The sequence below is a fragment of the Anomaloglossus baeobatrachus genome, chromosome 1, assembly GCF_048569485.1.
Source record: "Anomaloglossus baeobatrachus isolate aAnoBae1 chromosome 1, aAnoBae1.hap1, whole genome shotgun sequence".
NCBI lineage: Eukaryota > Metazoa > Chordata > Amphibia > Anura > Aromobatidae > Anomaloglossus > Anomaloglossus baeobatrachus.
The window spans coordinates 739,930,741-739,998,793 of NC_134353.1; the positions used below are offsets into that span (position 1 = coordinate 739,930,741).

The following is a 68,053-nucleotide window of genomic DNA, read 5'->3' on the forward strand; positions in this document are numbered from 1 at the left end:
GCTTCCCTGTATTTTGATTGACAACCAAGGTAACGGCAGGCAGATGGGGGTGGCAACCCATAGCTGTCTGTTTTATCTGCGCTGAGAATCAAAAATACCGCGGAGCGCTACGTCATTTTTTTAAAGATTTATTTTTACAGCACTGTGATGTCCAGCAATCAAAATACAGGGAAGCCCATTTTATTTTTAGTTATTTAAATAAATAATTAAAAAAAATATATATGGGCTCCCGCTGCATTTTTTGTATTGCTAGCTAAGGGTAATCCAAGCAGCTACTGGCTGCTAACCCCCACTGCTTGGTGTTACCTTCACTGGCAATGGAAAATCCAGGGAAGCATTTTTTATTTTTTTTGCCAAAAAACTACAAAAAAAGGACGTGAGCTTCGCCATATTTTTGTATGCTAGCCAGGTATAGCAGGCAGGTGCTGGAAGAGTTGGATACAGCGCCAGAAGATGGCGCTTCTATGAAAATGCCATTTTCTGAGGTGGCTGCAGACTGCAATTCGCAGCAGTGGGGCCCAGAAAGCTCAGGCCAACCGGTGGTGCGGATTCCAATCCCCAGCTGCCTAGTTGTACCTGGCTGGACACAAAAATGGGGCAAAGCCTACGTCATTTGTTTTCTAATTATTTCATGAAATTCATGAAATAATAAAAAAAGGGCTTCCCTTTATTTTTGGTTCCCAGACGGGTACAAATAGGCAACTGGGGGTTGGGGGCAGCCGTACCTGCCTGCTGTACCTGGCTAGCATACAAAAATATGGCGAAGCCCACATAATTTTTTCAGGGGGCAAAAAAATTCTGCATACAGTCCTGGATGGAGTATGCTGAGCCTTGTAGTTCTGCAGCTGCTGTCTGTCTGTATGGAGAAGAGCAGACAGCAGCTGCAGAACTACAAGGCTCAGCATACTCCATCCAGGACTGTATGCAGAAGTTTTTTGCCCACCAAAAAAATGACGTGGGCTTCGCCATATTTTTGTATGCTAGCCAGGTACAGCTGGCAGCCACGGGCTGCCTCCAACCCCCAGTTGCCTATTTGTACCCGGCTGGGAACCAAAAATATAGGGAAGCCCGTTTTTTTTAATTATTTCACTTATTTCATGAAATAATTAAAAAACAAATGACGTGGGCTTCGCCCTATTTTTGTGTCCAGCCGGGTACAACTAGGCAGCTGGGGATTGGAATACGCAGCACAGGTTAGCCCGAGGTTTGTGGGCGCCTCTGCTGCGGATTTCAGTCCGCAGCCGTCCCAGAAAATGGCGCTCTCATAGAAGCGCCATCATCTGGCGCTGTATCCAACTCTTCCAACAGCCCTGGAGCCGGGTGGCTTGTTGGGTAATCATGAGTTAATACTGGCTTTGTTTTACTAGCCAGTATTAAGCCAGAGATTCTTAATGTCAGGCACGTTTGACCCGGCCATTAAGAATCTCCAATAAAGGGTTAAAAAAAAGACACCACACAGAGGAAAAATACTTTAATAGAAATAAATACACAGACACATTAGAGACTCCATCTTTATTACCCCCTGTCAGCCCTCCACGACCCTGCTCTTCTGTCTTCTTTCTTTCTAGTGTAGTAGTAGTGACGATTGTAGTGAGGAAGGATGAGATTCACCAGCTCATCACTTGGGGCTGGGGAACCTCCATCCTCACTACAATGCTCACTACAATCGTGCAGCAGCGTGCAGCCTTCACTCCGTGAGTGATCACTGCTGGCTGCTAGCGGTAACGCTGACAGACGCGTTACCATAGCAACGGTGCTCTCGGAGCCGCGGTTAGCGGTGACGTCACCGCTAACTGCGTTGCTATGGCAACGGTGATCTCCGTTAATGACCGGCTGTGTCAGCCGGTCCCTAACGGAACGGGGAGTCGACCGTGTGCTAGAGCATGTCGCCGGTACACGGCGATACACATATGTGCACCGTGTACCGGAGAGATGCACTCGCAGGTCCTACATGACGTGTCATAGTCATGTGACCAGTCTGTAGCCAATGAGATAATAGCCACATGACTGGTCACATGGCTATTTTGACGTCACGATAGGTCCTGCATCTCTGCTGGCAGTGCAGGTCACCGGGAGGATTCAGCGATCATCGGATGGAATAGCGGCAGGAGACAGAGTGCAGAAGGGATCGCGAGGACCGGTAAGTGTTATGGCAATGTTTATTAACTGTTTGTGTACATTTATAATGCATTTTTATGTGTTTGTGATTGCCTCCCATTATAGCCTATACGTTCGAGTTCGGTTCGTCGAACGTTCGACGAACTGAACTCGAACGAGACCTCCGTTCGGCGAACCACCTCGAGCCGAACCGCGACCGGTTCGCTCATCTCTAGTCAAAAGTAATTGGACAAATAAACCAAACCCAAACAAAATATTTTTAATTTCAATATTTTGTTGCCAATCCTTTGGAGGCAATCACTGCCTTAAGTCTGGAACCCATGGACATCACCAAACGCTGGGTTTCCTCCTTCTTAATGCTTTGCCAGGCCTTTACAGCCGCAGCCTTCAGGTCTTGCTTGTTTGTGGGTCTTTCCGTCTTAAGTCTGGATTTGAGCAAGTGAAATGCATGCTCAATTGGGTTAAGATCTGGTGATTGACTTGGCCATTGCAGAATGTTCCACTTTTTTGCACTCATGAACTCCTGGGTAGCTTTGGCTGTATGTTTGGGGTCATTGTCCATCTGTACTATGAAGCGCCGTCCGATCAACTTTGCGGCATTTGGCTGAATCTGGGCTGAAAGTATATCCTGGTACACTTCAGAATTCATCCGGCTACTCTTGTCTGCTGTTATGTCATCAATAAACACAAGTGACCACGTGATCACGTTGCCTCCACCATGTTTTACAGAGGATGTGGTGTGCCTTGGATCATGTGCCGTTCCCTTTCTTCTCCAAACTTTTTTCTTCCCATCATTCTGGTACAGGTTGATCTTTGTCTCATCTGTCCATAGAATACTTTTCCAGAACTGAGCTGGCTTCATGAGGTGTTTTTCAGCAAATGTAACTCTGGCCTGTCTATTTTTGGAATTGATGAATGGTTTGCATCTAGATGTGAACCCTTTGTATTTACTTTCATGGAGTCTTCTCTTTACTGTTGACTTAGAGACAGATACACCTACTTCACTGAGAGTGTTCTGCACTTCAGTTGATGTTGTGAACGGGTTCTTCTTCACCAAAGAAAGTATGCGGCGATCATCCACCACTCTTGTCATCCGTGGACGCCCACGCCTTTTTGAGTTCCCAAGCTTACCAGTCAATTCCTTTTTTCTCAGAATGTACCCGACTGTTGATTTTGCTACTCCAAGCATGTCTGCTATCTCTCTGATGGATTTTTTCTTTTTTTTTCAGCCTCAGGATGTTCTGCTTCACCTCAATTGAGAGTTCCTTAGACCGCATGTTGTCTGGTCACAGCAACAGCTTCCAAATGCAAAACCACACACCTGTAATCAACCCCAGACCTTTTAACTACTTCATTGATTACAGGATAACGAGGAAGACGCCTTCAGAGTTAATTGCAGCCCTTAGAGTCCCTTGTCCAATTACTTTTGGTCCCTTGAAAAAGAGGAGGCTATGCATTACAGAGCTATGATTCCTAAACCCTTTCTCCGATTTGGATGTGAAAACTCTCATATTGCAGCTGGGAGTGTGCATTTTCAGCCCATATTATATATATAATTGTATTTCTGAACATGTTTTTGTAAACAGCTAAAATAACAAAACTTGTGTCACTGTCCAAATATTTCTGGACCTAACTGTATATTATACTGCACCCCACAGTCCTGCGTATATTATACTGCACCCCATAGTTTTCCATATATTATAATGCACCCCCATAGTCCTATATGTATTATAATGCAGTCACCATAGTCCTTCATACACTGTGTGCAGAATTATTAGGCAAGTTGTATTTCAGAGGATTTTTTTCTATTATTGATCAACAACTATGTTCTCAATCACCCAAAAGACTCATAAATATCAAAGCTTAATATTTTTGGCAGTTGGAGTGGGGTTTTTTAGATTTGGCTATCTTAGGCTAGATTTGGCTATCTTAGGTCCACGCAGTGGAAAATGCACGGATTTTGCCGCGGATTTCTCGCAGAAAAGCCGCGGATTTCACGAAAATCTGCAGCACCGGCACTTCCCAGCCATTTCTATGGCATTTTGGAAATGCTGTGTCCATGCTGTGGATTTTTCCGCAGCGGATTTCGTGCGGATTTTGGTCCGGAAAAATCTGCAACATGTCAATTATTGTTGCGGATTTTCATCCGGATTTTGGCTTTAAAATTGGGAAAAAAAAATCCGCATCAAATCCGCGGCAATTATGCGGTAAATCCACGGCAAATCCGCACCTTTGAAAAGGTGCGGATTTTGCGGGAAAGCTGCGGATTTTGATGCAGAAAAATCCGCAGCTACATTCTCTCGTGGACACATAGCCTTAGGAGGATATCTGTCTGTGCGGGTAACTATTACTGTGCAGAATTATTAGGCAACTTAATAAAAACCAAATCTATTCCCATCTCACTTGTTTATTTTCACCAGGTAAACCAATATAACTGCACAAAATTTAGAAATAAACATTTCTGACATGCAAAAAAAAACACAAAAAATTAGTGACCAATATAGCCCCCTTTCTTTATGATGACACTTAACAGCCGACTATCCATAGATTCTGTCATTGCTTGATCTGTTTACACTCAGCATTGCGTGCAGCAGCCGCCACAGCCTCCAGACACCACAGCCTCCAGACACCACAGCCTCCAGTCACCACAGCCTCCAGTCACCACAGCCTCCAGCCACCACAGCCTCCAGACACTGCTCCCAGAGGTGGACTGTTTTCTTTCCCTGTAGATCTCACATTTTATGAGGGACCACAGATTCTCTATGGGGTTCAGATCAGGTGAACAAGGGGGCCATGTCATTATTTTTTCATCTTTTAGACCTTTACTGGCCAGCCACGCTGTGGAGTAGTTGGATGCATGTGATGGAGCATTGTCCTGCATGAAAATCATGTTTTTCTTGAACGATACTGATTTCTTCCTGTACCACTGCTTGAAGAAGTTGTCTTCCAGAAACTGGCAGTAGGTCTGGGAGTTGAGCTTCACTCCATTCTCAACCCGAAAAGGTCACACAAGTTGATCTTTGATGATCCCAGCCCATACCAGTACCCACCTCCACCTTGCTGGTGTCTGAGTCGGAGCGGAGCTCTCTGCCCTTTACTGATCCAGCCTCTGGCCCATCCATCTGCCCATCAAGAGTCACTCTCATTTCATCAGTCCATAAAACCTTTGAAAAATCAGTCTTAAGATATTTCTTGGCCCAGCCTTGACGTTTTATCTTATGTTTCTTGGTCAGAGGTGGTGGTTTATCAGCCTTCCTTACCTTGGCCATGTCCCTGTGTATGGCACACCTTGTGCTTTTTGATACTCCAGTAACGTTGCAGCTGTGAAATATGGCCAAACTGGTGGCAAATGGCATCTTGATTTTCCTCAATTCATGGGCAGTTATTTTGTGCCTTTTTGTCCCGGAACGCTTCTTGCGACCCTGTTGGCTATTTGACATGAAACGCTTGATTGTTAGGTGATCACGCTTCAAAGGTTTGGCAATTTCAAGACTGCTGCATCCCTCTGCAAGACATCTCACAATTTTAGACTTTTCAGAGCCCGTCAAATCTCTCTTCTGACCCATTTTGTCAAAGGAAAGGAAGTTGCCTAATAATTAAGCACACCTTATATAGGGTGTTGATGTCATTACACCGCACCCCTCCTCATTACAGAGATGCACATCACCTGATTTACTTAATTGGCAGTTGGCTTTCACTATACAGCTTGGAGTAGGACAACATGTAGAAAAAGTATCATGTGATCAAAATACTAATTTGCCTAATAATTCTGCACACAGTGTATTGTATTATTCACCCCATAGTCCTTAATGTATTCTAATGCAGCCCTATTGTCCATGTATAAGGTAACGCCATTAGTCCTCATATAATGCAGCCCCCATAATCCTATATGTATTATAACGCATCCCCATAGTCCTTCATATTGTATTATGCAGCCCTATAATCCTCCATATACAGTGCCTACAAGTAGTATTAAACCCCCTGCAGATTTAGCAGGTTTACACATTCGGAATTAACTTGGCATTGTGACATTTGGACTGTAGATCAGCCTGGAAGTGTGAAATGCAGCAAAAAAGAATGTTATTTCTTTTTTTATTTTTTTTTTAAATTGTGAAAAGTTTATTCAGAGGGTCATTTATTATTCAACCCATCAAACCACCAGAACTGTTTGGTTCCCCTAAAGTATTAAGAAGTATTTCAGGCACAAAGAACAATGAGCTTCACATGTTTGGATTAATTATCTCTTTTTCCAGCCTTTTCTGACTAATTAAGACCCTCCCCAAACTTGTGAACAGCACTCATACTTGGTCAACATGGGAAAGACAAAGGAGCATTCCAAGGCCATCAGAGACAAGATCGTGGAGGGTCACAAGGCTGGCAAGGGGTACTAAACCCTTTCCAAGGAGTTGGGCCTACCTGTCTCCACTGTTGGGAGCATCATCCGGAAGTGGAAGGCTTATGGAACTACTGTTAGCCTTCCACGGCCTGGACAGCCTTTGAAAGTTTCCACCCGTGCCGAGGCCAGGCTTGTCCGAAGAGTCAAGGCTAACCCAAGGACAACAAGGAAGGAGCTCCGGGAAGATCTCATGGCAGTGGGGACATTGGTTTCAGTCAATACCATAAGTAACGTACTCCACCGCAATGGTCTCCATTCCAGACGAGCCCGTAAGGTACCTTTACTTTCAAAGCGTCATGTCAAGGCTCGTCTACAGTTTGCTCATGATCACTTGGAGGACTCTGAGACAGACTGGTTCAAGGTTCTCTGGTCTGATGAGACCAAGATCGAGATCTTTGGTGCCAACCACATACGTGACGTTTGGAGACTGGATGGCACTGCATACGACCCCAAGAATACCATCCCTACAGTCAAGCATGGTGATGGCAGCATCATGCTGTGGGGCTGTTTCTCAGCCAAGGGGCCTGGCCATCTGGTCCGCATCCATGGGAAAATGGATAGCACGGCCTACCTGGAGATTTTGGCCAAGAACCTCCGCTCCTCCATCAAGGATCTTAAGATGGGTCGTCATTTCATCTTCCAACAAGACAACGACCCAAAGCTCACAGCCATGAAAACCAAGGCCTGGTTCAAGAGGGAAAAATCAAGGTGTTGCAGTGGCCTAGTCAGTCTCCTGACCTTAACCCAATTGAAAACTTGTGGAAGGAGCTCAAGATTAAAGTCCACATGAGACACCCAAAGAACCTAGATAACTTGGAGAAGATCTGCATGGAGGAGTGGGCCAAGATAACTCCAGAGACCTGTGCCGGCCTGATCAGGTCTTATAAAAGACGATTATTAGCTGTAATTGCAAACAAGGGTTATTCCACAAAATATTAAACCTAGGGGTTGAATAATAATTGACCCACACTTTTATGTTGAAAATTTATTAAAATTTAACTGAGCAACATAACTTGTTGGTTTGTAGGATTTATGCATCTGTTAATAAATCCTGCTCTTGTTTGAGGTTTGCAGGCTCTAACTTATTTGCATCTTATCAAACCTGCTAAATCTGCAGGGGGTTGAATACTACTTGTAGGCACTGTATAATGCACCCCTAAAGTCCATGTATAAGGTAACCCAATTAGTCCTCCATATAATGCAACCCCTTAAGTCCTATATGTATTAAAATGCACCCCATAGTTCTTCATATTGGATTATGCAGCTCCATAGTCCTCCATGTATAATGCACCCCTATATTCCATGTAAAAGGGATCCTTCATATAGTATTATGCACCCCTTATATTCCTGCATATAGTATTATGCACCCCTTATATTCCTCCATATAGTATTATGCTCCCCTTATATTCCTTCATATAGTTTAGTACACGCCTTATATTCCTCCATATAGTAGTATGCACCCCTTATATTCTGCCATATACTAGTATGCAGCCCCCATATAGTGCACCACCATATTGTGTGCCCCAATATAATATTGTGCGCCAACATATAGTTATATGTGTCACGCTCCCCGGTGCCCGTGCCATGCTCCCCGGTGCCCGTGCCACGCTCCCCGGTTCCCCTGCCACGCTCCCCGGCTCCCCTGCCACGCTCCCCGGCTCCTCTGCCACGCTCCCCGGCTCCTCTGCCACGCTCCCCCGCTCCCGGACCTCGCTTCCCCACTCCCGTGCCACGCTCCCCGGTCCCCTGCTCCTCAGCCTCCATGCTCCCTCACCTGCGTCCTCCAGGCAACCCGGTCCCCGGTCCCGGCGCCCGTCTGCTGTCCTGAGCCGGCCCGGCACTCCTGCCTCCTGTACACCGCATCCTGCTCTGGCTTCTGGCACCCGGGCCTCGCGCATGCGCATTAGGGCGTGCGCGCGGTCATTGACCTTTTCTTAAAGGGCCAGCGTCCTCCAACAGGATATTGAAGATGCAGGTACAGGGTATATAGGGGGTTCCTTTCCAAGTGGGCGGGGCCTGTTCTTCGTGTTTGCTAAGCTAAGAGTCAGGTCTCCCTGTGCCATTGTCTCGTACTCACCTATCTCTCTTGTAGAGCCGCTCCTGTCCCGCCAACCGGTCCTGACGGTTCCAGAACCCCGAACGGACTGTCCGCCATCTTCTCAGTCCCTACCGTCTCCGATTCCTGGATCTGTGCGGTGACCGATCTCCCCGTTCCGCTGGTTGTGGACCCTGCCTGACATCATCTCGGCCTCCGAACCTGCGCTCCGTCACCCGGACTACCTTCAGAGACTCCGTGATCCCAGGGACTTCTACACCCACTCCTCTGAACGGACTGTCCTGCTACCCGTAGTGCTTCGGCTACCGGGCACCTTGCCCTCGGTTGGGTGCTCAGTCCAGTGGATCCACCTCCTGGGCCTACCCGTCATCCTGGTCCTAACAATATGCAGCCCCATATACTATTTTGCAACCCCAATAAATGCTTCCCCATAGTCCTCTGGAATTCCTGATTAAATACACAAATATACTCACTTCTCCTCATTCAGCCACTGCCCCAGTCTCCTCAGCGTGTGTCCACTGTTATGCCACTCTGACATTTTAGCACATCAGTGCGCAGTAGTGACGTCACTGCTAGAGATGAGCGATGTTCGAGGTTCGCCAATTTCATGTTCGAGTGATTTTTGCTAAAAGCTCGACAGTTCGAGTTACGTTCGAGAACGGTTCGATCACCAAAAAGCCTAGCTAGTTACTAGCTGGCTTTTCACTGTAATAGTGTGAGTCACTCTGTGATTCACACTATTATCAAATTTCAGCTTATAGTGTGCGGGGGGGACGGGGTTTAGATCTGTGCTACTGCAAAGTGCTGAGAGAATGCCGATCACCATTTATTAATTTTTTTTTCCCCTGACCGCGCGTGCAGTGGAGCGTTCCAAGCTGTCAGCAAATCACAGACACAAACACAGCTAAGTTGATTTTTGCCAGACAAGCAAGGGCATGTGTCATAGGCTGTGCATGTCACATGTCCTTAACCCTTTCACGACCGGCCGATTTTTCGCTTTCCGTTTTTTTTTTTCGCCATTCTTTTTCTGAGAGACGTAACTTTTTTATTTTTCAGTCAATATGGTCATGTGAGGGCTCATTTTTTGCGGAACGAGCTGTACTTTTAAATGAAACCATCAGTTTTACCATATTGTGTACTAGAAAATGGCAAAAAAATTCCAAATGCTGAAAAATTGCAAAAAAAGTGCGATAGCACTATGGTTTTTGAGATATTTTATTCACTGTGTTCACTATATGGTAAAACTGATGTGTGGGTGTGATGCCTCAGGTCAGTGCGAGTTCGTAGACACCAAACATGTATAGGTTTACTTTTATATAAGGGGTTAAAAAAAAATCGGAAGTTTGTCCGAAAAAAGTGGCGCACGTTTTACGCCATATTCCGTGACCCGTAGCGTTCTCATTTTTCGGGATCTTAGGCTCAATGACGGCTTATTTTTTGCGTCTCGAGCTGACGTTTTTAACGGTACCATTTTTGCGCAGATGCTACGTTTTGATCGCCTCTTATTGCATTTTGCGCAAAAGTTGTGGCGACAAAAAAACGTCGTTTTGGCGTTTGGAATTTTTTTGCCGCTACGCCGTTTACTGATCAGATTAATTGATTTTATATTTTGATAGATCGGGCGTTTCTGAACGCGGCGATACCAAATGTGTGTATATTTTTTATTTTTTTAACCCTTTAATTTTCAATGGGGCGAATGGGGGGTGATTTGAACTTTTAGGTTTTTTTGTTTTTTTTTAATTTTTTAAAACTTATTTTTTTACTTTTTTTTTTTATTTTACTAGTCCCCCTAGGGGGCTATTGCGATCAGCATTCCGATCGCTCTGCAGTATCTGCTGATCACAGCTGGAAGGCTGTAAACAGCAGATACGCTGTCTTTCTCTTTTGCTGTGCCCCGGGCACAGCGAAAGTGAAACCAATTCATGTGTAGTACAGGAGTCATCACATGACCCTGTACTACCATGACAACTATCGGGAGTCACGTGATCGCGTCACGTGACTTCCGGTTTCGGCGGTAAGTAAAAACTTTACCGCGATTGCGCTTATAATGGCGCTGTCATGTATTGACAGCGCCATATAAGGGGTTAATCGGCACGAGCAGATAACGATTCTGCTCGTGCCTAGCAGGCACACATCTCAGCTGTGAAAATCAGCTGAGATGTGTGCCGATCGCGGCATGCTGCCGCCGGAGGACCGCGGGCAGTAAGATTATGTCATTTAGGACGTAATTTTACGGCCCGCGGTCGTTAAGGGGTTAATCTATAAGATACGGCCATTTTCCCCTTCGCCGCTATTATCTGTCTTCTGCGTGTGGGTGACAGTCACCGCTCACGCTGCTGCTGCTGCTGCTGTGTGCGCTATAGAGATACAGTGCAATCTACACAGCGCTTTAGGGATTAGGGACTGCTGGTTATTTCAGCCCTTTTCAGGGCTGATTTACAGGCATTCATAGCCATAGCTGCTAAGCATGTCCGTGCAAATGCGGTGTAGGGATTTAGATAACAGCGTCTGGCTACCTCAGCTCAGGCAATTCCTTACTGCATTTTTTCATTAGCAGGGATAGAAAGTGAGGCTTCCTTTGCTGTCCTGCTCCCCAGAGCACCCGTGCATTCTACCCACATGCACATTTTTGCCACGCTATTTTATTTGCCCAAGGAGCTGACACTTTTTGTGCCATCCTAAAAGTGTCTGGAATACTACCTTAGTGTTCCTTTGCTGTCTTGCTACCTACAGCACCCGTGCATTATACCCACCTGCCCATTTTTGCCATGCTATTTTATTTGCCCTAAGAGCTGACACTTTTTGTGACATCCTAAAAGTGTCTGAGATAGTACCTTAGGGCGGCTTTGCACACTACAACATCGCAGGTGCGATGTCGGTGGGGTCAAATTGAAAGTGACGCACATCCGGCATCGCATGCGACATCGTAGTGTGTAAAGCCTAGATGATACGATTAACGAGCGCAAAATCGTCGTAATCGTATCATCGGTGCAGCGTCGGCGTAATCCATAATTACACTGACGCGACGGTCCGATGTTGTTCCTCGTTCCTGCGGCAGCACACATCACTGTGTGTGAAGCCGCAGGAGCGAGGAACATCTCCTACCGGCGTCACCGCGGCTTCCGTAGGATATGCGGAAGGAAGGAGGTGGGCAGGATGTTCACATCCTGCTCATCTCCGCCCCTCCGCCGCTATTGGCCGCCTGCCGTGTGACGTCGCTATGACGCCGCACGACCCGCCCCCTTAGGAAGGAGGCGGGTCGCCGGCCAGAGCGACGGTCGCAGGGCAGGTGAGTGCGCGTGAAGCTGGCGTAGCGATAATTTTTGCTACGCCAGCTATCACACGATATCGTACCTGCGACGGGGGCGGGGACTATCGCGTGCGACATCGCAGCATCGGCTTGCGATGTCGCAACGTACAAAGCCCGCCTTAGTGTTCCTTTGCTGTCCTGCTACCCACAGCACCCGTGCATTATACCCACCTGCCCATTTTTGCCATGCTATTTTATTTGACCAAAGAGCTGACACTTTTTGTGCCATCCTAAAAGTGTCTGGAATACTACGTTAGTGTCCCTTTGCTGTCCTGCTACCCACAGCACCCGGGCATTCTACCCAACTGCCCATTTTTCCCACACAATTCTATTTGCAAACTGTGCTGCCACTGTTAGGGGCATATTAAAATTGTCTGGGATAGTCAGTGTTGGTTCTTCAGCTGTCATTAAAGCTAGACCACCGCTGCAATCTACAGCACCTCTCCATTTTTGCTACCACATTTTAAGTGTCCAATCTTTTCGCTAACAAAATGAGTGGCAAAAGGACAGATGCTGGTGGAAAGGGGAACAGGCGTGTTGGAAAAGGAAAAAAAGTTTGTGTCCGTGGGGTAGGTGGGAAAGCTACATTAACATCTGCTGAAGAAATGCCATCTTCCAGCAAAAGTAAGATGTCTACTACTTTCCGTGGACAATCCGATGTGCTTCCTTTTTTACGGAACCGAACAACTGTAACAAAGGTAGATGATGCACAAAAAAAAACAAGCTTGAATGGATCTCAAGTGCTCCAACAAGTGGCCTCTCCTCCACCTCAACTTCAACATCCAAAAAACAACAGTCCTCTGAGTTGTCATCCCAATCGTACTTGCTTTCTCCCAGCTCTCAAGTCTCCACCCGCCCTGAAGAGTATGGTGTAACAGAGATGGCTGAGTCTGCAGAGCTGTTCAGTCACACTATAGCCTCTGGGAATCAGAGGTCTGTTGCCAAGCTACAGTGAGTACAGACCAGGAAATGGTCTGCAGTGATGCCCAGAAGCTTTGTGAGTCTGATTCAGGCCTTGATGACCAAGTTTCTGAGCATAATGTAGACCCTCATTCCCAAACTGTAACACCTGTTGGTAGAGACAATGAGGAACATACTGATGACGATGAGATGCAGATACCAGATTGGGATGACAACTTAACTTGATAATGAAGTTCTAGATCCCACTTACTGTCAACCCAGTCAGGCACTCGAGGAGGACACCAGAGGCGGTGGAGGAGGATGCAACTGATGACGAAGTTACCTTGCGCCTTCCTGGACAGAGTCGGAGAACTGGAAGCACGTCAACAACTGCATCCTCAGCCACAACTCTGCCTCTGAGCACAAGTCGGGGTGGCTCTGCAGGTCGCATGGCCTCTAAGCCTTGCCTAGCCGGGTCCTTTTTTGACCTTGCAAAGGATCTCCCAAATCATGTGATCTGTAAAATTTGTCACCAATCTATAAGTAAAGGCCAAAACCTCACCAGTTTGACAACTTCTTCCATGAATCGTCACATGAATAACAAGCATAAGTCCCAGTGGGAAGCTCACCGTGCTGCAATGCGGCCTAGCGGAGCGAGCCAACCACCGCCTGCCCCTTCAAATTCCTCCGCGCGCCCTTCATCTTCTATGACTGTGGGGACAGCTGTCACACATGTTTTTCCACGCAGATCTTCCACCTCTTTAACCGCAACAGCCAGTTTGCTTGGCAGGTTGTCAGTTGGTTTGGAAGGGGAAACAAGTGCTGGTGTAGAGCTCTCTCAGACATCGAGAGCATCAACTTTGGATGAAGGCAACATCATGTCTCCGCCTGCACTTTCCTCACAGATCTGCAGTTTTCCAGGGACACCCTACTCACCACCGTCTCCACACAGCAGCCAGATCTCGGTCCCTCAGATGTGGACAAATAAAAGGCCATTTCCTCCGAGCCATGACAAAGCTAAGAGGTTGACTTTCACCCTCTGTAAGCTCTTGGCTACCGAAATGCTGCCTTTCCACCTGGTGGACACAGAGGATTTTCAAGACCTTATATCAGTCGCAGTGCCACAGTGCCAGATGCCCAGTCGCCACTACTTCTCCAAGAAAGGTATGCCTGCGCTACACCAGCATGTCGCACACAACATCGCCGCTTCCTTGAGAAACTCTGTGTGTGACAGGGTGCATTTCCCCACCGATACTTGGACCAGTAAGCATGGACATGGGCGTTACATGTCGCTGACTGGGCACTGGGTAACTATGGTGAGAGATGGTGAGGGGTCTGCTGAACAAGTCTTGCCGTCCCCACGACTTGTGCGTCAATCCTCTGTATGTCGAAGTTCCTCCACTGCTTCTGCCTCCTCAACCTCATCTGGGTCCTCCACCTCCGCCCAAAGCCTGTGTGGTCAGGCCACCCGCGTTGTAACTGTGCACAAGGAATCCCACACACCTCCTTACTATGCTGGCAGTAGAGCTCAACGGCATCAGGCGGTCTTTACGTTGAAATGTCTGGGAAATAAGAGTCACACAGCTGAGGAGTTGTGGTCAGCTCTGCACTCAGAGTTTCGTAAATGGTTGTCTCCACTACACCTGCAGCCAGGTAAGGCCGTGTGCGACAATGCTGCAAACCTGGGTGCGGCCCCTCGCCGGGGCAAGGTGACACACGTGCCTTGTATGGCTCACATTTTGAACCTTGTTGTCCAGCAATTTTTCACCCACTATCCCGACCTAGATGGGCTTCTGCACAGGGCACGGTCACTCTCTGCTCACTTCCGCCGTTCAACCGCCGCAGCTGACCGACTTGCATCGCTGCAGAGGTCTTTCGGCCTGCTGGTTCATCGCCTGAAATGCGATGTGACGACACGCTGGAATTCGACTCTCCACATGTTACAGCGACTGTGGCAGCACCGCCGAGCCCTGGTGCAATACGTTATGACGTATAGCCTGGGCCAACGAGATGCAGAGGTGGTGCAGATCACGCTGATGGAGTGGTCTCAGATCAAGGACCTATGCACCCTTTCTGCACAGCTTCGACATGGCGACGAATATGTTTAGCGCTGACAATGCCATTATTAGCATGACAACGGAAGGGTTAACAAGATCTACAAGGACCAGACGTTCATCATCACCAAGGCGGCAGGCATGGGACAGTGGGGGAGAGGGATTAACAAGGGCGCATGGTAGCAGCCAAACTGTTTAGGAAGGGGCAGGAGCCCATGAAGAAATGGAGGACGAACTGTCGATGGGCATGGAAGACTCAGCTGATGAGGGAGACCTTGGTCAAATTTCGGTTGTTCGAGGTTGGGAGGATATGTCAGAGGAAGGCAGCATGGTTATCACCTCGCCGCCACCAACACAGCAAGGACTTGGTCCGCAGGGATGCGCAAGACACATGAGTGCCTTCTTGCTGCACTACCTTCAACATGACCCTCGGATTGTCCGAATTAGAAGTAATGATGACTACTGGCTTGCCACACTCTTAGATCCCCGGTACAAGTCCAAGTTTTGCAAAATAATTCCAGCCATAGAAAGGGACGCACGTATGCAGGAGTATCAGCAGAAGCTGTTACTCGATCTTAGCTCGGCTTTTCCACCAAACAACCGTGCAGGTGCAGGGAGTGAATCTCCCAGTTGTAACTTGACAAACAGGGGACTGTCTCGTCATCAACAGTCAAACCGTACCAGCAGCACCGTATCTGGTGGTAACAGCAGTTTTATTGAATCGTTTCATAATGTTTTAGACCCTCCTTTGTGTCACGGCCGGGCGGTCGGGCAGACCCAGGAGGTGGATCCACTGGACCGAACTCTAAGATGGAGGTAGGGAGTCCGGCAGCTGAAGCACTGAAGGGCAGCAGGATAGTCCGTGCAAGTGAAGACAGCGGAGGAGTCCCTGGGACCACGGAGTCACAGAAGGTAGTCTTGGTGACGTAGCTCAGGTTCGGAGGCCGAGATGATATCAGGCGGAGTCCGGAACCTCTGGAGCAAGATGACGGGTCACCGCAGGGATCCGAGATGGCAGGTGCTGTCGGATGGCAGACGGACAGCGTGCGGGGTTCGGGATACGGCAGACTGGATGGCGAGGCAGGTACGGCTCTACAAAGAGAGATAGGTGAGTACAGGCACATAAACACCAGGAGACCTGACTCCTAGCTCAGGGAACACGAAGATCAGGCCCCGCCCCCTTGGACAAGAACCCCCTTTATACCCTGAACCTGACTAACCTCATTTCCTGTTACTGGACGCTGGCCCTTTAAGAAAGGGTCAGTGACCGCGCGCGTGCCCTAATGCGCATGCGCGCGGCCCGGGTGCCAGAAGCCAGGGAAGGAGGCTGCGAGGAGGACGCAGGAGAGCCGGCCAGGGCCTGGGAAGATGTCGGACGCCGGGATCGGCGACCAGAGGACCTATGGAGGACGGGCACCGGAGGCTGGGACGAGGGGAGCGTGGCAGGTGAGCCGGGGAGCGGAGCTGAGGACCCGGGGAGGGGAGCCGAGGACCCGGGGAGCGTGACACTTTGCAAGGCCACCAGAGACAAGAAGTCTGACACATAGTCAACGGCTGGAGAGGATGATACAGGAGTATCTCCAAATGAACATCGATGCCATGACTTTGCAAATGGAGCCTTGCTCATTTTGGGCTTCAAATCTTGAAAAATGGCCAGAGCTCTCCACTTACGCCTTGGAGATTTTGTCATGTCCCGCAGCCAGCGATGTCTCTGAATGTGTCTTCAGTGCTGCTGGGTGTGTGCTGACAGATAAGCGCACGCGTCTGTCCAGTGACAATGTGGACAGACTAACGTTCATCAAGATGAACAAGTCATGGATCAGCAAGGACTTTGCTACCCCGGTGTCATCCTGGGGAGAGTAAAGGCTTGTGGATTTGGATTGTGCTTGATGCAAGTCAACATGTGAAGTTTACAACTAGGGCACAAGTGATGCCACTGAAGTGGTGTGTGTGGGGCCCAATTTTTGGAAAAAAGGGAGACTCCGCTTGGAGTCCCCTTGCTGTGTTTTTAAAAATGATCCAAGATGAACAAGTCATAGTTCAGCAAGGACTTTGCTACCTACCCAGGTGTCATCCTGAAGACAGTTAAGGCTGGCGTATTTTTGAATGTGCTTGATGCAAATCAACAGGTCAAGTTTGCAACTGGGGCACAAGTGATGCCACTGAAGGGGTGTGTGTGGCCCAATTTTTGGAAAAAAGGGAGACTCTGCTTAGAGTCCCTTTGCTGTGTTTTACATGATTTTAGAAGGGCGTGCCATGCCTATATCTGTGTCTCCTCCTCTTTTTCCTCGTCCAGCTGTTTCGTTTTCGCATGAGTATATGTCCTTGTCACTTTCCCATGTGTTTGTGGTATGTTGTGAGTTGTTTGTCACCTTTTGGACACCTTTGAAGGTGTTTTCTATGTGTTTTTAGGTGTTTGCCTCCCATTGTTTTCAATGGGGTTCGAGAGGTTCGTCAAACGGTTCGTCGAACGGCACCTCGAACGGAGCCTTCAGAGGCTCGCTCATCTCTAGTAACCGCAGTCCTCCATGCTGAAACATCAGTGTCTCACAGACACATAGTAGTAGAATGATTAGAAATAGAGTGTTCTGCTCCTCCTCGCATTGTTCCTTTCAATTGTATTGGCATCTGTGATGGTGATGCCGATATAAATGAAAGTACGATCGTCGTCAGGAGGTCCACGGGGCCACAGTGACTCACGGGCCCAATCTAGACAGCTCACTAGTGAATCATCTAGAATAGAGTGGCAAAAATGAGGTGCTCAAAATATCCACTCTGATCTAGACGGCTCACTGCTGAATCACCTAAAACAGAGTGGCTAAAATGAGGTCCTCAAAAAATCCACTCTGATATAGACGGCTCACTACTGAAGCAGCTAGAACGGAGTGGCTAAAATGAGGTCCTCAAAAAATCCACTACGACACAATGTGGATATTATGAGGACTTTCAGCTGCGCTCTGTTACGGTTTTTGCTTTGAGGCTCCTCCCACTCTTCGAAAAAATCCATTGCAGTCACCTCAGTACCAAATGTACATAATGTAGTGGCTAAAATGAGGTCCTCAAAAAATCCACTCTGATATAGACGGCTCACTACTGAAGCAGCTAGAACGGAGTGGCTTTTTTGAGGTCCTCAAAAAATCCACTACGACACAATGTGGATATTATGAGGACTTTCAGCTGCGCACTGTTACGCTTTTTGCTTTGAGGCTCCTCCCACTCTTCGAAAAAATCCATTGCAGTCAACTCAGTACCAAATGTACATAATGTAGTGGCTAAAATGAGGTCCTCAAAAAATCCACTCTGATATAGACGGCTCACTACTGAAGCAGCTAGAACGGAGTGGCTTTTTTGAGGTCCTCAAAAAATCCACTACGACACAATGTGGATATTATGAGGACTTTCAGCTGCGCACTGTTACGCTTTTTGCTTTGAGGCTCCTCCCACTCTTCGAAAAAATCCATTGCAGTCAACTCAGTACCAAATGTACATAATGTAGTGGCTAAAATGAGGTCCTCAAAAAATCCACTCTGATATAGACGGCTCACTACTGAAGCAGCTAGAACGGAGTGGCTTTTTTGAGGTCCTCAAAAAATCCACTACGACACAATGTGGATATTATGAGGACTTACAGCTGCGCACTGTTACGGTTTTTGCTTTAAGGCTCCTCCCACTCTTCGAAAAAATCCATTGCAGTCACCTCAGTACCAAATATACATAATGTAGTGGCTAAAATGAGGTCCTCAAAAAATCCACTCTGATATAGACGGCTCACTACTGAAGCAGCTAGAACGGAGTGGCTTTTTTGAGGTCCTCAAAAAATCCACTACGACACAATGTGGATATTATGAGGACTTTCAGCTGCGCACTGTTACGGTTTTTGCTTTGAGGCTCCTCCCACTCTTCGAAAAAATCCATTGCAGTCAACTCAGTACCAAATGTACATAATGTAGTGGCTAAAATGAGGTCCTCAAAAAATCCACTCTGATATAGACGGCTCACTACTGAAGCAGCTAGAACGGAGTGGCTTTTTTGAGGTCCTCAAAAAATCCACTACGACACAATGTGGATATTATGAGGACTTTCAGCTGCGCACTGTTACGGTTTTTGCTTTAAGGCTCCTCCCACTCTTCGAAAAAATCCATTGCAGTCACCTCAGTACCAAATATACATAATGTAGTGGCTAAAATGAGGTCCTCAAAAAATCCACTCTGATATAGACGGCTCACTACTGAAGCAGCTAGAACGGAGTGGCTTTTTTGAGGTCCTCAAAAAATCCACTACGACACAATGTGGATATTATGAGGACTTTCAGCTGCGCTCTGTTACGCTTTTTGCTTTGAGGCTCCTCCCACTCTTCGAAAAAATCCATTGCAGTCACCTCAGTACCAAATGTACATAATGTAGTGGCTAAAATGAGGTCCTCAAAAAATCCACTCTGATATAGACGGCTCACTACTGAAGCAGCTAGAACGGAGTGGCTTTTTTGAGGTCCTCAAAAAATCCACTACGACACAATGTGGATATTATGAGGACTTTCAGCTGCGCTCTGTTACGGTTTTTGCTTTGAGGCTCCTCCCACTCTTCGAAAAAATCCATTGCAGTCACCTCAGTACCAAATGTACCTAATGTAGTGGCTAAAATGAGGTCCTCAAAAAATCCACTCTGATATAGACGGCTCACTACTGAAGCAGCTAGAACGGAGTGGCTTTTTTGAGGTCCTCAAAAAATCCACTACGACACAATGTGGATATTATGAGGACTTTCAGCTGCGCACTGTTACGGTTTTTGCTTTGAGGCTCCTCCCACTCTTCGAAAAAATCCATTGCAGTCACCTCAGTACCAAATGTACATAATGTAGTGGCTAAAATGAGGTCCTCAAAAAATCCACTCTGATATAGACGGCTCACTACTGAAGCAGCTAGAACGGAGTGGCTTTTTTGAGGTCCTCAAAAAATCCACTACGACACAATGTGGATATTATGAGGACTTTCAGCTGCGCTCTGTTACGGTTTTTGCTTTGAGGCTCCTCCCACTCTTCGAAAAAATCCATTGCAGTCAACTCAGTACCAAATGTACATAATGTAGTGGCTAAAATGAGGTCCTCAAAAAATCCACTCTGATATAGACGGCTCACTACTGAAGCAGCTAGAACGGAGTGGCTTTTTTGAGGTCCTCAAAAAATCCACTACGACACAATGTGGATATTATGAGGACTTTCAGCTGCGCACTGTTACGCTTTTTGCTTTGAGGCTCCTCCCACTCTTCGAAAAAATCCATTGCAGTCACCTCAGTACCAAATGTACATAATGTAGTGGCTAAAATGAGGTCCTCAAAAAATCCACTCTGATATAGACGGCTCACTACTGAAGCAGCTAGAACGGAGTGGCTTTTTTGAGGTCCTCAAAAAATCCACTACGACACAATGTGGATATTATGAGGACTTTCAGCTGCGCTCTGTTACGCTTTTTGCTTTGAGGCTCCTCCCACTCTTCGAAAAAATCCATTGCAGTCACCTCAGTACCAAATGTACATAATGTAGTGGCTAAAATGAGGTCCTCAAAAAATCCACTCTGATATAGACGGCTCACTACTGAAGCAGCTAGAACGGAGTGGCTTTTTTGAGGTCCTCAAAAAATCCACTACGACACAATGTGGATATTATGAGGACTTTCAGCTGCGCACTGTTACGGTTTTTGCTTTGAGGCTCCTCCCACTCTTCGAAAAAATCCATTGCAGTCACCTCAGTACCAAATGTACCTAATGTAGTGGCTAAAATGAGGTCCTCAAAAAATCCACTCTGATATAGACGGCTCACTACTGAAGCAGCTAGAACGGAGTGGCTTTTTTGAGGTCCTCAAAAAATCCACTACGACACAATGTGGATATTATGAGGACTTTCAGCTGCGCTCTGTTACGCTTTTTGCTTTGAGGCTCCTCCCACTCTTCGAAAAAATCCATTGCAGTCACCTCAGTACCAAATGTACATAATGTAGTGGCTAAAATGAGGTCCTCAAAAAATCCACTCTGATATAGACGGCTCACTACTGAAGCAGCTAGAACGGAGTGGCTTTTTTGAGGTCCTCAAAAAATCCACTACGACACAATGTGGATATTATGAGGACTTTCAGCTGCGCACTGTTACGCTTTTTGCTTTGAGGCTCCTCCCACTCTTCGAAAAAATCCATTGCAGTCACCTCAGTACCAAATGTACATAATGTAGTGGCTAAAATGAGGTCCTCAAAAAATCCACTCTGATATAGACGGCTCACTACTGAAGCAGCTAGAACGGAGTGGCTTTTTTGAGGTCCTCAAAAAATCCACTACGACACAATGTGGATATTATGAGGACTTTCAGCTGCGCACTGTTACGCTTTTTGCTTTGAGGCTCCTCCCACTCTTCGAAAAAATCCATTGCAGTCAACTCAGTACCAAATGTACATAATGTAGTGGCTAAAATGAGGTCCTCAAAAAATCCACTCTGATATAGACGGCTCACTACTGAAGCAGCTAGAACGGAGTGGCTTTTTTGAGGTCCTCAAAAAATCCACTACGACACAATGTGGATATTATGAGGACTTACAGCTGCGCACTGTTACGGTTTTTGCTTTAAGGCTCCTCCCACTCTTCGAAAAAATCCATTGCAGTCACCTCAGTACCAAATATACATAATGTAGTGGCTAAAATGAGGTCCTCAAAAAATCCACTCTGATATAGACGGCTCACTACTGAAGCAGCTAGAACGGAGTGGCTTTTTTGAGGTCCTCAAAAAATCCACTACGACACAATGTGGATATTATGAGGACTTTCAGCTGCGCACTGTTACGCTTTTTGCTTTGAGGCTCCTCCCACTCTTCGAAAAAATCCATTGCAGTCAACTCAGTACCAAATGTACATAATGTAGTGGCTAAAATGAGGTCCTCAAAAAATCCACTCTGATATAGACGGCTCTCTACTGAAGCAGCTAGAACGGAGTGGCTAAAATGAGGTCCTCAAAAAATCCACTCTGATATAGACGGCTCACTACTGAAGCAGCTAGAACGGAGTGGCTTTTTTGAGGTCCTCAAAAAATCCACTACGACACAATGTGGATATTATGAGGACTTTCAGCTGCGCACTGTTACGCTTTTTGCTTTGAGGCTCCTCCCACTCTTCGGAAAAATCCATTGCAGTCACCTCAGTACCAAATGTACATAATGTAGTGGCTAAAATGAGGTCCTCAAAAAATCCACTCTGATATAGACGGCTCACTACTGAAGCAGCTAGAACGGAGTGGCTTTTTTGAGGTCCTCAAAAAATCCACTACGACACAATGTGGATATTATGAGGACTTTCAGCTGCGCTCTGTTACGCTTTTTGCTTTGAGGCTCCTCCCACTCTTCGAAAAAATCCATTGCAGTCACCTCAGTACCAAATGTACATAATGTAGTGGCTAAAATGAGGTCCTCAAAAAATCCACTACGACACAATGTGTGAAATTATAAGCACTTTCTCGGCTGCGCTCTGTTACGTTTTTCGCCGTGAGGCTCCTCCCACTCTTCAAAAAACTGAATTTCAGTCACTTCAGTACCAAATGTACATAATGAAGGCTACAGAGAGATCCTCAAAAAATCCACTCTGATCCAATATGGTAAGTTATGAAGACTGTCAGCTGCGCGGTTCCGTTTTTCCTTGTGAGGCTCCGCCCACTCTTTCAATGTCAGTCCTGCGGCCACGACTTGTGGAAATACGGTAAAATTAAAATTCCAGCAAAACTGAACAATCAGCGCTGTGTGGAATTATTTATATTGTAAAAAATAATAATAAAATGTAAGTTATAATAATAATGAAAATAAAAATTTGCCCTTTGGAAAAAAATAATAAATATAACAGTTTATCTAATACATAAAAACATGAAATCATTCCAATTATAAATCTGATTCCAGCCCCTGCTGTAGAAACTGAACTGTGCTGTATGGAGAAAAGATCACAGAGATCATCAAAAAATCAACTCTGATCTAGCCTCCTCACTGGTGAAGCAGCTAGAACGGAGTGGATAAAATGAGGTGACCAAAAACATGTGACTACAGCGAGGCCTCAAGAAATCAACTCTGATCTAGTCACTTCAGCAGTGAACCGGCTAGATCAGAGTGGAAAAAATGAGGACCACAAAAAACCCACTCTGATCTAGACACTTCAGTAGTGAGCCGGCTAGATCAGAGTGGAAAAAATGAGGCCTCAAAAAATCAACTCCGATATAGCCGGCTCACTACTGAAGCAGCTAGATCAGAGTTGATTTTTTGAGGACCACAAAAAATCAACTCTGATCTAGACGCAACCAACCCTCCAGTGCCGCACACTGGAAATACAGCACTTCCGGCCCTCTCTGATGACGTACAATGTAGGAGGCGGGGCTGCAGGACGCCATGCTGCCGTTAATCCCCTCACTGCCGCGTGACGTAAAGTCTTCTCCAGACCGTGCTCTGCAGCTTTCCGCTGTTCTGTTCTCCCCGCCGGTTCTGGGGGACTATAGAATAACGGCCATGAACGAAACCGGTAACTACATAGGTGATGTGAGCAGCATATGGCAGCCATGCCTTCTCCTCCGAGGGCATCTCTGTGTACAGCAGACAGGGAGTGCATGGTGCCAGGCGTATGACACAGCTAATGGCAGCCTCTGGGGAGCAGGACAATGTGGGCAGCCTGCTGGCTCTGCCTCACAGGGCACGTCTCCCCCAGAGCCCCTATGCACCCCTGTGTAATCCCCACAGCCGGGCATCCCTACCCGGGCGGAGACCCTGAGGGCTGGATGACCAATTTGTTGTAAGATCTACCTGTTCACATTGCGGGTTTTTTTTCCACCGGTTTTGGAGTCGGCTGCTTATAAAGATGCTGAAAAAGCGCTAATGAAACGCTAGAAAACAAACGTTCCCGTTGATTTGTAGGGAAACGCTCGCTGTTCAGATCAGACTACGTTCTACTGGTGGTTTCTGCCAGGAAGGCGGCAGTGCTTACTATAGAATTCTATGAGGAGGCTGTGTCCTGGTCATGACTAAATGTATTTAATAAAACGCCAATAAAAAGATGGCCAAAAAACGCTTAAAAAAACCCTTTAAACGAACACTTTTAGAAATTACAACAAAACACGGAGAAAATAATAAGAAAGGTTTCCTTACGTGTCCTCTGCTTGAAAAACAGCTGGAAAAAATGAGAGCGCACCCCAATATTCTGTGCCTCAATGTGAGTGCAAGTAATGGTTCTGATCAGTATTATTTTTATTGTTGTTAATACTTTGATATTATTATTCTCTTTGTAGATGTGATTGGATATTTTAAGGGTCAACTGAAGGAGGATCCAAATGTGGCCACCGCTGTTGCAGCCATTAAAACTTTGCTGGAGTTTCTGAAGAAAGATAAAGGTAGGTCCAGCTGCTTCTCCACCGCGTCACATTGACTCCTTCCATGCTGTGGAACAAGCAGCAGATTGCGGTTGATCGCTCGGGTGATCCGCATTCAGTTCAGTACAATTGTGGCAGAAGCAGGTGTTGTGGACTTAATATAGCCTCTGAACTAGAGAATAGAAAAGAGATTCCAGACTTAAAGCCCCACTACATCATTCTTTTTCTTTTTTTCAGAACTGCAGTGTTGCTTTAAATGCAAGTCCCTCGCCCCCAGTCTTATACTTTTTATAATTTTTGGTGCCACTCCGGTCATGCAGCGCCATCTTGTACCTATAACTTCTGACATGCCAGACGTTACCTCCCACGCTCCCAATGCATCTCTGAGAGCCAGAACGAGGCTTTCATAGACTGGTATTGAGTTCTGACCTCCAGAACACTCCATTAAACATGAACTGCCGACAGGTCACAAATTGCCAGAGACTGAATAGAGTGACTCTGGAAAAAGAGGAAGAAGATGATGGCGGAAGGCGATAGTAAGGCTATGTATGCACTTTCCGTCGTCCTACATGCAGTTGTAAACGCACGTTTTAGCCTTAATTGATTTAGCCAAAGTTGCCTTTTTCAGAAATTTAGCGCAGAAAACGCATGCGTATTTACCGCATTTTAGATGCGTTTTTAGCGCTTTTTCCATGCGTTTTCACAGATGCGTTTTGCACATCAAGACACTGCTAAATAAAGATTAAATAGTCAAACAGAATGAAAAAAGAGAAAAAAAGGGACAAATCTATATTAATGGGAAAAATATATATTTATTAAAATTATAGCGTTAATATACATTTTATCGGTAAAATAGCAATAAATGCATATTATTCTTAAATTTAATTGTCGGATTATGTGTGTGTGTTAGGCTACGTTCACATTTCCGTTGTTTTGTATCAGTCACATGCGTCGCTTGACGCATGTGACTTATGCGCTGTTCAACGCTGTACAACGGATGACAAAGAACAGAATTCTTTGTCGGATTCCGTTGTGTGCGGGGGGCGGAGTTCGGGGGGGGGAGCCGAGCGGGGCCGTGGCGCTGAGGACGTCAGTGCCGCAGGGACTGCAGGACAGGTGAGTGTGTGTGTGTGTGTGTATACACATGCTGAATGCGGGAGGTGGCGGAGCCGAGCGGGGGGCAGGGCCAGGCGCTGAGTGGCAGTGCTGCGGTCTGCATGGCTGGGGACAGGTGTGTGTATGTGTGTGTGTGTGTGTGTGTGCACATGCGGAGTGTGGGAGCGGGCGGAGCCGAGCGGGGGGCGGGGCCAGACGAGGGTGTCAGTGGCAGTGCTTGTCTGCATGGCTGGGGACAGGTGTGTGTATGTGTGTATACACACATGTGCGGGAGGGGGCGGGGCCGAGCGGAGAAGTGTCGGCCTCCCTGCACACGTAACCAGACTAAATATCAGGTAGCAAAGCTCCCGATGTTTACCTTGGTTACCCGATATTTACCTTGGTTACGGGCCTACACCGCTTAGCGCTGGCTCCTTGCACCGTAACAAGGGTAAATATCGGGTAACCAACCAAAGCTGGTGACGTGTGCAGGGAGCCAGAGAGCATGCGCAGCGAAATCCGACGGATCTCGCTGCTCAAAAAACGTTACATGCTGCGTTCCTCCCGCCCGGCGGTCAGTCGTTCCACGACTGATCAGTCGGGCGGAGGGTGCAACGCAGCATCATCAGTCACAATCCGCTGCTCATACAAGTCTATGGGAGCAGCGGAATCCGCTAAACTGATTCCGTTGTTTACAAGAGCAGCGGATTGTGACTGATACATTTTAGCGGAAATGTGAACTTAGCCTAAAGGAACATAGCAAATAATTATTTTGATGTCCAAAAAGCATGTGTTTTGGTAGTCCAAAACGCATGTTTTCTGCAATGAAAAAACAGGTAAAGCGCAGGAATTTTGATATTTCTTGCTTTTTGCTACTTCTCATTGACTTCAATGTTAACAAAACGCACCACAAATGGCAAAAACAATTGACAGGGTACTTTTCTGAACGCATAGTTTTTTGACCATACTTATGCAAATTTTGAGATGCGTTTTGAAACGCAAAGTGCGGACAAGAAATCATGAATTCTCATTGTCTTTAATGGAAAACCAAAACGCATGCATTTGGGCACAAAAACGCTGCAGTTCAAAACTGACCCTAAACGCACCTGAAACGCAGGTGAAAACTGAAAGTGCGCACATAGCCTTAGACTGGGGGCAGCAGATTTGCATTTAATGCATCACTTCAACAGTGCAAGAAAAAAAATGCTAGAGTGGTGCATAAAGCAATTACCCTGCCCATCTAATGCATTGGTGATAAAGTGCTAGATTATTAGGATTTCGACTGCTAGGACCAATCACCAGAGCTGTGCTTTGCTATTTTCATCAGTGCCATACACTCTAAATGGAATGGTAGGGTGCATGCTTCATTCACACTTCTATACATGACCTTATCCAAGCTTCTGACAAAGGGTACCTCATTAAAGTGTTTGTCAACTATTATGACAACCCGTTGTCAAGTACTATATTCCCCAGTGTTAAATAAAAAAGGCTCCAGCGATCTTGGCACTAGCTATTTCAAGGCTCACATGATATTGTTACCTATCACATTCGTAAACATTATTAACCTGCAGCTATGTGATTAATCTGCAAGCTAATAGCATTTTATAGCCACACGACCACTGCAATGAAAGCCCGGCTACCTGGAGGAAATTAGCTTTATTCCTCCTGGCAGCTTCTGGCTTTCAGTCATAGAGGCAACGGCTTCAGTCAACGCTCAGCACACAGTGAGATGTGGTTGTGACCAACCCCGGCACTGACTGACAGCCGACTCAACCATGTATCAGTGTTGAGCCAGCTTGCAGTCAGTGCCGACACTGTTATGTACATGTAACTATTTTGTTTGTCTTCAGTGTTGTATACACCGTTTGTATCTATGTTATTTATTTATTTTTTGTATTTTATTTTTTATGCTTAGTGCTACTGAGGAAGGTCCATTTTGGACCGAAAACGTTCTTCAAGCACAATAAATACACTTTTTCATCATACTTTGGGAGTGCCTTGTTACTTCTTGTTTTAGTGCCGAGGCATGGTCACAACCGCCGCTCACTATGTAGTGAGCGGTGACTGAAGCCACGTCCCTGACTGAAAGCCAGAGACTGCCATGTGGAATAAAAGTAATTTCCTCCAGGTATCTGGACTTTCAATACCACTACTTACCTGCAGATTAGCTTTCTTATAAGCCACGTGAGCACTAAATTAGTGGCCGCTAATGGGCTGCAGTTCTGACATGCCATAACAATGTCACCTGAACCCTGGGAGACCCACAGCCGACATTGTTGGAATAGAGTGGGAGGTATCTATCCTTATTTCACACTGTGGGATGGATATATATCCATCCCACGTATAAATAAATTAGGGTTGTCTTTGTACTGGCTACGCCTTTAGCAGGACTTTTCACCAACTTTTTCATCGTGAACTGGACATGAGATTGTTTCATATTAAAAATAATGTGTTCAGTTTAACAAATTATCTGCGGCACATTAGGGACCCTCAGCTGTCCCCCTCTCATAGCACTGTCAGCTCTGCTGTACTGCGTCTTGCCCGACACTGTCTGTCCAGAGATATCCTACTTCTGCCTATTGTACTCAGATAGAAGTGTGATTACTGTTGTGGATAGACAGGACAAAAAGTGCTTTTGCCACACAGCAGTGGACACAGTGAGCTACACCAGCACTACTGCCACTCACAAGCTGAGCAGACCATCTACACTGCACACTGACATAGACCATCATCAGACTAAAACATCTGTGCTGTATCTGGTCAAGCTTACTCAATAAAATACTAGTTTAGGCCATGTGTGCACGCCGCAGATTTGCTGCAGAAAATGTGTGTAACATTTCTGCAGTCATTTTCCAGCAAAAGCTATCGGTATAAAAAAAAATGCTGTGCACACACTGCGTTTTTTTGTTTTTTTTATACCTGCGGAATTTCTGATGAGCATGTCACTTCTTTTCTGCAGGTACCTGCGGTTTTTGCCATAGATAATGGTGAAAAAGCGCAGGGACCAACCCTCGGAAAAACCACGGCAAAAACGCGGGTGCGGTTTTACTGCGGGTGTGGTATTCTACCAGAGGGTGCAGATTTTTCTTAAGAAAAGTTCATTTTCTAGTGCGCACAAGGTTGAATAAGGCTATTTGAGTGGCAAGTATTTGCTCTTTGCTTCATAAGTGTGATTACTGACATCGTAGGCCTCATTCACATATCAGTATTTTTGATCCATGTATCATCAGTATTTGTTGCCAAAACAGAGTGCCTCCAAAAAAAGAGCAGGTGTCAATATTTCAATTATAGCTTCTCTGTAAGTTCCACTTCTGGCTTTGGCATTCAAATACTGATGCAAAACTACTGATATGTGAATGAGACCTAGCAGGCAGTGTGGCTGAAGGGCCAGTATAGCAGAGCAGACAGTGCTTTGAGAAGAAGAGAGCTGATAAAAGATTTGTAATGTGACACCGCTAAATTCAGTTGTGCTCCCTTTTGCCTACATGGACCTTATCTGAAAGGTGTGAGCTATCGTGCTCTAATCTAATAATGCAGGAGGTTAGACCAGGGGATCATTGTTGTATCATTACATCTCACACACTATGAAACCCAAGCTATGGTGGGCACATGTTCCTTTTCTGCCTGTTTATAATAGGGCAACTCACAATGGGAGAAGTCCATTCCCAAATGTCTTGTGTGTTTCACCGGAGTTCCTGTAAGATGATAGAAGGTGGAAGGAAAGAAGTACCGGTTGAATTTCAGCAACACAATCTATTCTTAGAGGCAGAAGATAAGAAACCTCACATAGAAGTGTGACAGCAGTTTATGCTCTACACTTGCCAAGCTTGTAATATTTAGGGCAGTTAATAGTAATAGCTTTTGTACAAATTAGCACAAGGTCTCAATGGTTTCTGTTGACTGATGTCACAAAAAACCCTTGAATGGGTTGTGCAGCATAGCATAGTCACAACTATACCGCATATAGTGCTGACATACTGCTAAAAGTACGTGTGTACATTGGGATTCCTAAGCCCACAGTGTTCTATTGCAATCACTATGCTAATCATGTTACTGTATGGGGCAAGCTTAGAAAGGTGTTTTTGTTTTTTTTGTGCAATAGCACGATTTTTGCACATACGTTCTTCGTATTGCAGCTCAGCTTCATTCATTTTAAACTATAAAGTATTATTTGCTAATTTTTCCTGAGGCTGAATACTGTATCTCCACCTTGTTGTTACCAGTCAGCAGTTTCTTAACATCAGTTTTGTGTTCTAGGTGAAACTATACAAGGTCTGATTGGAAGTCTAAAAGGTGCAATTGAAACCATGTCAAAAGTGGATTCCTCTGTGGCCGTCTCCTCCGGAGGGGAGCTGTTCCTGAGATTCATTACACTCACTTCTGAGCTGGAGCATTCTGTAAGTCTTCTCTAAGTGTAGGCTTGTGTGAGGCGTCACACAAATTACACATTTTTTTTTTTAATCCAGCCATGCATTGGCTAAGATTTGTTGGATAACAATGAGTAAAAGCATACATACCTTTTTAAAATGTAAAAAAAAAAAAATTGTGCTTTGCGTGTCAGGTCCTTGCTGTAAATTTCTCCTCCTGCATCCTCTATGGCAGGCCCCCTTTTCTTTCTTTAACCCCTTCAGCCCCAGGGCACTTTCCGTTTTTGTTTTTTGCTCCCCTTCTTCCAAGAGCCGTAAATTTTTTATTTTTCCATCAATCTTGCCATATGAGGGCTTGTTTTTTGCGGGACAAGTTGTACTTTTAAATGAAATCATAAGTTTTACCATATGGTGTACTGGAAAACAGCAAAAAAAATTCCAAGTGTGGAAAAACCGCAAAAAAAGTGTGATGGCACAATAGTTTTTGGGATGTTTTATTCACGGTGTTCACTATATGGTAAAACTGATGTGTGGGTATGATGCCTGAGGTCGGTGCGAGTTTGTAGACACCAAACATGTATAGGTTTACTTGTATCTACGGGGTTAAAAAAAATTCACAAACTTGTCCAATAAAAGTGGCGCACGTTTTACGCCAATTCCGAAACACGTAGCGTTCTCATTTTTCTGGATCTATGGCTCAGTGACTGCTTATTTTTTGCGTCTCGAGCTGACGTTTCTAATAGTACCATTTTCTTCATCGTTCCTTATGGGAGACCCAGACCATGGGTGTATAGCTTCTGCCTCCGGAGGACACACAAAGTACTACACTAAAAAGTGTAGCTCCTCCCTCCGAGCATATACACCCCCTGGATGACCAAATCTAGCCAGTTCAATGCTTTGTGTTCAGGAGGATCACACATGCATTCTCATTTGATTTTTGATTTTAAAGAGTTGGAAGAAAAGCGGGTCCAAGCTGGACCCCCGGCATGTCCCTTCTCACCCCACTGTGTCGGCGGTGCTGTTAAGGTTGATTTCAAGGCTGGAGCCTTTACATGCCGCGCTCCTTCACCATCCCTCGGGCTCTGGCTTGAAGTGGGAGCCAGCACGGTTCTCACTGCTTTGCAGGAGACCGGTCTCCATCCGCAGCCCTCTCAGGACCCTGCCGGACGGAGCACTCATCCCTCAGGGACCTGGCCCTGCGTCTCTCAAGCTAAGTATTGAGACGTTATTATCAGGGGGTCCCTTGCATTTTTTATTGTTGGGGAGAGTGTGTTAGTTATTTTGGTGACATTTCCGGCCTGTTCTCTGGGTTTCCCCTGAGAACCGCGCCGAGGGTGCCTGCTCGCCGGCCGCATTGTAAAATTTAGTCCCCGGCTTCGGCTGCGGCCTACTTTCGGTTTCACTGCCCCTGCATGTCAGTCATGCAGAGGGACAGTGCGGCGCCGCCCACCGGCCGTTCAGCAGAGGGGAGGACACTCCTCTCTGAGGAGATGTTTCCCTCCCCTGTATATCCCCTTGGCCCTCCGGTTCCCGCTCTTGGACTAGGCCCCGCCCCCCCTCCTCACTCCGGCGCCATTTTATCAGCGTTCTCACACTGATCGGCGCTGGCTGCTGCTTCTCTGCAACCTGTCTGGGGGTCTCAGTTGTGGGATCCGGAGGGCACACAAATCGGTCTGGTAAGCCACAACCTCTGGTTGTGGACTTTTATTATACACTCTCTGGGGGTCATTCTGAAGGAGTGTGTTCTTACTGCAGAGCCCCCACCTCAGCAGCATGTCTCACACGAGGAGCAAGGCTGCAAGGCTGTACTCAATATGCACTGCATGTAAGCTCGTACTGCCTGAACCGAGCACATATCCTCATTGTGATGCCTGCTCTAACATGGTGGTGCCTCAGCCTGGAGTCTCCCCAGTGGTCCCTCAGGCTGCTCCGGCCCCGGTGGCTGAACCCCCGGCTTGGGTAGCATCGTTTTCTAAAGCTATCTCCCAGTCCTTTGCTGACTCCATGGGAGAGCTGTCCCGGACTCTGCTGAGCATGCATCAGCCCCCTTCACAGGGTGCCTCTGCTGCTTCGGCTCGCTCTCCAGAGCTCACAGAGGATTCTTCATCTGCTCCCAGACCCCGTCCTCCTAAAAGGAAACGCAGGGACCCCTCTCCTTCCTCGTCCCGCGGCTCCGATTCACGAGCCGATTCGCAGGACGAGGAGGATGTCTTTACTGGGCGCTCGGACGCTACCTCTATGTGCCCCATTGATCTGACTGAGGGGGATGCAGATGTTAGTGATTTGATTGCGTCCATTAATACTGTACTGGACCTCAATCCGCCAGTATCAGAGGAGCAACCCTCTCTGGCAGAAAAGCACCAGTTTACTTTGCCTAAGAGACCAAGGAGTGTGTTCTTTAACCACTCCAGTTTTCAGGCCACTGTGTCCAAGCCCAGAGCCTGTCCTGACAAATGATTTCCTAAGCGTGGTTCTGATGACCGTTTTCCTTTTTCACCAGAGGTGGTCAAGGAGTGGGCTCTCTCACCAAAGGTGGACCCTCCGGTGTCTAGACTCTCAGCCCGGACAGTTGTATCTGTGGCTGATGGCACCTCACTCAAGGATCCCACTGACCGCCAGGTTGACCTCCTGGCCAAGTCTGTCTATGAGGCGACAGGGGCCTCGTTCTCCCCATCTTTTGCAGCAGTGTGGGCCCTCAAAGCCATCTCTCCTTCTCTGGAGGAGATGCATACCCTCACTAGGGACTCTATGCCTGAATTGGTTGCTTTAACTTCCCAGGCTTCAGCCTTTTCAGCCTCCGCCATGTCTGCCATGCTGGAGGCCTCTCACCGCACTGCGGTGGCCTCCGCCAATACCCTCGCTATCCGCAGGATCTTGTGGCTTCGTGAGTGGAAGGCGGATGCTTCCTCAAAGAAGTACCTTGCTGGGCTCCCATTTGCTGGGTCCAGGCTGTTCGGTGAACAGCTGGATGAAATTATTAAGGAGGCTACTGGCGGGAAGAGTACTTCCTTGCCACAGACTAAAGCCAGGAAACCTGTCCAGGGCAGGAACCAGTCGAGGTTTCGTTCCTTTCGTTCCTCTAACTGGTCATCCTCTAAGCCCTCGGCCTCGTCCACTAACTCGGCCAAGGACCAGAAGCCCACCTGGCGCAAGAAGCCGCGTCCACAAGGGTCCGCAGGAGCTGCTGCCACCAAGGCAGCCTCCTCTTGACTATCTGGCCGAGCCAGCAACGTCCTTGGTCGGTGGCAGGCTCTCCCACTTTGGCAACGTGTGGTTTCAACACGTCTCCGACCAGTGGGTGCGGGATATAATCTCCCACGGCTACAGGATAGAGTTCTCTTCCAGCCCGCCAAACAGATTTTTTCTGTCAACTCCCCCCTGCTCCAAGGCCGCCGCCTTCTCTCAGGCCGTGGCATCCTTGCAGGCCAACGGAGTAATTGTGCCGGTTCCCGCCAGGGAACGGTTCAGAGGTTTCTATTCAAATCTCTTCCTAGTCCCCAAAAAGGACGGTTCCTTCCGTCCCATCCTGGATCTCAAGCTTCTCAACAAGCATGTTCAGGTGCGGCATTTTCGCATGGAGTCTCTGCGATCAGTCATTGCCTCAATGACCCAAGGAGATTTCCTGGCATCCATCGACATCAGAGATGCCTATCTGCATGTGACAATTGCAGTTTCGCACCAGCGTTGGCTACGTTTTGCAATCGGAGAGGAACATTTCCAATTCGTGGCTCTCCCCTTCGGGTTAGCCACGGCCCCTCGAGTATTCACCAAGGTCATGGCAGCAGTGGTTGCGGTTCTGCACCTCCAGGGGTTGGCAGTGATTCCTTACCTGGACGACCTTCTAGTCAAGGCTTCATCCAGTGCAGACTGTCAGCGGAGTGTCTCGCTCACTCTCGCCACTCTTGTTCAATTCGGGTGGCTTGTCAATCTGCCCAAGTCCACTCTGACCCCGACCCAAAAACTCACGTACCTAGGGATGCAATTCGGAACTCTGCCGGCACTTGTCAAGCTGCCCTTAGTCAAACAGCAGTCCCTCCATCTGGCGGTGCGCTCTCTGTTGAGGCCCCGCCGTCACTCCATCAGGCACCTTATGCAGGTGCTGGGTCAGATGGTGGCGTCAATGGAAGCGGTTCCCTTTGCCCAGTTCCATCTGCGTCCTCTGCAGCTGGACATTCTCCGCTGTTGGGACAAGCGGATTTCTTCCTTCCACAGGTTGGTGGCTCTGTCGCCACAAGCCAGGAGCTCTCTTCAGTGGTGGCTTCGGCTTCTCTCTCTGTCTCAGGGACGCTCCTTCCTGATCCCGTCCTGGGTGATCCTCACCACGGATGCCAGTCTTTCCGGCTGGGGAGCGGTATGTCTCCACCACCGAGCACAGGGCATTTGGACTCCGTCCGAATCAGTCCTCTCGATCAATGTGCTGGAAATCAGAGCTGTGCTCCTAGCTCTCGTAGCCTTTCACCACCTGTTGGCGGGCAAGCACATTCGAGTCCAGTCAGACAACGCGACAGCAGTTGCCTACATCAATCACCAGGGCGGGACTCGCAGCCGCCTGGCAATGTTGGAGGTTCAACGCATCCTTCAGTGGACGGAGGACTCCAAGTCCACCATATCCGCAGTCCATATCCCAGGCGTGGAAAACTGGGAGGCAGATTATCTCAGCCGTCAAACCGTGGACAGCGGCGAGTGGGCTCTGCATCAGGCAGTGTTCCGGTCGATCTGCCGCAAGTGGGGCACTCCGGAAGTGGATCTAATGGCATCCCGGCACAACAACAAGGTCCCGGTTTACGTGGCTCGCTCCCACGATCCTCAGGCCTTTGCAGCGGACGCGCTGGTTCAGGATTGGTCCCAGTTTCGTCTGGCTTACGTGTTTCCCCCTCTAGCTCTCTTGCCCAGAGTCCTGCGCAAGATCAGAATGGAGGGCCGTCGGGTCATACTCATCGCCCCAGACTGGCCCAGGCGAGCTTGGTACCCAGACCTGCTCCGTCTGTCCGTAGAGGTGCCGTGGCATCTCCCGGACCGCCCAGACCTTCTCTCTCAAGCTCCGTTTTTCCGCCAGAATTCTGCGGCTCTCAGATTGACGGCGTGGCTCTTGAGTCCTGGATCCTGACGGCTTCCGGCATTCCTCCCGAAGTCCTCTCCACTATGACTCAGGCTCGGAAGTCTTCCTCGGCAAAAATTTACCACAGGACTTGGAGAATTTTCCTGTCCTGGTGTCGTTCTTCCGGCCATGCTCCTTGGCCTTTTTCCTTGCCAACCATCCTGTCCTTTCTACAGTCCGGTCTGCAGCTAGGACTATCCCTCAATTCCCTTAAGGGACAGGTCTCGGCTCTGTCAGTGTTCTTTCAGCGGCGTATCGCCCGACTGGCTCAAGTGCGCACCTTCATGCAGGGCGCATCTCACATCATTCCACCTTACCGGCGGCCTTTGGATCCCTGGGACCTTAATCTGGTCCTCACGGCCTTACAGAAACTCCCCTTTGAGCCTCTTAGGGAAGTTTCTTTGTTTCGACTTTCACAGAAAGTCGTCTTTCTGGTGGCCATAACTTCTCTCAGGAGAGTCTCTGATTTAGCTGCGCTCTCTTCGGAGTCACCTTTTTTGGTTTTTCACCAAGACAAGGTAGTTCTCCGTCCGACTCCGGACTTTCTTCCTAAGGTGGTCTCTCCTTTCCACCTTAACCAGGACATTTCATTGCCTTCCCTTTGTCCGGCCCCTGTTCATCGCTTTGAGAAAGCGTTGCATACTTTAGATCTGGTGCGGGCGCTCCGGATCTATGTGTCACGCACCGCTGCTCTTAGGCGGTGCACCTCTCTTTTTGTGCTGACCACAGGTCAGCGCAAGGGTCTCTCGGCTTCTAAACCGACCCTAGCTCGTTGGATTAGGTCGGCCATATCCGATGCCTACCAGAGTACTCGGGTGCCTCCCCCGCCGGGGATCAAGGCACATTCGACCAGAGCTGTCGGTGCCTCTTGGGCTTTCAGGCACCAGGCTACGGCTCAGCAGGTCTGTCAGGATGCCACTTGGTCTAGTCTGCACACCTTTTCAAAGCACTACCAAGTGCATGCTCATGCTTCGGCAGATGCGAGCTTGGGCAGACGCATCCTTCAGGCGGCGGTCGCCCATTTGTGAAGTTAGGTTTTGCCTACTTCTCAGTTCTGTTTATTTCCCACCCATGGACTGCTTTGAGACGTCCCATGGTCTGGGTCTCCCATAAGGAACGATGAAGAAAAAGAGAATTTTGTTTACTTACCGTAAATTCTTTTTCTTATAGTTCCGACATGGGAGACCCAGACCATGGGTGTATAGCTTCTGCCTCCGGAGGACACACAAAGTACTACACTAAAAAGTGTAGCTCCTCCCTCCGAGCATATACACCCCCTGGATGACCAAATCTAGCCAGTTTAGTGCAAAAGCTGAAGGAGGACATCCACCCACAAGTAGAGACAGAGCAAAACCCGGAACAACCGGAACCTCTGTCTACAACAACAGCCGGTGAAAACACACGGAACAAGGAAACTGCCAACAGGCAACAGGGAGGGTGCTGGGTCTCCCATGTCGGAACTATAAGAAAAAGAATTTACGGTAAGTAAACAAAATTCTCTTTTGCGCAGATGCTACGTTTTGATCGCCTGTTATTGCATTTTGCGTAAAACTTGCGGCAAACAAAAAACGGAATTTTGGCGTTTGTAATTTTTTTCCGCTACGCCGTTTACTGATCAGATTAATTGATTTTATATTTCTTTTTCGCTCCTAATTGGGAGACCCAGACAGTGGGTGTATAGCTACTGCCTCTGGAGGCCGCACAAAGAACTACACTTAAAAGTGTAAGGCCCCTCCCCTTCTGGCTATACACCCTCCCGTAGGAGTACGGATTCCTCAGTTTTAGCTTTGTGCGCAAGGAGGTCAGACACGCACGCATAGCTCCATTGTTTTTAGTCAGCAGCAGCTGCTGACTATGTCGGATGGAAGAAAAGAGGGTCTATACAGACTCCCAGCATGCTCCCTTCTCACCCCACTTATGTCGGAGGTGTTTGTAAGGTTGAGGTACCCATTGCGGGTACGGCGGCAGGAGCCCACATGCTGATTCCTTCCCCATCCCTTTTTACAGGGCTCTGGGTGAAGTGGGATTTACCGGTCTCCAGGCACTGAGACCGTGCTCCATCTACAGCCCCTGGAGAAGATGCTGGATGGAGCGGAGTACATCAGGGACATGGCCCTGCTTCCTTAAGGTACTCTGTGTCCCCGTGTATTTGGCGCTCACACCGCAGCATGCTGGGTGTTGTAGTGCGCCGGGGGACATCAGCGCTGCGGCGCCTGTGCCATGGCCTCATTCAGCTTAGCTGAAGCAGGCACACTTATGGGAATCGGCCGCGCCGGCCGCTGGGACTGCGGCACGGCTGGCACTTGTAGTGCGCCGGGGACTTCAGCGCGGCCTGCGCTTTTACGGCGGCCGCGCTGATAACTACAGTCCCCGGCTTTTTGCGGCCTGCTTCCGTTCGTTCCCGCCCCCAGACCTGCCAGTCAGGAGAGGGGCGGGACGCTGCCCACGTCTAGACTCGGTCGCGCCGGCCGCTGGAACAGCGGCGCGGCTGGCACTTGTAGTGCGCCGGGGACTTCAGCGCGGCCCGCGCTTTTACGGCGGCCGCGCTGATAACTCGAGTCCCCGGCGTTTGCGGCCTGCTTTCGTTCGTTCCGCCCCCAGACCTGCCAGTCAGGAGAGGGGCGGGACGCTGGCCAGTGCATCAGCGCTGAGGGCTGGAGTCGTTTTTACATACTCCAGCCCTCACAGTCAGCACAGAGGGGACACTGTTCCCGCACTTTTGTTGGGGAACTCCCACGGACCGCCCCTCTCCACATAAGCCGGCAGCCATTCTTGCCTACACGCTGAGCTGCAGAGGGGAGCCGGGGAGACCCAGACAAGGCATTCTGCAGCCTCTTACACGCTGTTCAGCGGGCGGTAAGCAGCCCTCAGGGCTCACCCCCTCTTGTGCTCGTAGTATCTTAGTATTTTGTGGCTACAATTACTTGGTATTACATAGCGCTGGTCGCCCTTTGGCTATAGACTCTCTCACATGCAGAGAGCCAGCAGCATGTCGCCCGTAAAACGCAAGGGTGCCAAGGCACAGACATTATATGCTTCCTGCACCGCATGTGGGACTTTTCTACCGGCAGGCTCCACGGACCCCCATTGTGTGCAGTGCTCGGCCCCTGCGGCGCTTGCACAGTCGGGACCTCTGCTGGACGTGTCCCAGGGTGTACCACCTGTGAATGCTGTCCAGGTGACAGGAACTGAGTTTGCAGCTTTTGCTGACAGAATGTCTCTCACTATGTCACAAATTCTTGACACATTGCGAGCTAGGCCTGTACTTCAGACCACGGACACTGTGCATGTATTGCCCCCTGGTCCCCCTCAGCTCCTAGCTCCGGGACGGGCATCTTCACCTCAGGGTGAAGACTCTGACTCGGACGATGGCCCCGGGCAGCCTAAGCGGGCTCGTTATGACGGACCTTCACATTCATCTCAATGGTCTGGATCCCAGCGAGATGAATCTATGGGTGATGAGGCGGACGTAACTGATCAGGATTCTGATCCTGGGACCGCTCTCAATCTAGATACACCAGATGGTGACGCCATAGTTAATGATCTTATATTTAACATCAATAAGATGTTGAATATTTCCCCACCAGCTCCTCCTGTAGAGGAGTCAGCTTCGCAGCACGAGAGAATCCATTTCAGATACCCTAAGCGTACATTAAGCACTTTTCTGGACCACGCTGACTTCAGAGACGCAATCCAGAAACCCCACGCTTATCCTGAAAGGCGTTTTCCTAAACGACTTAAAGATACACGCTACCCTTTTCCCTCTGAAGTGGTCAAGGGTTGGACCCAGTGTCCAAAAGTGGATCCTCCAATTTCCAGGCTTGCAGCTAGATCCTTGGTTGCTGTTGAAGATGGAGCGGCACTTAAAGATGCCACTGACAGGCAGATGGAGCTCTGGCTGAAATCCATCTATGAAGCGATTGGAGCGTCATTAGCGCCTTCTTTTGCGGCCGTATGGGCACTCCAAGCTATCACGGCCGGGCTTGCGCGAGTCGACTCAGTCACACGTGCATTTGCCCCGCAGGTAGCACCATTGACCTCGCAAATGGCGGCATTCGCGTCGTACGCGATTAATGCTGTTCTGGACGCTACAAGCCGCACGGCAGTGGCGTCAGCCAACTCAGTTGTTTTGCGTAGGGCTCTGTGGTTGAGACATTGGAAAGCAGATTCTCATTCCAAGAAGTGCTTAACCAATTTGCCTTTTTCTCGTGACCGATTGTTTGGAGAGCGTTTGGATGAAATCATCAAACACTCCAAGGGTAAGGACTCTTCCTTACCGCAACACAGACAAAACAAGCCCCAACAGAGGAGGGGTCAGTCTGGTTATCGGTCCTTTCGAGGACAGGGCAGGTCCCAATTCGCCTCGTCAAAAAAGACTCAAAAGGACCAGAGACGTTCAAATTCTTGGAGGTCTCAGTCACGCCCAAAAAGACCAGCCGGAGGAACCGTTGCCAAAACGACGTCCTCCTGACTTGCGGTCTCCGATGCCCACACCCGCGGTCGGTGGGAGGCTCTCCCACTTTGGCGACATTTGGCTAGCAAGCGTCAAGGACCGTTGGGTGAGAGATATTCTATCTCACGGGTACAGGATAGAGTTCAGTTCTCGTCCGCCAACTCGTTTCTTCCGAACTTCTCCACCACCAGACCGAGCCGATGCTCTGTTGCAGGCGGTGGCCGCTCTAAAGGCGGAAGGGGTGGTGACCTCCGTCCCTCTTCAGGAACAGGGTCACGGTTTTTACTCCAATCTGTTTGTGGTCCCAAAAAAGGACGGATCGTATCGTCCCGTCCTGGATCTGAAGTTGCTCAACAGACACGTAAAAGTCAGGAGGTTCCGGATGGAATCCCTACGCTCCGTCATAGCCTCAATGTCTCAGGGAGATTTTCTAGCATCAATAGACATCAAAGATGCGTATCTCCACGTGCCGATTGCACCAGAGCATCAGCGTTTCCTACGTTTCGTCATACACGACGAGCACCTACAGTTCGTAGCGTTACCCTTCGGTCTGGCAACAGCCCCCCGGGTCTTCACCAAAGTCATGGCAGCAGTAGTAGCTGTTCTGCACTCGCAGGGTCACTCGGTCATCCCGTATCTAGACGACCTGCTTATAAAGGCATCCTCTCAAGAAGCATGCCAACACAGTCTGAAGGTGGCGCTAGACACTCTCCAGACTTTCGGGTGGATTATCAACTTTCCAAAGTCTCATCTAACCCCGACCCAATCTCTGACTTATCTTGGCATGGAGTTTCATACTCTATCAGCGATAGTGAGGCTTCCACTGGACAAGCAGTGCTCGCTACGGACTGGAGTGCAATCTCTCCTTCAGAGCCAGTCGCACTCACTGAGGCGCCTCATGCATTTCCTAGGAAAGATGGTAGCAGCAATGGAGGCAGTCCCGTTCGCGCAGTTTCATCTGCGCCCTCTCCAATGGGACATTCTGCGCCAATGGGATGGGAAATCGACGTCCCTCGACAGGACTGTCTCCCTCTCTCAGACTGCCAAGGACTCTCTACGTTGGTGGCTTCTCCCCAACTCATTGTCACAGGGAAAGTCGTTCCTTCCCCCGTCCTGGGCAGTGGTCACGACAGATGCGAGCCTATCAGGGTGGGGAGCGGTGTTTCTCCACCACAGGGCTCAGGGGACGTGGACTCAGGAAGAGTCCACCTTGCAGATCAATGTTCTGGAAATCAGAGCAATCTATCTTGCCCTGCGAGCCTTCCAACAATGGCTGGAAGGCAAGCAGATTCGGATTCAGTCGGACAATTCCACGGCGGTGGCGTACATCAACCACCAAGGGGGAACACGCAGTCGCCAAGCTTTTCAAGAAGTCCAGCGGATTTTGACGTGGGTGGAAAGCAGAGCGTCCACCATATCTGCAGTTCACATCCCAGGCGTGGAAAACTGGGAAGCGGACTTTCTCAGTCGCCAGGGCATGGACGCAGGAGAATGGTCCCTTCACCCGGACGTGTTTCAACAGATCTGTTGCCGCTGGGGGTCGCCGGACGTCGATCTGATGGCGTCACGGCACAACAACAAGGTCCCAGTTTTCATGGCACGGTCTCACGATCACCGAGCGCTGGCGGCAGACGCCTTGGTTCAGGATTGGTCGCAATTCCGACTCCCTTATGTGTTCCCACCTCTAGCATTGTTACCCAGAGTTATCCGGAAAATCAAGTCCGACTGCCAGCGAGCCATACTCGTCGCTCCAAATTGGCCAAGAAGGTCGTGGTACCCGGATCTGTGGCATCTCACGGTAGGCCAACCGTGGGCACTACAAGACCGTCCAGATCTGCTGTCTCAAGGGCCGTTTTTCCATCTGAATTCTGCGGCCCTGAACCTGACTGTGTGGCCATTGAGTCCTGGATCCTAGCGGCCTCAGGTTTATCTCAGGGAGTTGTTGCCACAATGAGACAGGCTAGAAAACCATCCTCAGCTAAGATCTATCACAGGAAGTGGAAGATATTCTTAGCGTGGTGCTTGGCTCAAGGGTTTTCTCCCTGGCCATTTGCATTGCCAATTTTTCTTTCCTTCCTGCAGTCTGGGTTGGAAAAAGGTTTGTCCCTTAGCTCGCTTAAGGGTCAAGTCTCCGCGTTATCCGTATTCTTTCAGAAGCGCTTGGCACAGCTTCTAAAGTACGCACGTTTCTCCAAGGAGTTTGTCATATAGTTCCTCCTTACAGACGGCCATTGGAACCCTGGGATCTGAACAAGGTTCTCCTTGCTCTTCAAAAGCCGCCTTTCGAGCCCTTGAAAGAGGTTCCCCTTTCTCGGCTTTCACAAAAGGTAGTTTTTCTTGTAGCGGTCACATCTCTTCGAAGAGTGTCCGAGCTGGCGGCGTTATCTTGCAAATCTCCCTTCCTGGTGTTTCACCAAGACAAGGTAGTACTGCGTCCAATTCCAGAGTTTTCTCCCAAGGTGGTTTCTTCCTTTCATCTCAATCAGGATATCACTTTGCCATCTTTGTGTCCGCATCCAGTTCACCAATTTGAAAAGGGTTTACATCTGTTGGACCTGGTGAGAGCACTCAGGATTTACATTTCTCGCACGGCGCCTCTACGCCGTTCGGATGCGCTCTTTGTCCTAGTCGCTGGTCAGCATAAGGGATCGCAAGCTTCCAAATCCACCCTGGCGCGGTGGATCAAGGAACCAATTCTTCACACATACCGTTCTGCTGGGCTTCAGATTCCATCTGGACTGAAGGCCCATTCTACCAGAGCCGTTGGTGCGTCCTGGGCGTTGAGGCATCAGGCTACGGCTCAGCAAGTGTGCCAGGCGGCTACCTGGTCGAGTCTGCACACGTTTACCAAACACTATCAAGTGCATACCTACGCTTCGGCAGACGCCAGCCTAGGTAGACGGGTCCTTCAGGCGGCGGTGGCCCACCTGTAGGAAGAGGCTGTATGACAGCCCGTTCATGTGGTATCTTTTTACCCACCCAGGGACTGCTTTTGGACGTCCCACTGTCTGGGTCTCCCAATTAGGAGCGAAAAAGAAGAAGGGAATTTTGTTTACTTACCGTAAATTCCTTTTCTTCTAGCTCCAATTGGGAGACCCAGCACCCGCCCTATCTGTTTTTAGGGTTTCGTTTTTTCGGGTGCACATGTTGTTCACGTTGTTTCTTAAGTTCTCCGATCTAGTTATCGGATTGAATTTGTTTTTGAAACTGTTATTGGCTTTCCTCCTTCTTGCTTTGGTACTAAAACTGAGGAATCCGTACTCCTACGGGAGGGTGTATAGCCAGAAGGGGAGGGGCCTTACACTTTTAAGTGTAGTTCTTTGTGCGGCCTCCAGAGGCAGTAGCTATACACCCACTGTCTGGGTCTCCCAATTGGAGCTAGAAGAAAAGGAATTTACGGTAAGTAAACAAAATTCCCTTCTTTGATTGGGCATTTCTGAACGCGGCGATACCAAAAGTGTGTATTTATTTATTTTTTAACCCTTTACTTTTAAATGGGGGGAAAGGGGGGTGATTTGAACTTTTAGGTTTGTTTTTTTTTTTGTTTTTTTTTATTTTACTAGTCCCCCTAGGGGGCTATAGCGATCAGCAATCCGATCGCTCTTATCTATCTGCTGATCACAGCTATACAGCAGATTCAGTCACTTTCCTGTTTCTCTCTGCTCTCGGCAGGGGGCGGGGCTTAACGGGACACGCTCCATGACGGTGGCTCAGTAGTTAGCATTGCAGTCTTGCATCGCTGGGGTCCTGGGTTCTAGTCCCACTAAGGACACCATCTGCAAGGAGTTTGTATGTTCTCCCCATGTTTTGCGTGGGTTTCCTCCGGGTTCTCCGGTTTCCTCCCACACTCCAAAGACATACAGATAGGGAACCTAGATTGTGAGCCCCAATGGGGACAGTATTGCCAATGTATGTAAAGCGCTGTGGAATTAATAACGCTATATAAATGAATAAAAATTATTATTATATATCAGTCCATGGTCGTGAAGGGGTTAAATGTTGCACCGCCATTGCTGCTGTTGGCAGCGCTTGTTAATTGCCACAGTAATAAGGCTTTCATTATAATGAAGCCAAATCCCGCACATACCACGATCTCCGGTGCCATTCTGTTGCAGAGATGATTGAGTGGCTTCTGCGTATTCGCAGATTTATTTATTTACATCTGCACACCTCCCCCTGCCGCTCATAGTCTTCTCTGTAGTGTCTTCACTAAAATAGCGCCGGAGATAGTAGTACGCGCATGCTTGGACTTCGGCATCATTTTAATGAAGACATCATTCCTGTGGCAATGCGGACTTGAAAACAGCAGCAATGGCGGCATGGCATGATAATTAACCCCTTAACGACCCTTGACGTACTGGGTACGTCATGGTGACATGGTGTTAAACGACCCATGACATACCCAGTAAGTCATGGCGAAATCGGGGTCCCGGAGCCCCAGGGAGTGCAATTTGTTTAATTAAACAGTAGATTCGGGAAGGAGGGGACCTCTGCCTGACCTCAGGAGGGGTGGTGCCTCCTCCCCGAACCTACAGAAGCTGTGATTGGCTGACGAACGCCGCTCAGCCAATTACAGTCACTGTAATGTTCCAGCCATTGAAAATGGCTGGAACATTGAAATCCAGCCCTGATCAGTGCTGCTGTAGCACTGGCCATTGGCTGGAGCTGGGTGATCGGTGCTTCACCTGCCCCCAGCTCTGATTGGAGAGACTGGTCTTGTGACCAATCTCTCCAATCACCGTGGATCCAGTGACCTGTGTCCGTCCCTGAAAGCCGAGGAGAGCGGTTTCTGCGGGTGCCCATCGGTAAGTTGCTGCCCCCGCCGCCCGCCCTGTCCCCGATCGCCCCGCCAGCCCCGCCGCTGTGTCTTCGATCGCCCCGCCCGCCAGTGCCAGCCCCGCCGCTGTCTCCGATCGCCCCGCCTGCCAGCCCCGCCGCTGTCTCCGATCGCCCCGCCCGCCATTGAAAATGGCTGGAACATTGAAATCCAGCCCTGATCACTGCTGCTGTAGCACTGGCCATTGGCTGGAGCTGGGTGATCGGTGCTTCACCCGCCCCCAGCTCAGATTGGAGAGACCGGTCTTGTGACCAATCTCTCCAATCACCGTGGATCTGGTGCCGGTGACCTGTGTCCGTCCCTGAAAGCCGAGGAGAGCGGTCTCTGCGGGTGCCCATCGGTAAGTTGCTGCCCCCGCCGCCCGCGTCCCCGATCGCCCTGCCAGCCCCGCCGCTGTTTCCGATCGCCTTGCCCGCCACCGCCAGCCCCGCCGCTGTCTCCGATCGCCCCGCCCGCCACCGCTGTCTCCGTTCGCCCCGCCGCGGCTCCGATCGCCACCGCCAGCCCCGCCGCTGTCCCCCGCCGCCGTCGCACCCACCTTTTTCAGCCGCTGCTGCCCCCGAATCGGCCCCCACTGTTCCCGATCGGCCGCCGCCTCCTTCATCGGCTGCCCCTTCTCCATCGCCACTACACCTCCTCCCCCCACATGTGCTGCAAGCCACCCTCCCCCCCTCCATGTTCTGTGGGCCCCCCTACCCCCGGGGCCCCCCCAACTCCTCTCTCTCCCATCAGACTCTGCCCCCCTCCCCGATCTGCTGCCTGCTCTCTCCCATCCTCTTCATCTACTGCCCTCTCTCACACTCCTCAATCTGCTGCCTCCTTCATCTGCTGCCTCTTCTGTCTTCTGTGATCCTGCTGCCTAGATCCATCCTGTAAGGTAGGTATCCCCATCTCACCTCCCTCCCCCCCCCATCCTCCGCCGCTCCTCCATCCGATGCGCCATTTCCCATCATCCATCCGCTGCGCCCTTTCTCATCTGCCGCCCCGCCCTCTCGCATCGCATTATCCAGCGCAGTTGCTTGCTTCCAGACTGGAGTGGATGATGCGATGCGAGACTCGTGCATTGCTCTCACGTTTGGCACTGGTCTTAGTGGCAGGCGCTCTTTTTTTTTTCTTATTCATTTTTTTTTTTTTTTACGGATGTCTGTATTTTTTACTTTGCCAAACTAATTTTTTTGTATGGGGGGGGGGGGGGTCTAGTTTCCAAAATGGGACCACATGTGGGGGAGCTCCATTGTTTAGGCACCTCAGGGGGTCTCCAAATGCAACATGGCGTCTGCTAATAATTCCAATCAATTTTACTGTGAAATGGCGCTCCTTCTCTTCTGAGCCCCGCCGTACGCCCAAACAATTGATTTCCACCACATATGAGGTACCTGTGTACAATACATTTTCTGGTGCATTTTTTCCTGATACCCTTGTGAAAAAAAGCTACCTGTTTGAAAAAACAATTTTGTGGTAAAAAAAAGAATAAAATATTTTCACGGCTGAACATTACAAATGTTTTTGAAGCCTCGAGGGGTTCAAAGTGCTCACTAAACAAGCTAGATAAATTCCATGAAGGGTCTAGTTTCCAAAATGGGGTCAATTGTGGGGGAGCTCCATTGTTTAGGCACTTCAGGGGGGTCTCCAAACGCAACATGGCTCCGCTAATAATTCCAACCAATTTTGCTGTGAAATGGCGCTCCTTGCCTTCCGAGTCCTGCTGTGTGCCCAAACATTTGATTTCCACCACATATGAGGTGTCTGCGTACTCAGGAGAAAATGCACAATACATTTTATGGTGCATTTTTTTCCTGATAAAAAGCTATCTGGTTGAAGCAACAGTTTTGTGGTAAAAAATGTTTTTTTTTCTTTTCACGGCTCAACGTTATAAACTTCAGTGAAGCCCCCAGGGGTTCAAAGTGCACATCAAACATCTAGAAAAAATATTTGAGGGCTCTAGTTTCCAAAATGGGGTCACTTATGGGGGAGCTCCATTGTTTAGGCACCTCCGGGAGTCTTCAAACCCGACATGGCGTCCGCTAATGAGTGCAGCTAATTTTGCACTCAAAAATTCAAATGGCGCTCATTGCCTTCCGAGTCCTGCCGTGTGCCCAAACATTTGATTTCCACCACATATGAGGCATCTGCGTACTCAGGAGAAAATGCACAATACATTTTATGATGCATTTTTCCTGATACCCTCGTGAAAATACTAATTTTTATGGCTAAAGTAACATTTTTGTGTTAAAGTAAAATTTTCATTTTTTTCTTCTACATTGCTTTGGTTGCTGTGAAGCTCCTAAAGGGTTAATAAACTTCTTGGATGTGGTTTTGAGCAGAGTGAGGGGTGCAGATTTTAGAATGGGGTCACTTTTGGGTATTTTCTTTCGCCTAGGTTTCTCAAATCACTCCAAATGTGATGTGGTACCTTAAAAAAATTTTTTTGTAAATTTTGTTGGAAAACTGAGAAATTGCTGATGAACTTTGAACCCTTCTAACTTCCTAACGGAAATTTTTTTTTTCAAAAATTGCGCTGGTGTAAAGCAGACAAGTGGGAAATGTTATTTTGTAACTATTTAGTGTGACATATCTCAGATTTATAGGCATAAAATTTCAAATTTTGAAAATTGCAAAATTTTCAAAATTTTCGACAAATTTCCGAAATTTTCACAAATAAACACAAAAAATATCGGCCTAAATTTACCACTGACATGAAGTACAATATGTCACGAAAAAAACTGTCAGAATCGCCAGGATCCGTTGAAGTGTTCCAGAGTTATAACCTGTCAAAGTGACACTGGTCAAAATTGCAAAAAATGGCCGGGTCTCTTTAAGGTGAAAACAGGCTGGGGGCTGAAGGGGTTAAAGAAAAGGGGGCATGCAATGCAGTATACACTGAGAACCTGACCCTCACAGGCCGCCCCCGAAGCACATATCAAAGTACAGTGCATTTATGCAACATTGATTAAAGATAATTCAGCAACCAAGCACCCTATCTGTCAACAAAAGGTACGCCTGGATTCAGCACCAGTGTGCCAGTATGGCACTGGCTTTATTTCATATAGCACAATCCTGGTGGTTGGTCCTCTTTAGGCTCGCAATGATATATAATATATTTCCAATGATTCTAGAAGTGTGTGTAAAATATATATAATATTATATATATATATATATATATATTATATATAATTTTTTTTTTTTTATTTTTAGAATTATGCTTTATGTAAAGAAAGGATGAGTGAGCGAGGGGAACTCTTTCTAAAAAGGATCTCCTTATCAAGGGACAAGATTACAAAACTCTGCTGCCCGTTTATAAAGGATGGAGCTGTGAGTATGGAAAATGTCTTAAGATCAACTTGCCTAACTTACAAGCTTTCTTTGGCACAGCAGACGTCTGCATCAAGAAGAGAGCGGCTGACATAGCTTAGCAGATAGTTGCCAGGATCTGTACAGGGCTGAAGCGGATTGAAGACACTGCTGTGGGTGCCACAGCCTCCTTATACAGCTGATTGCAGGGGGTGCTGATAGTCAGACCCCCACTGACCTAATATTGATGGCTGATACGAGGGATGATCTTGAGATCAATTTAAAAGGCCATATAACCCCTATTCATATTCATTTTACAAACTATGTACTGATTGTTTGAAATATGTTTACAGCCGTTCCCTTCAGATAAATGCAAAAGCCAGAGCTGATCTTCACAATGATCTCCTCATTTTTAGTAGCCATCATGAGTCAGTGGTCAGAGAACCACTGGATCACTTTCAGTATATGCTACTACATATTATTCCCGCTGTATGATTACTATTTAACCTTTTACTTCTGTTCGTTTTGCAGAAAATCTTAACACATGCTTACTCCAGGGTGGTTATGAAGGTTTTGGAAGACGCGGCAGCTGCTAATAAACGCTTTAGTGTCTATGTTACAGAATCCCAGCCAGACTTATCAGGGTGAGCGCCCCACTGTCCTCTATGTGGGATCATGGTCCTCGGGCTTTACAGAATTACAATGCCAGAGATAACATATTGCAGAGGTTTCCTACTCCCACATTTGTCCAGTTTAGAATATGCAAAGTAGAACGCTTGTTTTACCTTGCTGATTTTTAAAGCAATACAAAATATGAGATGAAAGTGAATGGTATTAGAAGAGCAACATTAACACAAAAATAAAAATGGAGAATAGAAATGATTTCTCTTTATATGTGTTTTCCGGCTGCAGACTTTTCTCCTTAGGCCGGTGTCACACGCTACGATATATCGGGCGATATGTTGTCGGGGTCACTGATTCCGTGACGCACATTCGGCATAGTTAGAGATATCGTAGCGTGTGACAGCTATGAACGACTGTGAACGACCAAAAATACCTTATCGTTGCTCGTTGACACGGTGTTCATTTTCATAAAGTCGTTCCTTCTTCTGCGCACCGGTTGTTTGTCGTTCCCGAGGCAGCACACATCGCTACGTGTGACACCCCGGGAACAGCGAACAACAGCTTACCTGCGTCCCGTCGGCAATGAGGAAGGAAGGAGGTGGTCGGGATGTTACGTCCCGCTCATCTCCGCCCCTCCGCTTCTATTGGGCGGCCGCAGTGACGTCACTATGACGCCGAACGTCCCTTCCCCTACAGGAAGAGTATGTTTGCCGCCCACATCTAGGTCGTTCGGGAGGTAAGTACGTGTGACGGGGGTAAATGACTTTGTGCGCCACGGGCAACAAATTGCCCGTGACGCACAAACGACTGGTGCGATCGCACGATATATCGTCCTGTGTAACGCTGCCCTTAGTCTGGACAATCCCTTTTACCCTTTTCCTACCCAGAGTTCTAAAATTTTCCGTTACGCTCCTTTGTCCCCTGGCAGGGGACATCAATAATTCATACGCATTTTACTGTCCTAAGTCCCTTCTAGCAGGCCACTGAGTGGAAAGTCCATTTTCTAAGCATTGCAGGCAGGACTTCACACATAGTGCTATTTTTGCCAGCCAATGGTTTCAATGGGCAGAACAGGAAATGGTTAAAGGGAACCTGTCATTAATTTCATACTCTCCACACTAACGGCAGCATGAATTAGGGCCTGGCTGTATAATTGGGGCAAGTATGTTTTTCTCTGCAACACCATGGTATTTCAAAGAAAATATAATAATAGATCCGACCAAGGACCATAAACTAGGGCAGCCCTGCCCCCGAACAGCTTCCCCTATCTAGGTGATTGACAGGTTTCTTGCATGTGTGTACTTAGCATTAGACCTGTCCCCTGATGCGATGTTGGGGAAAAACAGCTCTTCTAACTATTGTCTTAACACTGGAGCGTTTCAGAGGAAAAATTACCTGGCTGCAATTGTTCAGATAAGCTCAGATTCATGCTGCCCGTGGCTTGGATAGCATGAATCGTGTAGCAGATTCTCTTTAAGGCAGAGGTCTCAAACACGCAGGCTGCATGCGGCCCCTCAGGCTGCTTCGTGCGGCCCCCAGGCCCGTGCCCCTGGTGACTATCGTGGCCGGCGCAGGGGCCGCAGCGCCGGCAAAACAATCATCTGACAGGGGCTGCGGGCAGCCCCTGCACCTGCCGCGAAAGTCAACAGGGGCACGGAAGCAGAGATGAGGCAGCCAAGGGAACGCGGGACAGGTGAGAAGAATGGTGTGTTTGTGGTGGGTTTTTTGTGTATGTGAAGCACGGCACATTAACCCCTTAGTGACCTATGATGTACTGGGTACGTCATGGCTCCCTAATACTTAAGGCCCCATGACGTACCTAGTACGGTGGCTGCAAATACCTTAGATTTGGGGAGGAGGGGACCTCTGCCTGACCTCAGGAGGGGTGGTATCTCCTCCCCGGACCAACGGAGGCTGTGATTGGCTGAGTGGCGTTCGTCAGCCAATCACAGCCACTGTAGTGTTTCAGCTATTGAAAATAGCTGAAACATTGAAATCCAGCCATGATCAATGCAGCTATAGCACTGATTATTGGCTGGAGCTGGGTGACCTCTGTTTCACCCGCCCCAGCTCTGACTGGCGAGACCGGCCTTGTGACCGATCTCTCCAATCACTGTGGATCTGGGGCCGGAGACCGCTCCCCTCAGCTTCATTCCAGCGTCCGTGGAAGTTGAGGGGAGCGATCGGTAAGTTATAGCCACTGCCGCCATTGCCCCCCACCCCACCCATTACTACAGGATGGGCACATTACTATGAGATGGAGATAAGGCTGGGGACATTACTATAGGATGGGCACAATACTATTGGATGGGGACATTACTATAGAATGGGGACTAGGATGGGCACAGTACTACAAGATAGGGACATTACTACAAGGGGACAGGGCTGGGAAACATTACTATAGGATAGGGATAAGGTGGGGGACATTACTATAGGATAGGGACAAGGTTGGCACATTACTATAGGATGGGCACATTACTATAGGTTGGGGACATTACTATAGGATGCAGACAAGGATGGACACATTACTACAGGATGGGTACATTAGAATAAGATGGGGACAAGGATGGGGCATATTACTACAACATGGAGACAAGGATGGGGACATTGGAACATTACTATAGGATGGGGACAAGGATGAGCACATTACTGTAGAATGGGGCACAATACTACATGGGCACATAAGAAGGGGAACATTACTAAAAGATATTGGTCAAAATTTCTATATAGTGCTAATTGTAAGACTTAGGTACAAGAAAGGAATAAACTGAAAAAAAACCCCTCAAAATAAGGCATGACATTTTCTGTTACTGTCAACATTTTTTTTTATCTTTAAACAAAGAATGTGCACGTTTGCTATAATAAACAAGTGAAAAAGGTGTATAAAAAAAATGTGGTACCAATAAAAATGTCACTTTGTCCTACAAAGAATGCGGCCCCCCAAATTATTTTTTTTTCCTCTGTGCAGCTCATACACCCAGCCGAGTTTGAGATCCCTGCTTTAAGGTCTTATTTACATTATGGTTTTTCTCACTTTTGCTCTATAGCCATCAAATGAGGCAAATTCACACTTCAGTTTTGTTGTTTTTTTTCTTCAACGGATCATTGCCTCGGATCTGGTAAAAAAAAACCAAAAAAACCAAAGTGTAAAAGTCCTATTCTGGTCCTGTTTTGAAAAGTTAGTATTTGCTGAATGTATTGGCTATTGAAGGCCTGTACTTACGTACCTACAACCTTTTACTTCTTCCCCATAGGAGGAATATGGCAGAAGCTCTGCAGAACATTAATGTTCCAGTAACAGTGATCCTGGATGCCGCAGTAGGGTGAGTGACTTGTGTTGAAAATACAAATTGAATGTCTATATTTTGAAGACTTACATGGTTTCTCTTTGGCAGTTATATCATGGAGAAAGTAGACCTGGTGATTGTGGGAGCTGAAGGAGTGGTGGAGAGTGGAGGAATAATCAATAAGGTAAATTACAATTTGTTTGCAGAGTTACGTTCCTGACCTATCTTACATTAGTATTAAATGGTGAAGAAACTATGCCTGGCCATAAAGCTGGTGAAGGCATTAGAGGAGCAGCAGGAGGCTCCCAGTGTACAGCTATATAGCTATGTACAGTATGTATCTGCCAGCACCTACATATCAACAGTTGACCCAGTTTGGGAGGCACATTATTATTCCAACATATTCATCACGCCTGCTGAGCTGTAATGCACATACGATACATGTGTGCAGGTACATATATTATAACAATGTGACAAGCCAGGGTTAGTTTAGCTTATGGGATCTCAATCGTCTGGGTTAGATGATAGTTTCAAGAAAAACTTTCACTGTAACAGTGCATTCGATCCAAATCTGTCCACAACCAGCTGTATTTTAATACACAGCAAAACAAGTATCTTACAGTGCAAAGTGAATTCTCAACTGCCCGGCCACTAAGTATACACATTATAGCACACTAGCTGTCCCTTGTTGTCTCTACAATTCCTAATAGTGGTGACTCCACAGGCTGTCTCTAACCTCCCTTCTCAGTCTGGGAGCCATGATGTTAGTATTATCGATGAGCTAGCACAAGCACTCAGGTGCTTGGTACTAGTGTCACAAGTATGACATGAAAACCAGGAGTAAGGGTGCCTAGACTGGTCCTTAGACTAGTGATACTACGCTGTCCCTCATCCCAGAGGTACACCTGATGGTGCCAACGTAGCCCTGGTCTAATACTCCCTCACCCCAGGGGAGGGCTGGGACAGGAGAAATGAACCCCACAAGGACAGGGGGAAATCAAAGCTCAAACTCACTGCATGCACACACGGGAAAAGACAAAAAAGAGAATTTTGTTTACTTACCGTAAATTCTTTTTCTTATAGTTCCGTATTGGGAGACCCAGACCATGGGTGTTTAGCTTCTGCCTCCGGAGGACACACAAAGTACTACACTTAAAAGTGTAGCTCCTCCCTCTGAGCTTATACACCCCCTGGTGAGCAGACCCAGCCAGTTTAGTGCAAAAGCTGAAGGAGAATAGCCACCCACAAGTAAAACAGAGCAAAAGCCGGAACAACCGGAGACTCTGTCCACGACAACAGCCGGTGAAAAACACGCGGAACAAGAAATTGCCAACAGGCAACAGGGAGGGAGCTGGGTCTCCCAATATGGAACTATAAGAAAAAGAATTTACGGTAAGTAAACAAAATTCTCTTTTTCTTTATCGTTCCTTTGGGAGACCCAGACCATGGGACGTCTCAAAGCAGTCCTTGGGTGGGAAATAAAAAGAAAAACTAAGAAGTAGGCAGAACCTAACTTCACAAATGGGCGACAGCCGCCTGAAGGATGCGTCTGCCCAAGCTCGCATCTGCCAAAGCATGAGCATGCACTTGGTAGTGTTTCGAAAAGGTATGCAGGCTAGTCCAAGTGGCAGCCTGACAGACTTGTTGAGCCGTAGCCTGGTGCCTGAAAGCCCAAGAGGCACCGACAGCTCTGGTCGAGTGTGCCTTGATCCCCGGCGGGGGAGACACCTGAGTACACTGGTAGGCGTCCGAAATGGTCGACCTAATCCAACGGGCTAAGGTCGGCTTAGAAGCAGAGAGGCCCTTGCGCCGGCCTGTGGTTAGCACAAAAAGAGAAGTGCACCGCCTAAGAGCAGCGGTGCGAGACACATAGATCCGAAGAGCACGCACCAGATCCAGAGTATGCAACGCTTTTTCAAAGCGATGAACAGGAGCCGGACAAAAGGAAGGTAGGGTAATGTCCTGGTTAAGGTGGAAAGGAGAGACCACCTTAGGAAGAAAGTCCGGAGTCAGACGGAGAACCACCTTGTCTTGATGAAAAACCAAAAAAGGTGACTCCAAAGAGAGCGCAGCCAAATCAGAGACTCTCCGGAGGCAAGTTATGGCCACCAGAAAGGCCACTTTCTGTGAAAGACGAAACAAAGAAATCTCCCTAAGAGGCTCAAAACCGTGAGAACCAAATTAAGGTCCCAGGGATCCAAGGGCCGCCGGTAAGGCGGAATGATGTGAGACGCGCCCTGCATGAAGGTGCGGACCTGAGCCAGCCGAGCGAGACGCCGCTGGAACAGCACTGACAGAGCTGAGACTTGTCCCTTGAGAGAGTTGAGGGACAGTCCTAGCTGCAGACCGGACTGTAGAAAAGACAGAAGGGTCGGCAAGGAGGATGGCTGGAAGAGCGATACCAGGATAGGAACATTTTCCAAGTCCTGTGATAGATCTTGGCGGAGGAAGACTTACGGGCCCGAGTCATAGTGGAGATGACTTCAGGAGGAATACCAGAAGCAGTCAAGATCCAGGTCTCAAGAGCCACGCCGTCAATTTGAGAGCCGCAGAATTCAGGCGGAAAAACGGACCTTGCGAGTGAAGGTCTGGACGGTCCGGAAGATGCCACGGCACCTCTACGGACAGATGGAGCAGGTCTGGGTACCAAGCTCGCCTGGGCCAGTCCGGTGCAATGAGGAGGACTCGACGGCCCTCCATTCTGATCTTGCGCAGGACTCTGGGCAAGAGAGCTAGAGGGGGAAACACGTAGGACAGCCGAAACTGAGACCAGTCTTGAACCAGAGCGTCCGAGGCGAATGCCTGAGGATCGTGGGAGCGAGCCACGTAAACAGAAACTTTGTTGTTGTGACGGGATGCCATTAGGTCCACGTCCGGAGTGCCCCATTTGCGGCAGATTGACTGAAACACTGCCGGGTGCAGGGACCACTCGCCACCGTCCACGGTTTGACGGCTGAGATAATCTGCCTCCCAGTTTTCCACGCCTGGGATGTGGACTGCAGATATGGTGGACTTGGAGTCCTCCGCCCATTGAAGGATGCGTTGTACCTCCATCATTGCCAGGCGGCTGCGTGTCCCGCCTTGGTGATTGATGTAGGCAATCGCTGTCGCGTTGTCTGACTGGACTCGGATGTGCCTGCCCGCCAACAGGTGCTGAAAAGCTAGGAGAGCTAGAAGCACTGCTCTGGTTTCCAGCACATTGATTGAAAGGGCTGACTCGGACGGAGTCCAAGTGCCCTGCGCTCTGTGGTGGAGACATACCGCTCCCCAGCCGGATAGACTGGCATCCGTGGTGAGAATCACCCAGGACGGGGCCAGGAAGGAGCGCCCCTGGGACAGAGAGAGGGGCCGAAGCCACCACTGAAGAGAGCTCCTGGTCTGTGGCGACAGAGCCACTAACCTGTGCAAGGAGGAAGGCCGCTTGTCCCAACAGCGGAGAATGTCCAGCTGCAGGGGACGCAGATGGAACTGGGCAAAGGGAACAGCCTCCATTGACGCCACCATTTGACCCAGTACCTGCATCAGGCGCCTGAGGGAATAACGGCGGGGCCTCAGCAGAGAGCGCACCGCCAGTTGGAGGGACTGCTGTTTGTCTAAGGGCAACTTCACAAGTGCCGGCAAAGTCTCGAACTGCATCCCTAGGTACGTGAGACTCTGGGTCGGAGTCAGAGTGGATTTGGGAAGATTGACAAGCCACCCGAATTGGGCTAGAGTGGCGAGAGTGAGCGAGACACTCCGCTGACAGTCCGCGCTGGATGAAGCCTTGACTAGAAGGTCGTCCAGGTAAGGAATCACTGCCAATCCCTGTAGGTGCAGGACCGCAATCACTGCTGCCATGACCTTGGTGAATACCCGAGGAGCTGTGGCCAACCCGAAGGGGAGAGCCAAGAATTGGAAATTATCTTCTCCGATTGCAAAACGTAGCCAACGCTGGTGTGAAACTGCAATTGGCACATGCAGATTGGCATCTCTGATGTCGATGGACGCCAGGAAATCCCCTTGGGTCATTGAGGCAATGACTGATCGCAGAGACTCCATGCGAAAGTGCCGCACCTGAACATGCTTGTTGAGAAGCTTGAGATCCAGGATGGGCCGGAAGGAACCGTCCTTTTTGGGGACTAGGAAGAGATTTGAGTAGAAACCTCTGAACCGTTTCCGGGCGGGAACCGGTACAATTACTCCGTTGGCCTGCAAGGATGCCACGGCCTGTGAGAAGGCGGCGGCCTTGGAGCAGGGGGGAGTTGAGAGAAAAAATCTGTTTGGCGGGCTGGAAGAGAATTCTATCCTGTAGCCGTGGGAGATGATATCCCTCACCCACTGATCGGAGACGTGTTGAAACCACGCGTCGCCAAAGTGGGAGAGCCTGCCACCGACTAAGGACGTTGCTGGCGCGGACAGATAGTCACGAGGAGGCTGCCTTAGCGGCAGCACCTCCTGCGGTCTTCTGTGGACGCGCTTTTGGGCGCCAGTTGGATTTCTGGTCCTTGGCTGAGTTAGTGGACGAGGCCGAGGGCTTAGAGGACGACCAGTTGGAGGAACGAAAGGAACGAAACCTCGACTGATTCCTACCCTGGACAGGTTTCCTGGTTTTGGTCTGTGGCATGGAAGTACTCTTCCCGCCAGTAGCTTCCTTAATAATTTCATCCAGCTGTTTTCCGAACAGCCGGGACCCAGCAAAAAGGGAGCTCAGCAAGGTACTTCTTTGAAGAAGCATCTGCCTTCCACTCTCGAAGCCACAAGATCCTGCGGATAGCGAGGGAATTAGCCGAAGCCACCGCAGTGCGGTGAGAAGCCTCCAGCATGGCAGACATGGCATAGGATGAAAAAGCTGAGGCTTGGGAAGTTAAAGCAACCAATTCGGGCATAGATTCCCTGGCGAGGGAATGCATCTCCTCTAGAGAAGCAGAGATGGCTTTGAGAGCCCACACTGCTGCAAAAGTCGGGGAGAACGAGGCCCCCGCCGCTTCATATACGGATTTGGCCAGAAGGTCAATCTGGCGGTCAGTGGAATCCTTAAGGGAGGTGCCATCAGCCACCGACACAACGGTCCGGGCTGAGAGCCTAGACACTGGGGGGTCTACATTTGGGGAATGAGCCCACTCCTTGACCACCTCAGGTGGAAAGGGAAAGCGGTCATCAGAACCACGCTTTGGGAAGCGTTTGTCAGGACAGGCCCTGGGCTTGGTCACAGCGGCCTGAAAACTGGAGTGGTTAAAGAACACACTCTTTGCTCTCTTAGGCGAGGTAAACTGGTGCTTTTCTGCCAGAGAGGGTTGCTCCTCTGATACTGGCGGATTGAGATCCAGTACAGAATTAATGGAAGCAATCAAATCACTAACATCTGAGTCACTTTCGGACAGATTAATGGGGTACATGGAGTTAGCCTCCGAGCTCCCTGTAAAGGCATCCTCCTCATCCTGCGCGTCAGCTCCTGAATCAGAGCCGAGGGAGAGGGAACCCTGCGTCTCTTCTTAGGAGGACAGGGTCTGGGACCAGATGATGAATCCTCTGTGAGCGCCGGTCCTGAGAGACCCCTAGCAGCAGAGGCACCCTGTGAAGGGAGCTGATGCATGGTCAGCAAAGTCCTGGACAAAAGTTCCATGGACTCAGCAAAAGACTGGGAGATAGACCTAGAAAAGAATTTTACCCAAGCCGGGGGTTCAGCCACATGAGCAGGAGCAGCCTGAGAGACCACTGGGGGTGAGACTCCAGGCTGTGGCACCGCCAAGTTAGAGCAGGCATCACAATGTGGATAGGTGCTCGGTTCAGGCAGCAGGAGCTTACATGCAGTGCATACTGAATAAACCTTTGGAGCCTTACTCCTCGTGTGAGACATGCTGCTGGAGTGGGGGCTCTGCAAGAGAATGAACCCCAGAGAGTATATACAGAGGTCCACAACCAGAGGTTGTGGCTTACCAGACCGCTGAAGCGGTGTTGTGTGCCCTCCAGATCCCAAAGCCCGGACCTCCAAACACAGCACCCAGCAGGGATGCAGAGCGCAGACCAGCGCTGAGTGAATCTCTGAGAAAATGGCCACCGGAGCAAGGAGAGGGGGCGGGACTTGCCTGAAGAGCGGGATCTGGAGGGCCATAGAAACCTACAGGGGAGGAGACACCACACACAGCAGTGGGGAGTGTTCCTCCCCTGTGCAGAACGGCCGCCGGGCGGAGCTGAGCCTGTCCCTCTGCATGAGTGACATGCGAGGGCAGTGAACAGAAACTAGGCCTCCGGCGAAGCCGGGGCCTAAATTTGAGCGGCGAGCCGACGCGCAGGCACCATCGGCGCGGTTCTCGTGCGACAGCTAGAGAACCCACCGGAAATGTCAGTAAACACAGCAAGCACACTCTCTCCAAATAAAGCACAGGGACCCCCATATATAAACGTCTCAGGTACTTAGCTGCCGAGACGCAGAGCCAGGTCCCTGGGGATGAGTGCTCCGGTCCAGCAGGGTCCTGAAGGGCTGCGGATGGAGACCGGTGTCCTGCCAGGCATGGAGACCGTGCTGGCTCCCACCTCAAGCCAGAGCCCAGGAGGGATGGTGAAGGAGCACGGCATGTAAGGCTCCAGCCTTGGAAATCAACCTTAACAACACCGCCGACACAGTGGGGTGAGAAGGGACATGCCGGGAGTCCAGACGTGGACCCGCTTTTCTTCAAACTCTTTCCAAAAATCAAACAAATCAGATGAGAATGCATGTGTGGATGTATGCCTCCTGAACACAAAGCGATAAACTGGCTGGGTCTGCTCACCAGGGGGTGTATAAGCTCAGAGGGAGGAGCTACACTTTTAAGTGTAGTACTTTGTGTGTCCTCCGGAGGCAGAAGCTAAACACCCATGGTCTGGGTCTCCCAAAGGAACGATAAAGAAAGTACAGTATTGCTGGAGCTATAATTGGCATGTGAGGCTAAGTTCCACCATTTTTTTTTTTATATGGCGGATGAAGTACAGTGTGATAGGACATTGACGTTCTTGGACCAGTTTGAGTTGTGTAACTATTCTAAAGGAAATCAAGGGGGAACTCATAAGCATTTTTATGGAAAATCTAGCAGAAAAATGCTCGAGTTTCCCATTGACTTCCATTGTACTTAGTACACGACTCAAGCCCGTCCGAGAGCATCAAAAGTGTTTGGTGACATGAAAACCCTATGATATTTTTTATTTAATACATTTTACTGCAGATTGGCACAAATCAAATGGCAGTATGTGCTAAAGCTCAGAATAAACCATTCTACGTGGTGGCGGAAAGTTTCAAGTTTGTGCGTCTCTTCCCACTGAATCAGAGAGATGTACCAGACAAGTTTAAGGTAAGAGTAATATAAGAATGCCTGGCTTGTAGGAGCTTAACAGAGTGTCAAGTTATTCTGCTATTATATTATTTGTACAGTGTTTCTATACTTAACTAGGCTTTTTTTTTTTCTCCGCAAGGGCTGTGTTTACTTTTTTTTTTTTTTTTTTTTTTTTTTTAAACCAGTATTCGTATCAATAGTACTTTTAAAATTTATTAATACAATTCACTGGGATTGGCTAACTTGCTAAATACATGATTTTGTGGCATTTACAGTGTCTTCAAAAGTGGAAACGTTCATAGGGTATTTAATACTTTAAGTGTTAAGGACATGATACTTGGTTTTCTAAGTAATGTAAAAATATAAGTCTGAAAATTGTATTGTGCATTTGTATTAAGCCCCCAAGTCAATACTTTGTAGGACCACCTTTCACTGCAGCTACTGCTGCAAGTCTTTTTGGGAGTCTCTCTCTATCAGCTTTGCACATTTAGAGACTGAAATTTTTTCCTATTCTTTTTTACAAAATAGCTCTTGCTCAGTGAGATTCGGTGGAGACGTCTGAACAGCAGTTTAAGTCTTGCTACAGATTCTCAATGGGACTTAGCTCTTGCTACATACAGCATTTTGCATTAAGCCCCAAAAGTTGTACTGTGGTCTTATCTGATCAGAGCACCTTTTTTTTTTAAATGCCGTGTCCCATACAGGAAAAGGTGGTGCGCTGATCAGCTGACACCAATGTAGAACATATTGAAGCTGGGCAGAGTTGATGGGAAGATAGATGCAGCTTAATCCTGGAGGAAACCTGTTAGAGGCTACATAAGACTTGTGACTGGGATGTAGGTTCACCTTCCAGCAGGACAATGAAAGAACATTGATCACTTATGTCTGAAGATTTAGGAATCAGTCCCAGTTTGCTACTGAAAAACCCAAAAGGTGTGTAGCTTGTATATTCAGCTTGGATGTGCATGTTGTTACAGTCCTGGTTTTGTTTGTTTCAGTACAAAGCGGACACACAGCAGCAGAAGAAGGATCTTATGAAAGAACACCCCTGGATTGACTACACATCACCCTCCCTAATCACACTGCTGTTCACGGATCTGGGAGTCTTGACTCCATCCGCTATAAGTGATGAACTTATCAAACTGTACTTATAACAAGATATTAAAGTTAACAACCATAACACAGAGGCATGCTGTAAATAAGAAATTGCTGTGACATTAAATACTTTACATAAGATATCAATTCCGTTATGTAGCCATGGGAGGTTATGTTTTCAGACAATGTACATATAGAAAAACGTCCGGTAGCACAGGGCACAGCTGTCTAACCATATATATGGCTTCAAATGGCACAGATGCCCCTTCCCACCTCATTATGCAACCACGAAGTGCCAATGAATGACCATGGAAGGTCGGCGTCGTAACTATATTGATGCTTCAAAGGTGATTTATTTTTACTATATACTAAAGAAGGGAATTTTGTTTACTTACCGTAAATTCCTTTTCTTCTAGCTCCAATTGGGAGACCCAGACAATTGGGTGTATAGCTACTGCCTCCGGAGGCCGCACAAAGTACTACACTCAAAAGTGTAAGGCCCCTCCCCTTCTGGCTATACACCCCCCCGTGGGAGCACGGGTCCCTCAGTTTTAGTGCAAAAGCAAGAAGGAGGAAAGCCAATAACTGTTTCAAAAACAAATTCAATCCGATAAACAATATCGGAGAACGTAACATCAACATGAACAACATGTGCACCCGAAAAACAAATACCCTAAGAAAAAACAGGGCGGGTGCTGGGTCTCCCAATTGGAGCTAGAAGAAAAGGAATTTACGGTAAGTAAAAAAAATTCCCTTCTTCTTTTTCGCTCCTAATTGGGAGACCCAGACAATTGGGACGTCCAAAAGCAGTCCCTGGGTGGGTAAAAGAATACCTCGTGATCGGGCTGTCAGGCAGCCCTTTCTTACAGGTGGGCCACCGCCGCCTGCAGGACTTGTCTACCTAGGCTGGCATCCGCCGAAGCGTAGGTATGCACCTGATAATGCTTGGTAAAAGTGTGCAGACTCGACCAGGTAGCCGCCTGGCACACCTGCTGAGCCGTAGCCTGATGCCGTAATGCCCAGGACGCACCCACGGCTCTGGTAGAATGGGCCTTCAGTCCAGAAGGAGTCGGAAGCCCAGCAGAACGGTAGACGTGAAGAATTGGTTCCTTGATCCATCGCGCAAGGGTGGATTTGGAAGCTTGCGACCCTTTATGCTGACCAGCGACCAGGATAAAGAGTGCATCCGAACGGCGCAGAGGCGCCGTGCGGGAAATGTAGATCCTGAGTGCTCTCACCAGGTCCAACAGATGCAACCCTTTTCAAATTGGTGAACTGGATGCGGACACAAAGATGGTAAAGTGATATCCTGATTGAGATGAAAGGAAGATACCACCTTGGGAAGAAACTCTGGAATTGGACGCAGTACTACCTTGTCTTGGTGAAACACCAGGAAGGGAGATTTGCAAGATAACGCCGCCAGCTCTGACACTCTCCGAAGAGACGTGACCGCCACCAGAAAAGCCACTTTCTGTGAAAGCCGAGAAAAGGAAATCTCCTTCATAGGCTCGAAAGGTGGCTTCTGGAGAGCAATTAGAACCTTGTTCAGATCCCAGGGTTCCAATGGCCGCTTGTAAGGGGGAACGATATGACAAACCCCTTGCAGGAACGTGCGTACCTTAGGAGTCGCGCCAGGCGCTTCTGAAAGAATACGGATAGCGCAGAGACTTGTCCTTTAAGGGAGCTAAGCGACAAACCTTTTTCCAACCCAGACTGCAGGAAGGAAAGAAAAATAGGCAATGCAAATGGCCAGGGAGAAACTCCCTGAGCAGAGCACCAAGATAAGAATATCTTCCACGTTCTGTGGTAGATCTTGGCGGAGGATGGTTTCCTAGCCTGTCTCATGGTGGCAACAACATCATGAGATAAACCTGAGGTCCCTAGGATCCAGGACTCAATGGCCACACAGTCAGGTTCAGGGCCGCAGAATTCAGATGGAAAAACGGCCCTTGAGACAGCAAGTCTGGACGGCCTGGTAGCGCCCACGGTTGTCCTACCGTGAGATGCCACAGATCCGGGTACCACGACCTCCTTGGCCAGTCTGGAGCGACGAGAATGGCGCAACGGCAGTCGGACCTGATTTTGCGGAGCACTCTGGGCAACAATGCCAGAGGTGGAAACACATAAGGTAGTCGGAACTGCGACCAATCCTGAACTAAGGCGTCTGCCGCCAGAGCTCGGTGATCGTGAGACCGTGCCATGAAAACCGGGACCTTGTTGTTGTGCCGTGACGCCATCAGGTCGACGTCCGGCATCCCCCAGCGGCGACAGATCTCCTGAAACACGTCCGGGTGAAGGGACCATTCCCCTGCGTCCATGCCCTGGCGACTGAGAGTCTGCTTCCCAGTTTTCCACGCCTGGGATGTGAACTGCGGATATGGTGGATGCTGTGTTTTCCACCCACGTCAGAATCCGCCGGACTTCTTGAAAGGCTTGCCGACTGCGTGTTCCCCCTTGGTGGTTGATGTACGCCACCGCTGTGGAATTGTCCGACTGAATCCGGATCTGCTTGCCCTCCAGCCACTGTTGGAAGGCTCGCAGAGCAAGATAGACTGCTCTGATTTCCAGAACATTGATCTGAAGGGTGGACTCTCTCTGAGTCCACGTACCCTGAGCCCTGTGGTGAAGAAACACTGCTCCCCACCCTGATAGGCTCGCATCTGTCGTGACCACCGCCCAGGATGGGGGTAGGAACGACTTTCCTTTTGACAATGAGGTGGGAAGAAGCCACCATCGGAGAGAGTCCTTGGCTGCCTGAGAGAGGGAGACATCCCTGTCGAGGGACGTCGACTTCCCGTCCCATTGGCGGAGAATGTCCCATTGTAGAGGGCGCAGATGAAACTGCGCGAAAGGGACTGCTTCCATTGCTGCCACCATCTTCCCTAGGAAATGCATGAGGCGCCTCAAGGAGTGGGACTGGTTCTGCAGGAGAGATTGCACCCCTGTCTGCAGAGAGCACTGCTTGTCCAGTGGAAGCTTCACTATCGCTGAGAGAGTATGAAACTCCATGCCAAGATATGTTAGTGATTGGGTCGGGGTTAGATTTGACTTTGAAAAGTTGATAATCCACCCGAAACTCTGGAGAGTCTTCAGTGCCACGTCCAGACTGTGTTGGCATGCCTCTTGAGAGGGTGCCTTTATAAGTAGATCGTCCAAATACGGGATCACGGAGTGACCCTGCGAGTGCAGGACAGCTACTACTGCTGCCATGACCTTGGTCAAGACCCGAGGGGCTGTTGCCAGCCCGAAAGGTAACGCTACGAACTGCAGGTGTTCGCTTTCTATAACGAAGCGTAGAAAACGCTGATGCTCTGGCGCAATCGGCACGTGAAGATAAGCATCTTTGATGTCTATTGATGCTAAGAAATCTCCTTGAGACATTGAGGCTATGACGGAGCGTAGAGATTCCATCCGGAAGCTCCTGGTTTTTACGTGTTTGTTGAGCAACTTTAGATCCAGGACGGGCCGAAAGGACCCGTCCTTCTTTGACACCACAAACAGATTGGAGTAAAAACCGTGACCTTATTCCTGAAGAGGAACGGAAGTCACCACTCCTTCCGCCTTTAGAGCGGCCACCGCCTGCAGCAGAGCATCGGCTCGGTCGGGCGGTGGGGAAGTTCTGAAGAAACGAGTTGGAGGACGAGAGCTGAACTCTATCCTGTACCCGTGAGACAGAATGTCCCTCACCCAACGGTCTTTGACCTGTGACAGCCAAATGTCGCCAAAGCGGGAGAGCCTGCCACCGACCGAGGATGCGGAGAGAGGAGGCTGAAAGTCATGAGGAAGCCGTCTTGGTAACGGTTCTTCCTGCTGTCTTTTTTGGGCGTGACTGAGTCCGCCAAGAATCTGAGCCTCTCTGATCCTTTTGAGTCCTTTTGGACGAGGAGAATTGGGACCTGCCTGAGCCTCGAAAGGACCGAAAACCAGACTGACCCCTCCTTTGTTGGGGCTTGTTTTGTCTGTGTTGAGGTAAGGATGAGTCCAATGGTGCCACCTGCGGGGCAGATGTACGTGTGACCGAGTCGACTTGTATAAGCCCAGCTGAAATGGCTTGGAGTGCCCATACGGCTGCAAAAGCTGGCGCCAACGACGCTCCAATAGCTTCATAGATGGATTTCAGCCAGAGCTCCATCTGCCTGTCAGTGGCATCTTTAAGTGCCGCTCCATCTTCTACTGCAACTAAAGATCTAGCTGCAAGCCTGGAGATTGGAGGGTCCACCTTGGGACACTGGGTCCAACCCTTGACCACGTCAGGGGGAAAAGGATAGCGTGTATCTTTAAGCCGTTTAGAAAACCGCTTCTCAGGATAAGCGTGGTGTTTCTGGATTGCATCTCTAAAGTCAGAGTGGTCCAGAAAAGTGCTTAATTTACGCTTGGGATATCTGAAATGGAATTTCTCCTGCTGTGAAGCTGCCTCCTCCGCAGGAGGAGCTGGCGGGGAAATATCTAACATCCTATTGATGGACGCTATAAGATCATTCACTATGGCGTCACCATCCGGTGTATCCAGATTGAGAGCGGTCCCAGGATCAGAATCTTGATCAGTTACATCCGCCTCATCACCCATAGATTCGTCCCGCTGGGATCCTGACCAGTGAGACGAAGTTGAGGGCCCCTCATAACGAGCCCGCTTAGGTTGTCTGGGACTGTTGTCTGAGTCAGAATCGTCACCCTGGGGTGCATGTGACACCCCCGGAGCTTGGAAGTGTTCCAGCTGAGGGGGACCAGGGAGCAATGATGCCACAGTGTCCATGGTCTGAGTTACTGGTCTAGACTGCAATGTTTCAAGAATCTTTGACATGGTCATAGACAATCTGTCAGCAAAAGCTGCAAACTCCGTTCCTGTCACCTGGACAGCATTCACAGGTGGTACACTCTGGGTCACGTCCAGCAGAGGCCCCGGCTGTGCAAGTTGCACAGGGGCCGAGCACTGCACACAATGGGGGTCAGTGGAACCTGCCGGTAGAGCAGCCCCACATGCGGTACAGGCAGCATATAATGTCTGTGCCTTGGCACCCTTGCGTTTTGCGGACGACATGCTGTTGCCTCCTTGTAATCTAGGAGGGTATATAGCCGAGAATCACCAGCAACCGTACAGTACAAAGTATTTGCAAACACAAAATACTCAGTATACAAACGGCACAAGTGGGGGTGAGCCCTTGAGGACTGCTTACCGCCCGCTGAACAGCGGGTATGAGGCCGTAGAATCCCGTGTCTGGGTCTCCCCGTCTCCCCTCTGCAGCTCAGCGTGCAGGCAGGAATGGCTGCCGGCGTTCTGTGAAGAGGGGCGGACCGTGGGCGTGCCACAAACAAAGTGCGGGAAACTGCGTCCTACTGTGCCTGGTGTGAGGGCTGGAGTATGTAAAAAAGACTCCAGCCCTCAGCGCTGATGCTCTGTACAGCGTCCTGCCCTCCTCCTGACTGGCAGGTGCGGAGGCGGGAACGAACGAACTAGGCCGCAAAAGCCGGGGACTGTAGTAATAAGCGCGGCCGTGATATATGCACGGTCAGCGCGGAAGTCCCCGGCGCACCACAAGTCCCAGCCGCGTCGCAGTCCCAGCGGCCGGCGCTACCGTTCTCCCTGAGTCTACCCACTCAGCTAAGCTGAAGTGAGGAAATGGCACAAGCGCAGCAGCGCTGTTGTCCCCGGCGCACTAACACACCCAGCAATGCTGCGGTGTGCGCGCGTATGCACGGGGACACAGAGTACCTTGACGGAGCAGGGCCATGTCCCTGACGATACTCAGCTCCATATCCAGCGGCTTCTCCAGGGGCTGCGGATGGAGCACGGTCTCAGTGCCTGGAGACCGGTAAAATCCCACTTCGCCCAGAGCCCTAATGGGGATGGGGAAGGAATCAGCATGTGGGCTCCAGCCTCCGTACCCGCAATGGGTACCTCAACCTTAACAAGCACCACCGACAGAAAGTGGGGTGAGAAGGGAGCATGCTGGGGGCCCTGTATGGGCCCTCTTCTCTTCCATCCGACATAGTCAGCAGCTGCTGCTGACTAAATAGTGGAGCTATGCGTGCGTGTCTGACCTCCTTCGCACAAAGCAAAAACTGAGGGACCCGTGCTCCCACGGGGGGGTGTATAGCCAGAAGGGGAGGGGCCTTACACTTTTAAGTGTAGTACTTTGTGCGGCCTCCGGAGGCAGTAGCTATACACCCAATTGTCTGGGTCTCCCAATTAGGAGCGAAAAAGAAATGGCAGTATATAGTACAAGCTCTGTAGAGGGACTAAAGAGTAGCTAAAACATAAAATAACAATTAAAGGCAAGTGATGTTAAAAGAACCCACTTACAGATTGATCCCTAGTAAAATGAAAATATGTGTGTCGGGGAACTGCACATGACAATCACATAGGGCCTACTTATCAGAAAAGGCAGGTAGGAGGCGGTCAGCAAGCCATGGACCACTGATGTACCCCGTTGCATCATGGTACTGCGGCGTGATTTACTCATCTTTAGTATGAGTGAGTTTACACACTTCTCAGACTGGGTTTGTAAATGCAGCACACAAGACTAAATTAATTCCCAAAACGCTTTTAAATACATTACTAAACTGAAATTGTCCCTATGCACTTAGAGGATTAAATAATTGTTACAAGTTAAAAGAAATCATGAAAGGATTTTACTAAAAGTGTCTTCAAAAATACAATGTCAAACTGAATTTTTATATTAAAAATTTCATACAATTGATAACTGTGTGCACAGAGCCTTGAGTACAAACAGCCTGCTTTATATACAATAAATAATACAGTCTGACATGTCCTCTATATGACAGCGAACAAGTATACACTGAAGTTAAAGGGAACTAACTGGTCACCACGTCCTCACAATACAAATTAAAAAGACACCACCATTAATTGGTCTATTACCACAGTCCATCAACCTGTATCAACTACCTCTGCATATTGAAAGAAATACCTTGTATAAGTCTCCAGTGCTTTATACTTATTAGCACGGTCTGGTAGGCATCGGTGGCATGTGCCTTCTATCGGCAGAATCACTGTCCTGCTCCCCTATGTGATCATCCACACGTCTAGATGAATCTTGCACTAAGGGCTTCACTCCCAGTTAATAGGTGCAAGTGCATTACAGGACTTTACTCTGCCCTTAGTAAGATTTGCAGGGTTCGATGGACTTCAATCAACAGAGGCAGCGTGGGAGACTTAGAAAAGGTATTTTTTTGGATCTTCAGAGTGAGATGGGGCTTGCATACAGATTGACCAGTAAAGTTAAAGGGAACCAATCACCAGGATTTTCGTATATAAGCTAAAGCCAGTGCTATACTGGCACTATCAGGCTGATTCTATACATACCAGTAGCGGTCAGCTCGGATATTTAGGTTTTGAAATCCGAGAAAGTAAAGTTTATAAAAATAGGTTCTTGTTGAATGACAGCAGCTGAGGATCAGATAATCTATATATATATATATATAATTGCCTTATTCTGTCTGTCTTGCTCCAAAATTGTGTCGTTACAGTGACAACCGTCGGATTGGCCGCTGGGCTCGCCCTGGCTTCCCCCCCCCCCCACAGATTGGCCGCTCGGCCTGGCCCCGCCCCCCGCATGGATTGGCCGCTCGCCATGGCCCTCCGCACGCATCGCCCGCTTGGCCACGCCCCTTCCCCCGAATTCAAATGAAGTCCCGACTCCCAGGTGACTGCTGCAGTGCACTCCCAGGAGTCCACACCGCAACCCAGCCCAGACATAACCTTGCGATGCTGGGATCGTGACAGAGCCGGTGTACGTTGGTAACCATGATACACATCGGATAACTATAGGAAGCGCTTCTCTTAGTTACCCGATGTGTATCATGGTTACCAACGTACACCGGCTCCCGGTACACATGTGCAGGGAGCCGGCATACACTTGCGCCTCTCCTGCTCGGCCCCGGCCCGCCTTCGTTGGCCCGCTCGGCCCCGCCCCCGGCACACGTTGGGCACCTATACACCTCCCCCCCAGGACTACTCCCATTATACTACTCTTTCCCCAGGACTACTACTCCCATTATAGTCCTCCTATTATACTCCTCTCTGAGTATAATAGGAGGCCTATTATAGCATGGGGGATGGAGCATGATGGGGGGCACACCTCCCCCCAAAACACACACTGGGAACCACAAACACCGCCCTACACAGACACCCACACACACAGACAACGCCGCACACACACGCAACACCCAACACACAAACACCGGCATACACAAATATACGCACATATCGCGCAACACACACACACACACACATTGCACAAAACACACACAGCACCACACACAAACACTGCAGACACACACAACGCAACACACAAACAACACCGCTCCCCCACACCCAGACAGCGCCCTACACAAACACTTGGCAACTACACACAACAACATCATCATATAACACAAATCATACATTAACTACACA

At 48.8% G+C, this 68,053-nt stretch overlaps 1 protein-coding gene across 1 annotated transcript; it reads left to right on the top strand.

Annotated features, from left to right (window-relative positions):
• The first annotated feature begins 23,185 nt into the window (after window positions 1-23,185).
• Window positions 23,186-59,781, top strand: EIF2B1 (eukaryotic translation initiation factor 2B subunit alpha). Its single transcript, XM_075322744.1, has 9 exons — window positions 23,186-23,366; window positions 24,127-24,228; window positions 29,560-29,699; window positions 47,253-47,369; window positions 47,880-47,992; window positions 51,227-51,295; window positions 51,368-51,443; window positions 58,438-58,563; window positions 59,544-59,781. The coding sequence occupies exons 1-9, from the start codon at window positions 23,237-23,239 to the stop codon at window positions 59,697-59,699; spliced, it is 1,029 nt and encodes a 342-aa protein (XP_075178859.1). The 5' UTR covers window positions 23,186-23,236; the 3' UTR covers window positions 59,700-59,781.
• The last annotated feature ends 8,272 nt before the right edge of the window (window positions 59,782-68,053 follow it).

Bases quoted from the DNA above. Each gene is read 5' to 3' on its own strand.
- EIF2B1 (XM_075322744.1), top strand. From the start codon at position 23,237: ATGCTGCCGTTAATCCCCTCACTGCCGCGTGACGTAAAGTCTTCTCCA. The intron at 47,370-47,879 runs GTGAGTATGGAA...TTCGTTTTGCAG, and splicing joins CGTTTATAAAGGATGGAGCT to AAAATCTTAACACATGCTTA. The intron at 47,993-51,226 runs GTGAGCGCCCCA...TCTTCCCCATAG, and splicing joins TCCCAGCCAGACTTATCAGG to GAGGAATATGGCAGAAGCTC.